Source organism: Arachis hypogaea, chromosome 7 (assembly GCF_003086295.3).
Source record: "Arachis hypogaea cultivar Tifrunner chromosome 7, arahy.Tifrunner.gnm2.J5K5, whole genome shotgun sequence".
Lineage (NCBI taxonomy): Eukaryota > Viridiplantae > Streptophyta > Magnoliopsida > Fabales > Fabaceae > Arachis > Arachis hypogaea.
In genome coordinates, this window is record NC_092042.1 from 21409654 (window position 1) to 21464283 (window position 54630).

The 54630-nt window shown below is 37.0% G+C and overlaps 1 protein-coding gene across 3 annotated transcripts; it reads right to left on the bottom strand.

Annotated features, from left to right (window-relative positions):
• Positions 1-20219: 20219 nt before the first annotated feature.
• LOC112702761 (protein FLX-like 1) lies at positions 20220-53933 on the bottom strand. Of its 3 annotated transcripts, XR_011863818.1 has the most exons (6): positions 53219-53931; positions 51927-52093; positions 51741-51823; positions 51325-51476; positions 26327-26438; positions 20220-22699 (listed from the first exon to the last, which is right to left on the bottom strand). XR_011863818.1 is itself a non-coding variant. In XM_025753930.3 (4 exons), the coding sequence occupies exons 1-4, from the start codon at positions 53737-53739 to the stop codon at positions 51387-51389; spliced, it is 861 nt and encodes a 286-aa protein (XP_025609715.1). In that variant the 5' UTR covers positions 53740-53933; the 3' UTR covers positions 51147-51386. The 3 variants fall into 3 exon arrangements, 1 of the variants encoding a protein (XP_025609715.1); XR_011863817.1 differs by having other exon boundaries at positions 20220-26438; XM_025753930.3 differs by lacking the exons at positions 20220-22699; positions 26327-26438 and having other exon boundaries at positions 51147-51476; positions 53219-53933.
• Positions 53934-54630: the final 697 nt, after the last annotated feature.

Here is a 54630-nt window from a genome sequence, read left to right on the forward strand (position 1 = left end):
CACAAAACATAAATAAACATGAAGCATAAAAATCGAAAAACAGAGAAATAAGAACAAGGAATGAGTCCACCTTAGTGAGGGTGGCGCCTTCTTGAAGAACCAATGGTGCTCTTTGAGCTCCTCTATGTCTCTTTCTTGCTTCTGTTGCATGATCCCTAGTAATTTTGGTGCTCCTATCCTTAGTTGCTCCTAATAATTGTGTGGAGGACAATTTATCCCCTGAGGTATCTCAGGGATCTCTTGATTTGTAGTCAAATGTTCTACCACTGAGCTATAAACTCTTTAGATGAGTCTTTCCATCTCCCATGACTCAGAGGTGGAAGCTTTTGTCTTCCTTTTTCTCTTTTTTTTTTTTTGAGGTTTCTCTGGCCTTAGGTGCCATCAATGGTTATGGAAAAGCAAGAAAAGCAAAAAAGCTATGCTTTTACCACACCAAACTTAGAATGTTGCTCGCCCTCGAGCAAAAGAAGAAAGAATAGAAGAAGGAGAAGAAGATATGGGGAAGAGGGAGAGATGTTTGTGTTTTGGCCATGTAGGGTGGGATTGGGTGGGAAAGAGAATTTGAATTTTGAAGGTAGGTGGGGCGTATGGGGAAGAGTGGATATATGTGAGTGGTGAATGAAGAACGGAAGGGATGACCATGAATGGAGAGAGAGAGGGTGAGGTAGGTGGGGATCCTGTGGGGTCCACAGATCCTGAGATGATCCTGTGGGTTCTACAAATCCTGAGGTGTCAAGGATTTACATCCCTGCACCAATTAGGCATGTAGAATGCCTTTGCATACAATTCTGGCGTTTAAACGCCGAAGTGGTGCACGTTCTGGGCATTCAACGCTCATGTGTAGCATGTTTCTGGCGTTGAACGCCAGTTCCATGCTTGTTACTAGCGTTCAGCACCAGCTTTCCTCAGGGCACATTCCTGGCGTCCAAACGCCAGGATGTTGCTTGTTTCTGGCATTCGGTGCCAGATCCATGCTCTGTTCTAGCATTGAACGCCAGCCAGATGCTCTTTACTGGCGTTTAAACGCCAGTAAGTCCTTCCTCCAGGGTGTGATTTTTCTTCTACTATTTTTGATTCTGTTTTTAATTTTAGTATTTTTTTCGTGACTCCACATGATCATGAACGTAATAAAACACAAAATAACAATAAAATAAAAATAAAAATAGATAAATAAAAATTGGGTTGCCTCCCAACAAGCACTTCTTTAATTTCAATAGCTTGACAGTGGGCTCTCTTGGAGCCACAAAGGTGATCAGGTCAATGTTGTGAACTCCCAACACCAAACTTAAAGTTTGGATATGGGGGTTCAACACCAAACTTAGAGTTTGGTTGTGGCCTCCTAACACCAAACTTAGAGTTTGATTGTGGGGGCTCTGTTTGACTCTGTACTGAGAGAAGCTCTGCATGCTTTCTCTCCAGTGTTACAGAGGGATGGCCGTGTGCCTTAAATACAAGGTAGTTCCCATTCAATTGAATGACTAATTCTCTTCTGTTAACATCAATCACAGCACCTGCTGTGGCTAGGAAAGGTCTTCCAAGGATGATGCATTCATCCTCTTCCTTCCTAGTGTCTAAGACTATGAAATCAGCAGGGATGTAATGGCCTTTAACCTTTACTAACACGTCCTCTACTAATCCATAAGCTTGTCTTACTGACTTGTCTGCCAATTGTAATGAGAATAAGGCAGGCTGTACCTCAATGATCCCTAGTTTCTCCATTACAAAGAGTGGCATAAGATTTATCCCTGACCCCAGGTCACACAGAGCCTTGTTAAAGGTCATGGTGCCTATGGTACAGGGTATTGAGAATTTTCCAGGATCTTGATTATTGGTTTAAATAAATATAATAAAATAAACATAAAATAAAGATAAAGTTACTCATGTAATTCAATGGTGGGAATTTCAGATAGGTGTATGGAGGTGCTGTGTTCCTTTTGAATCTCTGCTTTCCTACTTCTTCCTTCTAGTTTTTCATCACTCCTTTCTATGGCAAGCTGTATGTAGGGCATCACCGTTGTCAATGGCTACATCCCATCCTCTCAGTGAAAATGGTCCAAATGCTTTGTCACAGCACGGCTAATCATCTGTCGGTTCTCAATCAGGTTGGAATAGAATCCAGTGATTCTTTTGCGTCTGTCACTAATGCCCAGCCTTCAGGAGTTTGAAACTCGTCACAATCATTCAATCCCGGAATCCTACTCGGAATACCACAGACAAGGTTAGACTTTCTGGATTCCCATGAATGCCGCCATCAATTCTAGCTTATACCACGAAGATTCTGATTAAGGAATCCAAGAGATATGCGCCCAGTCTAAGGTAGAACGGAAATAGTTGTCAGTCACGCGCATTCATAGGTGAGAATGATGATGAGTGTCACGGATCATCACATTCATCAAGTTGAAGTGCAACGAATATCTTAGAACAGGAATAAATCGAATTGGATAGAAGATAGTAGTAATTGCATTAAAACTTGAGGTACAGCAGAGCCCCACACCCTTAATCTATGGTGTGTAGAAACTCCACCGTTGAAAATACATAAGTGAAAGGTCCAGGCATGGCCGAATGGCCAGCCCCCAGATCTAAGAACTAAACGTTCAAAGATTGAATAATACAATCCAAGATATCTAATAGACTAGTAAAAAGTTCTATTTATACTAAACTAGCTACTATGGTTTACAGGGGTAAGTAATTGATGCATAAATCCACTTCCGGGGCCCACTTAGTATGTGGTTGGGCTGAGCTTGATCTATCCACGAGCTGAGGCTTCTCTTGGAGTTGAACGCCAAGTTGTAACGTGTTTTGGGCGTTCAACTCTGGTTCGTGACGTGTTTCTGGCGTTTGACTCCAGAATGCAGCATGGAACTGGCGTTGAGCGCTAGTTTACATCGTCAAATTCCGAATAAAGTATGAACTATTATATATTGCTGGAAAGCTCTAGATGTCTACTTTTCAACGCCGTTAAGAGCACGCCATTTGGAGTTTTGTAGCTCCAGAAAATCAATTTTGAGTGTAGGGAGGTCAGATTCCAACAACATCAGCAGTCCTTTGTCAGCCTCTTATCAGAGTTTTGCTCAGGTCCCTAAATTTCAGCCAGAAAATACCTGAAATCACAGAAAAACACACAAACTTATAGTAAAGTCCAGAAATGTGAATTTAGCATAAAAACTAATGAAAACATCCCTAAAAGTAACTAGATCATGTTAAAAACTACCTAAAAACAATGCCAAAAAGCGTATAAATTATCCGCTCATCAGAGTGCAAGTAGGTCAGGGTTAACAACATCATTCACTTTCTTCCTTTTCTTCTACATGAACCCTATCAAATCCATCCAAATGCTACCTGAAATAAACCAAATTGCACACGACTTAACGTAGCATTCATAGTGGTTTAACAGTACTTAAATCTTGATTAAACTTACAAATTCAAATGTAAATTCACTAGAAAAAAAGATAGGAAAGATACTCATGCATCACAACACCAAACTTGAATTGTTACTTGTCTTCAAGCAACCAAAACTAATATAAACTTAGGATATGAATTTGCATGAGAGGTGAGTGTTCTATTAAGCTCCTGTCTGTCTCAAAATGGGGTTTATAACACTAAAACTTTGAATAGTTTTGGCATCTCGCTATTCTTTGAATCTGAGGAATGTTACTGTCATTTGAAATTAGAATCCGGATAATATTATGAATTCTCTGGCCTTTTTATTTTAGATTAATCCTTGAACACAACATTTTTCTTTTCTTTTCTTTGGTGCTTTGCACCCTGAGCCTAGTTGTGACTTTAAATGTTTTGTCTTAAACTTTGCTTGACACAAAAACACCACAAGCACTTAACTGGGAAAATCTTTTGAGTTTTGATTTCTCTTTCAATTGCTCCCAGACAATGGTGCTCTACCCTTTGGCATACTCTGTATTTTCACTTGGTCTCGACTCTTAGTGCTCTGTCTCAAGGATTACTTGACACATTCACACCACAAGCATATAGTTAGGAAACAACTCTTTGAGCTGTTAATCATACTTGACCTTCCTAGCCATCGATACTCAGAGCCTTGGACCTTGACTTTTATTTTCTTTTTCTTTTTACTGTTTCTTTTGCTTCAAGGATTAAGCTTTTGTTTAATTCAAAGAATTTATAATAGTTCTCTAATTCCTATTTCTCATGCATCAACATCCTTTGATTCAAATTTAAATATGCACTGTTCATATCATGCATTCAGAATCATAGATAATACCACCATATTTAAATAAATAAGATTACTCTTAAACATAACTCAATTTCTCATGCAATACATTACTTCTTTTTCTTTTTCTCTTTAGATTCAAGCTCAGTGAGCAGTACATGAGACATCTTTTCAAATAAAGTAAATTAAAAGGAAACTAAATGAAATTAAAACCTAAGAACTGAAAATACTACAGATCATGCAAGCAATAAAAGCAACAGAAAATAGGAATATAACATAATAAGAACGGAGGGGGAAATAGAATAAAAGGAACTCAACCACCTCAGTTATCTTGGTGGCCATCTCATTTCTCAGGTTGTGCTCCTTCGTGAAGATGATTCGCCTCCCTTTGGTGCCACTGATGATAAGGTACACAGAGAGAACAGAGAGCTTGCTCGACCCATAAAACCAAACTTAAAAGTTTGGTTGTCCCTAAGTAAAGAAAAACTATTCCTATTTTACACACTCTGCATGATCAAAACACACTTAAAAAGAAAGAAAAATATAAGAAATTAAAGCAAACCAAATAAATTGAAAATAAACAAAAAATCTAAGGATACTGATTGTTGGGTTGCCTCCCAACAAGCACTAATGGTCAGCTCCACTAGGGAGGAGGTGATCATATGGGCTTAGCTCTTCACCCCTCACTGTAAACTTCTTTTCTGCACTCTTATGCATCAACTCTATATGCTCAAGAGACAGGATCCTATTCACTATATAAGGCAGGACTGGACTTGCAGTGAATACCACCTTCATTCCTGGAGAGAAGTCTTCAGTGAAAATCTTCTAGTTTCTCCATCTTCTGGATACTTTCTTCTTGGGAACCTCTATAAGATCCAGAATTTTTGAAAAGGTTTATTATAAACTAATTTTAAATTTAATTATTTTTGTAGCTTTAATTTTAGAAATTTTTTTATTATAGATAATTAAAGCAAGTTTTGATTAATTAAATTTGAAATAAATTAAGATTCTTATTCAATTTTATAATGATTGAGTTAGTTCCTATATTTAAATTACAACGTTAGTAGTTATGAAATAATAAGAATATTATATGATTTAATTTAAATAGTTAATATTTTTATAATTCAATACTTTAAGTTTTAGAAATAAAAGAAATTAATCTTATTATATTATAATTTTAATTAAAGTATTTGATTTTAAATTAAATAGTATTTTAGTACTACAAATGATATTTTAAAATAATATTTAAGGATTTTAATTAGAGTTCAAAATAATATTTTATGTCCCAATTTTATTAATTTACTACTCTACCCTCTGATGAGCGGATAATTTATACACTTTTTGGAATTATTTTTAGGTAGTTTTTAGTATGATTTAGTTAGTTTTTAGTATATTTTTATTATTTTTTAAGCAAAATTCACATTTCTGGACTTTACTATGAGTTTGTGTGTTTTTCTGTGATTTCAGGTATTTTCTGGCTTAAATTGAGGGACCTGAGAAAAAATCTGATTCAAAGGTTGAAAAAGGACTGCAGATGCTGTTGGATTCTGACCTCCCTGAACTCGAAATGGATTTTTTGGAGCTACAAAAACCCAAATGGCGCGCTCTCAATTGCTTTGGAAAGTAGACATCCTGGACTTTCTAGCAATATATCATAGTCCATACTTTGTCCGAGTTTTGAAGACGCAAACTGGCGTTCAAACGCCAACTTCCTGCCCTATTCTGGCGTTAAACACCAGAAACATGATAAAAGCTAGAGTTAAACACCCAAACTGGCATAAAAACTGGTGTTTAACTCCAAAGAAAGTCTCTACACATGAGTGGGCCCGGAAGTAGATTTCTACATCATTTACTTATTTCTATAAACCCTAGTAACTAGTCTAGTATAAATAGGATCTTTTACTATTGTATTAGACATCTTTTGATCATCTTTTGATCTCTTGATCACATTTTGGAGGCTGGCCATTCGGCCATGCTTGGACCTTCATCACTTATGTATTTTTAACGGTGGAGTTTCTACACACCATAGATTAAGGTGTGGAGCTCTGATGTTCCTCGAGTATTAATGCAAAGTACTATTGTTCTTCTATTCAATTCAAGCTTATTCTTATTCTAAAGATATTCATTCACACACAAGAAGATGATGAATGTGATGATCAAGTGACACTCATCACCATTCTCACCTATGAACGCGTGTCTGACAACCACTTCCGTTCTACCTGAAAACAAGCTTGAATGTATATCTCTTGGATTCCTGGTTCACGACGCATGGTTGCCTCTCCTGACAACAGAGCCTTCTATTCTGCGAGATCAGAGTCTTCGTGGTATAAGCTAGAATCAACTGGTAGCATTCTTGAGATCTGAAAAGTCTAAACCTTGTCTGTGATATTCCAAGTAGGATCTGGGATGGGATGACTGTGATGAGCTTTAAACTCATGACTGTTGGGCGTAGTGACAGACGCAAAAGGATTATTGGATCCTATTCCAACACAAGTGAGAATTGACAGATGATTAGCCCTACGTAACCTGTAGTTGGACCATTTTCATTGAGAGGACGGGAGGTAGCCATTGACAACGGTGAAGCTCGAACATACAGCTTGCCATGGAAAGGAGTATGAATGATTGAATGAAGACAGTAGGAAAGTAGAGATTCAGAAGGAATAACGCATCTCCATACGCTTATCTGAAATTCCCACCAATGAATTACATAAGTATCTCTATCTTTATTTTATGTTTATTTATCTTTTAATTATCAAAACTCCATAACCATTTGAATCCGCCTGACTGAGATTTACAAGATGACCATAGCTTGCTTCAAGCCAACAATCTCCGTGGGATCGACCTTTACTCACGTAAAGTATTATTTGGACGACCCAGTGCACTTGCTAGTTAGTTGTGCAGAATTATGAGGAAAGTGTTGAGATTACGATCGCGTGTACCAAGTTTTTGGTGCCGTTGTCAGAGATCACAATTTCATGCACCACCCTCCAATTTTACCAAATCACCTACATTAGCCATAAAATCCCTAATTTCAACTTTTTTCCAAAAAATTAAACCATAACCCTAATTTTCCACTCACTCTTCGTCGCTCAACACACACAACACACTCAGCAGCAGCACAACTGCAGTAAGAAAGAAAGAAAGAAAAGAAAGGGAGAGAGGGGAGGGGAAAGTGAAAGAAGAGAGGAAGGAGGAAGGGAGGAGATCCGTGAGGGAGAGCTTCGCCGCTAGTGGAAGGAGGACGAAGAGAGGGGACCGCGCAGCTGCCGCTACTCAGTCGCTGTCCCGTGGAGCTATCGTCGAACCGCCGCACATGAGGAGCCTGTTCCGACGCTTCCATTACCATCACGGATGAGGGAGCCCAGATGAGAGAGAGAAAGAGAGAGATCGCACGACGCTGAGGGGGAGCGCGCGATCCGCTGCGTGAAGCTGTGCCGCTGTGTGCTGTCGCCATTGCCTCAAGCTGCTGCCGTCGTCGAGCTTCGAGGAGAGAGAAGGAGCTTGCAGAGAGGGTGAGACACGATGGTGATGAGTTGTTCCTCCGCCTTCATAGTGACTGCAGTGGTTGTGGTCCACCGTGTACGGTCGCCGGGGAGGTCGCTGTGGCCGCTAAAACCACTCCAAAGCTTCTGTCATTTAGTTTAGTCAGTATTCCTTAGTTACAGTAAGTATATCTGTCTCGAAACCTTCCCCGTTCATACCCCGTTATGCGTTTTAAACTTTTCGCAGTATTAATGTTTTTAGGATTAAGTTATCGGGGCCACATGTAGCGAGTAAGGGTTGTTTCTGCTGCTGCGGAAGTGAGCGAAGCTATGGTTCAAGTAGCCGGTGATTTTGGGTTGAGAGAGAAGGTTCCTGTGACGTGTTTGGTTTATGTGTTCGACCAATCGAGGTATGTTTTTCTAAAAAGCTATTTTATATTTTGGAATTATTATATTAGATATTGATGTGAGAATTATATACTTTTTAGTAATTGTATAAGTCCTATGTATTGTCTGGTTGTTTTGGATGAATATGATTATTGTTTGAATTAATTATTGGCTAATTTTGCTAAACTAGTGGTTGCTGAATTAATTCTTTAAAGTTTTGAAAATGAGTTGATTTGTAGAAAGTGATTTAATTTTGAATCGGTTTTCTTGAGATATAAATTGTTGGAATTAGCTTGATTTTGAACTGATTTGGTCTTGAACCCATTGAAAAGGATTGTGGAATAGTTTGGTTGGGACCTGAAAAGGGTGGCAGAGTCCAAATTTTAGGGGTGGTGCTACTGAAATTTCTATAAAAATCTGAGACTTTGTTTGAAAGGTTATTTAGAAAGGTTTGCATTTGAAAAATTGTATCATTTGATTTATAATAAAATAGTTATGTTTTCGAGTTTAATTTATTTAAGAAAACTATATGTCTTAAGTTCCATTTATTTAGAAACGAATTACTTTCCGATTTTAAATCACTGAAGAAAGGTATTATGTTCTAATATCAATTTTAAATATAAAAAGCGCTGATGTTTTTAATTGGACTTACGGATTTCTTTCAGAAGAGCTTTTAGTGATTTTAAAGGAAATTGGACTTTGATTGAATAGTTGCGTTTGTGACGTTTTAGAAGGAGTTAGAGAATTTGTTTTTGAGAGTGAACCTGAAAGTGGTTTTGATTTAAATGGATTGGTTTTGCTTTATATGAATTGGTTTTGAATTAGGTTTGGGACTTGTGACTTATATGATTCGGTTTTATAATAAATTCTATTTCTATTTACTCAAACCAAGAAACTATGATTTTAAGAGTTTTCAATTAATTTTTAAGGAATTGAGATAGGTTGTTCTCAAAGTTTTGAGACTCTGCTGTGAAATTTTATTACCGAATCCTGATTTACAATGAATAATTTTGATGAATTTTGGAAGAGATCTACAATTGATATGATTTTGAAGTTGTTTGGAGTTTCAGAAAATGTTACCAAGGAAATGTGTTTTTGGTTTTAAAGGAAATTAATTTGAAAAATTAGAAACTGATGATGAGTTTGAGTATGTGGTTGTGAAATGCATTGTTCACCGTCATAGGGGCTGTGGCAGTCTCCCGCCTACGTTCGGATGTGAGGGCTGTGGCAGTCTTGGTGCGGGAAATTTGGAAATTTTCATAGCTGAACCGGCAAGTGCACGGGATCGTCCAAGTATGCCTCAGGTGAGTGAGGGTCGAATACCACGAGGATTGTCAGATTGAGCAAGTTGTGGTTATCCTGCAGATCTTAGTCAGGTGAATAGAAAGTTGATTGTTATTGTTGTAGGTGCATAAACAAAACAATAACGAAAGCAATAAAGAAAAGATGTAGAAACAATAGTAAGGAATGAGTTAAGGCGTCGAAGATGCTTGTTCTTTCGGATTAATACTTCTTACTGACTACTTTAACGATGAGGGTTTCATTCAATGGTAAGCTGTAAGTGATTAAGCCATGGGTCGTGGTTATTAATCTCCACTAATCCAAACCAAATGCCCAAACAGGTCAGTCAATCTGGGAGAGGGTGAAGCTCACGCCATTCAATCTCTGATGATCCTACTCAAAATGTCACAGACAAGGTCAGATCTTCCGGATCGGAGAATGAAGCTCTATGATTCTAGCCTTAGAGCCACAAGAACCTCAATTACCGATGACTAACGGGATTTCATATCATATATCCCAATTAGCCCAACTAACTTGTTGGAACCTGTGATTTACTCTCAAGCTGTAGCTCAATACTATTCGGGTCAGGACTCGTAAAGAACTCATGTAGAATAAGGGGTCATACTTTCGTTTCATCCCAGATTCCTAAAGATGAAGAACGAAAAATACATCATAGAATAGAATCATATATGTATTAAAGTAGAAAAGTAATGATATTAATCCATAGGAATGAGCAGAGCTACTATCCTTAACCTAGGAGGTTTAGCCTCTCATAATATACAGAAAATAAAGTGTGATAAGTTTTAAGAGGCTAAAGATGATGATCAAGATCAAGATGAAGATCCTTAACAAGAGTGATCTTCCTTCTATTTATACTAATAACTAGACCTAAAAAGATATTAATAATTAGAAATTACAAAAATGAAATAGACTAAGCTAAAGGTGAGAACGCCCACTAGGGGGGTAAATGCGCTGCCTTGTGCTCCCTTGGTGGCGTTGAATGCCAGTTTTGGGCGTTCAACACTGGCCTTGATCATTCCGGAGCGTTGAACGCCAAAAAGGGGGTAAGTTGGGCGTTCAACGCCCGTTTTGGGTAGTTCATTCCAAAGAAAAGTATAGAGCATTATATATTGCTAAAAATCCCTAGAAGTTAGCTTTCCAACGCCGTTTAGAGCTCATCAATTGAACCTTTGTAGCTCCAGAAATGTTCATTTGAATGCACGGAGGTCAGGATTTGACAGCATCTACTATCCTTTCTTTGCTTCTGAATCATACTTTGCCAAAACTTGCCAAATTCACCCAAAAATCACCTAAAATCATAAGAAAAACACAAAAACTCAAAGTAGCATCCAAAATGTGAATTTTGTACTAAAACCTACTAAAACATAATAAAACTTAACAAAATATAACTAAAAACACTAAGAAAATAATACCAAAAAGGTATACAATATCCACTAATCAGAACACCAAACTTAAACTGTTGCTTGTCCTCAAGCAACCAAAAACAAGATAGGACAATTGGAAGAGAGAAATACAATAGGTCTCAGAGTTGTCAATGAAGCTCAGTTCCAAATATTGAATGGGGCTATTAGCCTTTTACTTCTGAACAGTTTTGGCATCTCACTTTCCTTTGAAGCTCAGAAGTATTGGAATCCCTTGGAACTTGAACCCGGATGATATTATTGATTCTCTTCTTTTTATTCTTCTTGATTCTTGAACACAACTTCTTTTGGTGCTTTGCACCTTTTGAGCCGAGTCATGACTCTAAGCGTTTTGTTTTCCCGTATTATCACTGGATACATAAATGCCACAGGCACTTAACTGGGGGAACCCTTTGAATTTGAATTTAGCTTTGCTTAAATTCCCAGATAGTGGTGCCCAAAGTTCTTAAGCATACTCTTTAGCTTTGGATCACGACTTTAACTGCCCAGTCTTAAGCTTTTTTCTTGACACCTTCACACCACAAGCATTTAGTTAGGGATAGCAACTCAATTGAGCTTTTTAGGCCAATTTTTGACCCTCCTAACCATTGATGCTCAAAGCCTTGGATCCTTGCTCTTTTCTTTTTCTTTTGAGTTTTTTATTATTTTTTTCTTTTTCTTTTAGCTGCTTTTTCTTGCTTCAAGAATCAATATTTTTTATCTTTCAGAGAATCAATAATACTTCTCTAAATTCACTGTTTCTTCAAGAGTCAATATGCTCAACTTCAATATCAATTATACACTGTTAATTCATACATTCAGATGATAAATGCAAGGCCACCACATCAAAATAATTGGAATAACTTAAGATATAATTCAAGATCTTATGTATTTTACTATTCCTTTTTCAATTAAATTTTTTTAAGCTTGGTGAGGGATACATAGGATATCTTATAACCAAAACAAAATAAAGAAAATGACATTAAAGGACAAAATACTGGATGTAATCATGAACTAGAATAGAAAACAAACAATAAATTAAAGTACAATGAAAATAGAAATAAAATAAATAGAGGGATAATGAGACTCAACAACCTTAGTGACGGCGGCTGCTGCTCACTCGGGAGAATCCAATGGAGCGTTTGAGCTCCTATATGTCTCACCCCTGTCTCTGCTGCTTCTCCCTCACGATCCTCTGATTTTTGCTTATCTGATGGAGGATGGTAGCTTGATCTTAGTGTTCTATCATCAGCTAATCCATGGAGTGCCATTAAGAAGGAGTGAAAAGAAAAAAATAGAGCTTGCGCAACACCAAACTTAAGAACTTTGCTCGCCTTCGAGCAAAGAAAAGGAGAAAGTAGAAGGAAGGAGAGAAAATTATAGAGAAGAGAGGGGAAGGAGGCTTTGGCCAAATGGGAGGGAAGAATGGGTGGAAAAAGTTTGAATTTGAAGTGGGTGGGGTTTGGGTGGGACCCACTAGCTTAGAAAGCCTTAAAGCTCGAGTTGCCTGCCCTTGCCCAGGCATTCAACATCATTCCTAGGCGTTGAATGCCCAAAAGGGACCAAAATCGGTTTTGAGCTGCTTCATCAAGGGCATTGAAACCCCATAATGTTCCTTATTTGGCGTTCAACGCCAATGATTCTCTAACTGCCTGCAAATATTATCGCAAAACCAAGATTGATAGTCAACTTGCTCTATTACTGTATATTATAGGGTTCGGAACAACACCCAACAGCTGCTGATAGAGCTCCTTAGCAAAGCTTCTATCATAGAACTGCTCCCACCCACCGATGTAACCACTGACTAGATCCCCATCAATATTGAGTCCAAACTGATACACCATATCTTGCAGGGTGATAGTTGGTGTACGAAACTGGCTCCGCAGAATTTGCACAGATAGACCGGCAAGTATACCGGGTCGTCCAAGTAATACCTCAGGTGAGTGAGATTCGATCCCACGGAGATCGTTGGTTTGAGCAAGCGATGGTTACCTTGCAGATCTTAGTTAGACGGATAGAAATTATTGTTTGTCATGAAAAATGCATAAAACAAAATAAATAAATAAAACGTTACTGGATAGGTGGGAAATCAATGGTATGAGAACAGTTGAGGATTCAGAGATGCTTTGTCTTTCCAGATTAACTTTTCTTACTATCCACTTCAAGAACTTTTTTATTCCTTCAGTGGCAGCCGTAAGTGATTAACTCATGTCCTCTCATCAAGTTAAGCTCCTCCATTGCAGCAATCCATCATGTTGCAAGTGACTCATGTCCTCTCATCAAGCCACCGCTAGGTTTCTCACTGTAGCAGAAGATGAAGCTCTAAGCAATCCACACCCCTTCATGATCCTACTCAAGGTGCCACAGACAAGGCATATCTTCCAGATCGGGAAACGCTTCTTTTTAGACTCTAGCCTTAGTGCCACAGAGACCTCACTTACCCATGGTCAATGGGATTTTATGTCATGTATCCAAAGTTTCCCAGGTACTCTATTGGAATCCGCAATGCAATCTCTAGCTTTGGTTCAATGCTATCCAAGTTAGGACTCGCACGGAACCCATGTAGAATAAGGGTGATTGTCACGGGTCACTCTCAATTCATAAGATGAAGAACGAGAATTCATAAAAGAATAGAATCAGACATATTGAACTATAATAGTAATATTATTGATCCATGAAACTCAGCAGAGCTCCTAACCTTAACCTTAGGAGGTTAGTGACTCATGCTAATAGAAAAACACAATGGAAAATGTTTAAATGGGCAAGAGTCTTTTAACAAGGGTGAACTCTTGTCTATATATACTATTTTGTTAACTAAGAATTACAGAAATAAGATAAACTAGTCATGTAGTGCGAAAATCCACTTTCTGGGTACACTTGGTGAGTGTTTGGGCTGAGTTAAGGTTGTCTCCACGTGCTAGTGCTCCTTAGGGGCGTTGAACACTGGCTTGGGACTCTCTTTTGGGTGTTGGACGCCAGCTGCTACCCTGTGGGCGCTGGACACTAGGAATGGGGTTGGTGGCTGGCGTTGAACGTCAATTTTGGGCCTTCATTTCCAAAGCAAAGTATAAACTATTATATATTTTTGGAAAGCTTTGGATGTTAGCTTTCCATATCAATTAAGATCGCGCCATTTGAACTTCTGTAGGTCCAGAAAAGCTCCTTTGAGTGCACGGAGGTCAGATCGTGACAACATCTATAGTCCTTTCTCTGTCTCTGAATCAGACTTTTGCTCAAGCTCCTCAATTTCAGCTAGAAAATGCCTGAAATCACCATGAAACACACAAACTCAAAGTAGAATCCAAAAATTTGAATTTTGCACTAGAACCTATGAAAATATAATAAAACTTAAACAAAACATAATAAATACTATATGAAAATGATGGCAAAAAGCGTATAAAATATCCGCTCATCAATAGTCATCTCTCTACAGGGCAGGTGAAAAGTATAAGACTCAGGACACCATCTCTCGATCAAAGCAGAGACTAATGCCCAGTCATGGTCCCACTCTAGCATATATGCAACATGCTAAAATTCTGCTCGTTTAAGGTGTGTCCTGATTTGCTCTGGTGGACATTACAGTAAATTTCTTCTCGTACACAAGACCTAAGGACCCTACCAAAAAAAACCAATGAGTTAAACAAAACGAAGGCCACAATTAATTAGACAAATTTTAAACAATAAAAAGACGTAACTTATAAAGTATACCACTTGGCCAAGTCTGCCAACAATATGGTCAATTCGATCTCGTCTATAAAGGGTATCCTCATAGCCTAACATGTTTTGCACCATCAAACTACACTATAATATAATAAATTAGAATAAAATAATTTAAAATTAACAATCTAAATACCTAAACCATAAACTATAATTTTACTCTAAACCATAATCAATCCAAATGAAACAATAATCTAAATAAAATTTATCATTGTCTAACATCTATTAATCTCCTACCATATCGTTTGAAATTATCTAAACTAACTATATCATTTAATTATCAAACTTAATAATTATCAAACTAACTAAAACAAACAAGAAAATTTAATATAACTAAATAAACATGTTAAAATTATAAAATAATAAAGCATATACTAAATTCAAAAGGAATATAAGATTAGAATTACCTGAAATTGACAAATTGAAGAGATAAACAGATTGATCGAAAACAGGCAAATACACAGTAACACAAGAGAGAATGAGAGTGAATAGTGAAAGTGAAATTTGAGGGGGAACTACGGGTTTTTATAATTTTGAACTTGCTTGAACTTCGATGAGGAGGGGTGGCAAACTTGGGCCAGACGGCAAAAAAAATTAGATCTTCAAAATTAAAGTTTGGTTAATTTTTATTTGGAAATAAAGCATTTTTTATTTTACAATAAAAAAACCTAATTAAGGGAGTTTCTTTTTATGTTTAGATTTTGGCTATTTTTTAGGTTTTAGATATTCTTTTATAATAATTTTGGATATTTCTTTTCATTTGATTTTAGATGTTTCTTTTTGTTAGATTTTAGATGTTTCTTTCATTTGGTATTGGATGTTTTTCTTTTTAGATTTTGGGAGTTTATTTTCATTTGGTTTTAGATGTTTTCTTTATTTGTTTGTAACCCAACTAATAGTTGGTTATTATTGGTTGGTACCCTAGTTAGTTACCTAGCATGATTGTAAACCTAAAAGCTTCCTAGCGTTGAAGATAGTATCTGACACTATTATGAAAAAAGCACCTAAACTTTGAAGAAAAAATAACATCCAATAAGGCAGAAAAAATCCAATGTATATGAGGTATTTTGAGAATATTTAACATGAAAAAGAACAATTTATTAGAGTTGTCTAATGTACTATGTATTAGAGAAAACAAGAACAACTGAGATACCAACAAAAAAAGGTTACTGGATTTCAGTAGAGTACCTGACACTTTAATAAAATAGCATACTACTCTTTTCTTAAAAGGAACATCCAATACTAATAGCAAATGAACATACATAATTTTTATGAGGAGAGGATCTTAATCCATTTCAAAATAATTTTTTTCAGTATCATTTACTTATTGCCTACTTGCCTTTCTTGTCTTGTACTCTTTTTCCTTGGCAAAACGTTCTACCTGCTGAATAATGGTGTGTGTACTTAGTGTTGTGAATGGTGTCTTCACCTTATTATGTTTATTTTTGGAATTATTACAGCGTCCAGTTTGAGCAACATCTTCTAAGGACTTCAAAATTACCCCAAATGATGCGTTCGAAGGGCTCAATACAAATTTAAACATTATTTTTCTTCTAAAAGCCTTTAAGGTCTCCTGTAAAATATTTTTGTTTATTAGAAACACAGAAATAAAAATATTCCAATGTGTGTATAATGAGTTCACAAAATTTTGAAGGATTTGATAGTCTCACATAATCCCATTCAGCCAAGTTAGAGCCTTCAATCCAGTTTTCCATGTATTTGATCATATAAATCTCGCAATCCCAACTGTCAATAAAGAAACAACGAATTTTCACATAAGACTAAGTAGAAACTACAAATGTTTTGCATAGGAAGATATTTTTTGCATTGTGTTTAACTTACTTGTTTGGTTGTTTGGGGACATCTACGTATGAGCAATCTAAGCCATTTCAATTGTGATCGAATGACAAAATAGATACTTTGGCAATGTCTTCAATCAATATTTCCTGAAAAAACAAGCACAAGTGGCATTTTTGCTACAGTGAATATCTAAAGCACTGAAAATAACATCATGAGAATCAAAATAAGTTTTAACGAACAACATCATTACATGGAAAAGACCATTACAAGTTAATATGGACCAATGAATATTTAAAAAAATATTTGATATCATTGCAAATAAGAACAACCACAACGCAAGTAAGAGAAACATCCAAAATTAATATACATTAACCATTATTCATTCAGGACATGGACTTGGCTATTTTTGCTTAGCAGCTTTACCTTAAATAAGTATTTTCTATCAACACCAAATTATGCATCCATCCCTACATATGTTGGGTTTGTCTCATCCATAAAACTAGCTAGATTTTTAAAGTGAATCACCGTTTTTTGTGCCAAAATATTAGTATATATGTTGTATGAACACTTATAGAAAATAGTGTGACTTTCATAACGTGAATTAAGAACATCCAAAATGATATGAATGTAAACATACCAATATTTTTGGACTCGCAATAAAATTCATGCTTGAATCTTGGCGACCATGAGTCATTGAAGGCGACACATATCCACTGCACGATCAACATGTTAAAGTTTTCAGTGTTGAAATATGGCATGTGTTCCTTATAAGATTAACATAAATGGTTCATGATATCAAATCCATCATCTTATTTACTTAATCTGTTGTTCAACCACTTACTGATTTGCAAAGTGCATAAGTCCTCTCTATGCAAAATCTATCTGTTCTACTCAAATTCCAAGCCAAGATCATGTCTTGTCCTAACAACTTGTTCATAACCTATCAATAGAGTCGTTAAAGCTCAGACTTACTAAATTCCCAATCAATTAAAAATGGATGTGCTAGTGTAGCATTATGAACTTCTACAGAAGGAGGTGATGGAGTTGTTATCTTGGCCACCTAGTGATTCTGAGTGAAAAAGACGGTCGTAATGAACTAGGTATGCCACTAGAGGCATTATGCAGATCCAAAAGTTTAATGGCACAATTAGTCCGTCATGACTATCTTTTTCACCCAAAATCACCAGGTGGCAAAGACAACAACTCAGTCTCCTCCTCCATCCATGGAAATTCACAATGCTACACTTGCATATCCATTGCTTAAGGATAAAAAATTTAGTAAGTCTAAGCTTTAACGAGTCTATCAATGGATTGTGAACAAGTAGTTAAGTGATGATCGGATTTTTGTGTGGTATAGAATTTCACAATAAGTTCTCGTTGAAAGTATAGCTTTTAAACCAACAAAGAATCTTTTCATACAAACATTTGGTTGTCACAAGTAACAAACCCCTAAAAATAAACTGAAGTATTCAAACCTCGGGTCGTCTCTCAAAGGAATTGCAGGATAGTGTTTTTGTTATTGGTCATGAGTTGTATATCTTTGGGGTTTGGGAGATAAGGAACAAGAAATGTAAATGGCAGAAGAAATAAACTAATGACTAGAAAAGCCCTCGGCAAGGCATGAGAACTAAAAGTCCTATCCTTAATATCTTCTTCAATTGTTATGAAAATTGTTTATTGCTCCACTTAGTTAACCCTCTAACTATGAAGGAAAGTCAAGTGGAGATAATCAAATTGGATTCACAAGTCCTAGTCAACTCCTAAGGGAAAGACTAGCTTTAGCGACATGCAATTCGATTAGCAACTTCTAATTATCAATCAACAAAAGCATTAGATAACTCAAGAGTCACTAATTACTCAACCTAAGCCAAGAGGAGAAAACCTACTCTAGCATCCTTCCAAACATTTTATCAAACACTTGGAAGGCATAAAAGGAAAGCATGGTAAATTGATAACAAGAAAGAACTCTAACAACTACTAATAGCAAAGAAATTAACAACAACAATAAAAGAAAGCACAAATTAATATGAATTACCTCAAATTGCATTAAAAGAAAATAAAGAGAACAAGAGAGTATTAACAACGAAGTATACAAAATAAAGGAGATGATTACAACAAAATAATAGAGAAACAATATGTAGGAACTAGAAATTGAGAAAGAGAAGTAGATGAGAAGAAGAATTAAAGCTTAGATCTAGAGAAGAGATTAACCTAATCCTAATCCTAATTCTAGAGAGAAGAGAGAGCTTCTCTCTCTAGAAACTAACTCTAAACTCCAACTAATTGGTAACTAATCCTAATTATGACTTGTGTCTTCCTCGTTGTTCACTTTCTCTTCAATCCTTGGATTTAATAGCATCAGAAGTGAGTTGAATTTGGGCCTGAAAAGCCCATAAATTGCCCCCAGCAGATTCACCTTAAGTGGGTCACGTGCAAGCACCGACGCGTACGCGTCGCCATGTGACCTTCCATCTACGCGTGCGCGTCTTCTGCGCATGCGCGTCAATTCCAGCATCCCAAATCCTTGATTTTCCATGATTTCTCCACTTGCACGCTTTTTCTCTTCATCCCTTTGATCCATTCCTAGCCTTTTAACCTTAGATCACTAATACACGCTTCAAGGCATCTAGTGGAATCAAAGGTGAATTAAAATCAACCAATTAAGGGCCTAAAAGGCATGTTTTTACACTCAAGCACAATTTAGGAGATAATCAAGAAACCATGCCATTTCATTGGATAAATGTGGGGAAAGTGGATAGAATCTACCTAAATTAAGCACAATATGTACCATCAAATAGCGGCGCATCATTAAGACAAGACAAGACCCTGGCATGGTATTTGGGTAGAATAGATCTAATTTTGCATAGGGAAAACTTGTGCACTTTGCAAGTTCGTAAGTGGCTAAACAATAGAGTAAGTAAATAAGACGATGTATTTAATATCATAAACCGCTTATTTTAACATGAAAACTTTAACATGAAGATCTTGCAATGGAAATACTTTAACAGCGTAGAGGCAACTAAGTGAAATGTCTAAATCAATGTCTTGCATGAACAATGGTTGATGTATATTAATTTTAGATGTTTTTCTTACTTGCGTTGTGGATGTTCTTATTTGCAACAGTATTGAATGTTTTTTTCAAATATTCACTGGTCTGCATTGACTTGCAGTGATATTTTTTATCTGCATATCCAAGTACTGGTGGGTATATGCCTTTGAGATAGCTTATATGAGAAAAAAATTTGCCGGTAAAGAATTTCACAAATGAATTCCCGTTGCAAGTATAGTTATAAACCAACAATTTATCCTCAATCAAAATTTGTTTGTCACAAGCACAAATCCCAATAAAATAACCGAGAGTATTAATCCCGGGTCGTTCTCCCTAGGAATTGCAATGAAGTACTCAATTATTGGCTATGAAGGAATGTTTTGGGGTTTTTGTAATAAGGAACAAGAAATGTAAATAGTAAAAGAAATAAGCTAATAACTAAGAAAGTTCTTGGCAAGGAATGAGAACTAGAAGTCCTATCCTCATTATCATCATCAATGGTGACAAGAATTGTCCATTGCTCCCACTTAATTAACCTCTAACTATGAAGGAAAGTCAAGTGGATGGAATTGGCTCTTGTCCACAAGTCTAGTCAAATCATAGTGAAAGACTAGCTTTAGTGGCATTCAAGTCAACTAACAACTTCCAATTTTCAATCAACAAGAGACTTTGACAATTCAAGAGTCTCCAATTACTCAAACCTAGCCAAGAGAAGAAAAATCTATCTCATAACTAAAAGAGACATTTCATCAAACACATAGAGGTCAATAAAAGTAAACATCATAAATTGCAAGAATTAAATGAAGCTATAACTAATCAAAGTAAGAAATCAATAATGAAAATCAAGGCAAACATTAAAAGACATGGAAATCATAAATTGCATTAAAAGAAAATGAAAATCAACAAAAGAGTACATAAACTAAAATTAATATAAAGGAACTACAAGAGAAGTAAAATGCTAGAACAAGTAAAGATAAAAGGAAAATTAAAGCAAAAGAAGAAGTAGATCTAGATCTAAAATGAAAATAAAACTAAGAACCTTAATCTAGAGAGAGGAGAGAACCTCTCTCTCTAGAATTCTACATCTCTCTAAAAACTAAGGTGTATGAATATTCCCCCCCCCCCTTTTTACCCCTCTTCAATTTTGCATGTAATAGCCTCAGAAAATGAGTTGGATTTAGGCCTGGGAAGCTCAGAAATTTCCCCCAGCATTTTCACTTTAATGAGGTCACGTGCGAGCTGCGACGCATACGCATGGGCCACGCGTACGCGTCGATTGGGATTCTCTTCTCACGCGTATGCATTATGTCACGCGTACGCGTCACCATGCGACTTCACATTCACCCGTGCACATCTGTCACGCGTGCACGTCGATGTATGCATTCCAAATCCTTGTTTTTCCATGAATTCTCCACTTTGCATGCTTTTCTCTTCACTCATTTGATCCATTCCTAGTCTTTTCAACCTGAATTCACTAACAAACACATCAAGGCATCCAGTGGAATCAAAGGTGAATTAAAATTAGCTAATTAAAGGCCTAAAAAGCATGTTTTCACTCTTAAGCACAAATTAGGAGAGCGTCATGAAACCATGCTATTTCCTTGAACAAATGTGAGAAAATTTGATAAAATCCTCTAAATTAGGCACAAGATAAACCCTAAAAATGGGGTTTATCAACCTCTCCACACTTAAACCAAGCATGTCCTCATGCTAGAATCAAGAAAGAAACAAAAGGTACCAACATTTATTCAATGCAAACTAATTAAATGCAACCTATCTACATGCAATCTATCTAAATGAATGCAACTACTTGGTCAAAATAAATCAACTTCCAAGAAAGCATATGTACACATGAGGGCTGAAGGTATCAATAACCAAGTCAAACCACAATTGAATTGAGTTATTAAAAAATTTTACAAACTTGCAAGAAAAGTGATGATTCTAGGTGAAAACATGTAATTGAGCAATCGAACCCTCACCGGATGTGTATTCGCTCTAGTCATTCAAGTGTATAGGGTTGATTCACTCAATTCTCCCCTAATCATGCTTTCCAAGATTTGTTTTTCATCTAACAATCTACAATTATTTCATGCAAGCATACAAATATCATGAGGACTTTTCATAAGGTTGTAATGGGGCTAGGGTTAAGGTAGGATTGTATATGGTTAAGTGGACTAAAATTTGAATCTTTGATTAACTTAAACTTCCCACTTAACCTATATAACAACCTATTCAAATACAAACCTAACTACCCATTCTTCACTTTTTCATATACTCATGCATTCTCTTTTGATCACCACACATATGCATTGGTTATTATTATTTCACTTTGGGGCATTTTGTCCCTTTCTTATTGCTTTTCTTTTTCTATATATATATATATATATATATATATATATATATATATATATATATATATATATATATATATATATATATATATATATATGCTTTTTGATGTGATTATATACAAATATCAATGCATATGGTTTAAACATAATTAATGCATGAACATGTACCCAATTCCCAATATTTTCAACAAAATTACAAAAACACTCTTTTACCTCAACCAATGTTCCAAGTTTTCCCACACTTGAATGATACATACACTCACTAGCCTAAGCTAATCAAAGATCCAAATAAAGGACATTTATTGTTTTTCACTTTAAGGCTTGTAATGTGCTAAATTAAAGAACAAAGTGGGTCAATCGTAGGCTCAAAGTTGGCTAACAATGGAAGATAAAAGGTAGGCTATTTGGGCAAGTGAGCTAATGAAACAATCGCCTCAATCATATAAATGCATGTATACACAAGATAATGGACATATAGAATCAAACAAATCCAAGATTACAATCATAGAAAAAGAGTAATGCACACAAGAATGGAAATAAGTGGTTATATGATGTAACCATGCAATTAGGCTCAAATCTCACATCTTATATTCTCAGCTCAAAAACATGATTCACAATGTATAATTCAAGCAAGTTCAATGAAAAATTTTTACTCAAATCAATTGGAGTGGTACCCTATAGATAAATTTCTTGGAGAATTTCATTGTTTTGACTAAACTTATTATACATACATACATATATATATATATATATATATATATATATATGCAAAATATGAAAATGCAACAAAGAATTCTAAAAAACCTAAAAAAAATGAAATGCAAAAGTGTTGGGATTAGAAATTTGTCACCCAAAAACGCCGACTGGTCAGACGACCTCCCCACACTTAAAAATTTGCACCGTCCTCGGTGCATTCAAAGATGATCAAGGGGGTACGGCAACTTTCCGGATTGCCACCTTCAGCTGGTAGATCAACCGGCTGCTGCATGTTCTTCTCCCTCTTTCATTTTTGCTTATGATGACTTATCCTGAAATTAGAAGGCAGGATAGTGAGAAAAGTAAATGCAAAGGAAAGGAAGCATACAATGTTGGAATGAGGTAAATCACTAGAATTGAGTGAGTGAATTAGTGTGACATTGATGCAAAATAGGTGTGTGAGTTCTAAATTGCGCGCGATTTAGAACACACGCACACTAGCATAAAAAGCTTTCTCATAATTTACACAAAAGAAGCATGCACTTCACTCATTCTAGTGTGCTTGAAATACTCTAAAAAGACTTGTAAGTTAAGACAACCAACCAAGCAATAAGAGGCATGAGAGCATTCAAGCAAATATCAAGTAATTGTGAATTGGATAATGAATGGACATTGATTGATGTGCAAGAGAACTTAATGGACCAAATGATATATGAAACCTACACATCAATTAATGACACACTTTGAATTTGGGCTCACATCACCTAGTGGACATAAGATGGGAAACATCGTTGCTATGCAATGTAGTAAAAGGGAACTAGAGGAGAGAAATTAATCACATAGCAAGTATGGTCCATATAGCTTGAGAATTTCAAAAGGATGTCCCTAGGTGAGCTTTCAATCCAATTTCAATAAAGAAACATGATGCCAAAATGACTAGTTTCAAATATGTGTAGAGCACATAAGTAAACAATTAATAGTCAATCGTGTCATTAAGGCATATGCATAACATATGGATGCATATGATCAAGAAACACAATGCATTGAGATAAATGCACAACATCCATCGAAAAATTGCCCAATCAAAGAAAAGGATTCCAATCACATGTTGTCTAGCTACAACATGCAATTCAAAAGATTTAGAATGCTTGAAAGGCAATTCTCATTCACTTGGTATGCATAAAAAACTCAAAACCAAGTGGCAAATTATAACCTCAATAAAGGATCCAACAAGGAATATAAACAAAAATGATGTTAAAACAACATATCAGTAATCAGCAGCAATAAACAGCAAACAATATTAATAATCCAACACTTATAATGAAAAACAAAAAATTAAATGAAAATTTAACTAACTAAACAACTAACTAACCAACTAACAAACTAACTAACTAAAAGAAATGGTTTTAGATGGTGTTTGGTAGTGTTGGATGATGGTAGAAGGGTGGAAAGAAGAGAAGAGAAGAGAGAATAAGGAGAGAAATGAAAAGAAGAGAAGAAAAGAATGTGGGTGAAAAAGGGCAATCCACACGTATGCGTCGTGCGACAAGTAAGCGTGGAGGGGTGAAATGGGAGCGACGCGTACGCGTGGGTCACGCATACGCGTGATGGGTTATTCAAAGGGGAGACGCGTACGCGTGGGTTGGTTTTGTGCTAGAGGCACAATTCCAGCCCAAAACTCGCACAACTCTCGGGTTTTTGTATGGTAGGTGAAAATTTTGGATCCACGCATACGCTTGGATGATGCGTATGCGTGGATGGTCGAAAAGCTTGTGGTCACGCGTACGCATAGGTGACACATATACGTGATATGGTGCTCTGTTTTTTAAAATTTTTTAAGTTTTTGCACCAAACCAAGCATTCCAAACCTCCAAACAGCTACCAAAATACCATAAAATCTTATTTAACATATTAAACTACCAAATAAACTCAACAAACTAAGATAAACATGAAATTAAACCTATTTATAGCAATATTTACAAAAGGGAAAAATGAAAAGATTTTTACCATGGTGGGGTGTCTCCCACCTAACACTTTTGTTTATTGTCCTTAAGTTGGACTTATGGGGAGCTCCTCATCAAGGTGGCTTGTGCTTAAATCCATCCTTGAACATCCATCAATGCTTGGACTTCCAATAAGCTTCATTGTTTAAAATCAATACCTCCAAGCTTTGATGGAGTTCTTCACAAACCATGGGCTCCCAAAGTTGATCCTCATCTTGTAATCTGGGATCCCACACTTTATTTTCACACCCGTCTTGAAGTTGATCATCATTAATCCATCTGGGTGATGAGCAAGATGAATTCTCAATGAAGTGCCTAACTTTCCTCCTAGACCCATCTAATAGAGCACTAGTCCAACCTTTGTATCTCATCTTTGATGTGTCAACCAAAATGAGCCTTGATTTGCAATGCCAACCATGAAACATCCTCCTCTTACGCTTCATCTTGCAAAGCGTCCTAAGTTGACCATCTGATTCAAGAAAGCCATACTCAAGTGGGACAATAAAGCTAATAGAGATGAGTTTTACCCACTCAAATGAAGGAGTAGATGACAACCTAGGTAAAGAAGCTTCCAAGGATCTTGACAAAGCGGATTCAACTCCCGTTCTTCTTTTTCTAAAGACTTCCACCTCTTCACAAGATTTCTCAAATTCAATCCTTTATTCATCAATTTTATCTAACTCATTTCCCTTACTAAAACCATAATTGGGAGGGTGAGAGAAGTCTACCTCCATAATACTTTCAAATTCATCGGGAGAAGGTTCTTCAAGTTCAAAGGATTCTTCACCACCAAGATTTGATGCTTGATTTTCATTGCCATGGGAACTCAATTCTTGCTCTATCCCGTCCAATTCTTCATATGGGATATGCTTTGGAGGTTGTGCACTTTCCTCCTTAACATCAAATTCAATCTTCTTAGAGGGGTTTTCTTCAACTCTAGGTTCCCATGGAGGTTCCGCATCTCCTAAGTCTTCAACCACTTCTTCTTTTTCTTTAACAATCATAGCTTCCTCCAATTGTTATCACACAAAGCAACATTCCTTATTTTCCACCGGAGTTTCCAATCACTCCTTCATGCTATGCTCTTCATTTGATTCTCCACATGTGGCCATGGGAGTACTTTGAGTGTTCAAGCATTGGGAGGCTAACCGGTTTACTACCTCGGTCAACGCGGCCGTGAATTCTAGTACCTCCCTTTTCATCTGTTCTTGCCCTTGAAGAATAGGACCAATGGCTTCATCTATTGCAGATTGGGGGTAGATAGGAGGGTTCATTATTTTGGAGGAAGGGTTCATGATAGGAAGGTTGTTCTTCTTAGTAAGAGTATGGCGGTTCAACACTCTCCATATGTTTCACTTATTACAAAACACACTCCAATCCCTTGCTTTCAAGTTGAGATTCTACAATCTCTTTCATACTCCCCTCTTCGTTTGCTCCTCTACAATCATCAGTGGACATGTTTTGCTTGGGGTATGAATCCCTGAGTCCAACTTTTGACGGAGGGTTGCTTGAAACCGATCCATTGATTCCTTGAGACGATCCCTTGATTCTTGTTCTAAATTGCTCGCATAAGTAGGATCATATTGCTCTTAGATTGATGGACATGGATATTCTTCCATGGAGGGTTGTAGTGGAAAGTAGAGTTCATCTTGTGGGTGAAAATTCGCATACATTGGAGGTGTTTCATCTTGGTAATAGTATGGAGGGGGTGGTTCTTTGAGGTATTGAGGTTGGAATGGTGGTGGTTTTATGTGTGGTTCATATGGCTCATATGCTTGTTGGTATGGTGGATAAGGATTAGGGTCATATAGAGGTGTTTGGTAAAAAGGGGCTTGTGAGTATGGTTGAGTATTATGTTGAGGATGAGGTTCATAGGTATATGGTGGTGGTTGTTGATAGTCACAAGGATGTCCACCATAGATATTGGATTGATATGCATTAGGAGTTGGATTATACCTATGAAAAACCGAAGGAGGTTATTGCCAAGAAGGTTGATCAATCCCTTGAGACTCCTCCCATCCTTGATTGTTCCACCCTTGATGCACATTCTCATTGAAGCTTCCATTCCCTACAACATAATTGTAACCACACCCATAGCCAAATTGATGAGAATTCATAATAACAAAAGAAAATAGAACAAAATACAAACTAATAGGAAACAAGAGAAACAAAATTCTACAACTAGCAAATGAAGCAACAATCAAATTATTCACAATATGAACATATTCACAATAGCCAATAACATAACACCATTGCAATTCCACGGCAACGGCGCCATAATTTGATGAGAAGAAAATTTGCTGGTAAAGAATTTCACAAATGAATTCCCATTGCAAGTATAGTTCTAAACCAACAATGCATCCTCAATCAAAATTTGTTTGTCAAAAGTACAAACCCCAATAAAAAAACCGAAAGTATTAATCCCGGGTCGTTCTCCTTAAGAATTGCAATGAAGTGCTCAATTATTGGCTATGAAGGAAAGTTTTGGGATTTTTTTAATAAGGAACAAGAAATGTAAATAGCAAAAGAAATAAGCTAATAACTAAGAAAACTCTTGGCAAGGAATGAGAACTAGAAGTCCTATCCTCATTATCATCATCAATTGTGACAAGAATTGTCCATTGCTCCCACTTAGTTAACCTCTAACTATGAAGGAAAGTCAAGTGGATGGAATTGGCTCTTGTCCACAAGTCCTAGTCAAATCATAGTGAAAGACTAGCTTTAGTGGCATTCAAGTCAACTAGCAACTTCCAATTATCAATCAACAAGATACTTTGACAATTCAAGAGTCTCCAATTACTCAACTAAGCCAAGAGAAGAAAAATCTAACTCATAACTAAAAGAGACATTTCATCAAACACATAAAGGTCAATAAAAGTAAACATCATAAATTGCAAGAATTAAAGAAAGTTATAACTAATCAAAGTAAGAAATCAATAATGGAAATCAAGGCAAACATTAAAAGACATGGAAATCATAAATTGCATTAAAAGAAAATGGAAATCAACAAAAGAGTTCATAAACTAAAATTAACAATATAAAGGAACTACAAGAGAAATAAAATGCTAGAACAAGTAAAGATAAAAGGAAAATTAAAGCAAAACAAGTAGTAGATGTAGATCTAAAATGAAAATAAAACTAAGAACCCTAATCTAGAGAGAGGAGAGAACCTCTCTCTCTAGAATTCTACATCTCTCTAAAAACTAACGTGTATGAATGCTTCCCCCCCCCCTTTTACCCCTCTTCAATTCTACATGTTATAGCCTCAGAAAATGAGTTGAATTTGGGCCTAGGAAGCTCAGAAATCGCCCCCAGCATTTTCCCTTTAATGAGGTCACGTGCGAGAAACATGTCATGTGTTCTTTATACAATATTAAATAAGTGGTTCATAATATCAAATCCATCGTCTTGTTTACTTACTTTGTTTAGCCAATTACGGACTTACAAAGTGCAAAAGTCCTCCCAAAGCAAAATCTGATCTGTTTTACCCAAATACCATGCCAAGATTTTGTCTTGTCCTAATGACTTGTTCACAACCCATTGATCTTAAAGCTGGATTTTAGCAGCTTGGTATTCATCTTGAAGATAGATACAAAATAGGTTTTTGTATACTTAATTCATAATACTAATAGACTGTCATACCATATGGATTAAAGGTAGCTCCATCATTATCCCAGAAGTCCATGATCAAGATTTTTGAGCTAATACTCCATTCAGCCCTCGTCTATATAGATGACATTCTCCTATTCTCAAAAGATGGTCCAGCTCATCAGTCTCTTTTGGCCCAATTTACAACCATTGTTGAAAAATTTGGAATTATGCTAATTTGCAAAAAAAAGTCACATTAGACAAGCCCAAATTGAATTTTTGGAAATGACTTTTCACGACGGATTCTTCTAACCAGGAGATCAAATTTCCAAAGAACTATTAAATTTTTCTGATGACAACCTGTCGGCAAAACAGGTCCAACAGTTCTTGGGTATTGTGAACTATATTCACGACTTTCTTCCAGATGTGACTAGGCACACGAGTCAGCTATCAAGGGTGCTAAAAAAGCAACCCCTCCTTGGGGTCCTGAATAAACAGCAGATGTCAAGCACTTAAAAGAAGTAGCTCAAAACCTTCATCCATTAAAGATCCTTAGCAAAGGACAACGTATTCTGCAAACTGATGCTATCGATAATTACTGGAGAGTTGTTCTACTTGAACAGATTGACGGAACAAGACACTACTGTGTACATTCCAGCGGACAATTCAAAGAATCTGAAAAGCACTACCATGCCACATACAAAGAGATTCTTGCAGTCAAAAGAGGGATAGAGAAGTTCAATTTTCACCTGAGTCCTTACCACTATCGTGGAAATGGACAATACATCATTTCCATCAATGTTGGTTGCCAAAGGACAGATACTTCCAGATTCACATCTCTTGAGATGGAAAGATTGGTTCTCTCGCTATAAATTCACAATTAAGCACATCAAGGAAAACCACAATATAATAGATGATTATCCCTCTCGTCCTAATAAAGAACCCCCACCAAAGATCCTTTACCTCTTAATGATGAACACCATCTATCCACCACCTCTCCCAGACTGCCCTCAAGACCATCATTTTCTTAAAAGACTAGCAGAGCCATTTCCCTTCTTCGCCAAGCCAACAAATTCCACTGAAGTCAAAACCCTAGCCCGACAATGTCTATTTTACTGGCTACACAAACTCCTCCTTGTTACACAGATAACAGCCAACCCTTGATATTTTGATATAAACTATCCCTACTGCATCATTCCCAAGGGACCAATTCCTGAAGAAATGTTATGGTTCATATGGCACTTTCTGCTCAATATGACTGTGCCATAGTTGTTTCCGCTCTCGTCATGTATCACATGCTTTGTGATAGGCAATTATTAGGATCACTCCTTGAGCAACTTCTGACAATGTTTGCCCCTATACCATCCTGGCAAATAAAACTCTACAATGCACTAGATACTCATGGAATATGGAATATCCCTCATAAAAAGAAGCAAAAATTATGTTGCTCTTTTATCCTAAGAAGACAGTTCCATTAAAAACAAGAAAACTTCTATACAAGAAGCAACATCAAGATAGTAGGGTATTCAAAAATGTGGCCCACAGATGAAAAGACATGTCTCAACAATCTCGCCAATCATCTTACTTTTTGCAATTACCTTGACATCTATACGCTATCAGGAATTATTGAAGGACTTTCTCTTTCCCAAGAAGAGGATGTTCGAGTTCCTCCAAAACATTACAAGAAAAGTTGAGGCAGTTCCAGACTGATTTCTTTACTGGATCCATCTCTTTTGCAACACTATCACGTGCTCAAAACTCAAACCCACGAGATAATCCAACACTTTCTCAGAACACCTACAATTATGAAGAAGAACCAGATGTAAGAATTTATCCACTCTTATCTAGCCCAACACACGTGGATGCAGGAGTTGATAATGACATTGAAGAACCAGCTGAAGAGCCGACAGATGACATTGAAGAACCAGCTGAAGAGCCGTTAGCTGCTTACGAACGACTTGGTGATGACTAATTTCATCAAGAAGATAAGACCGTGTTTGCTCTACATATGGAACACATAGATGACATTACGAAGAATGAACTCGGCACTAAGTTATGATCCTTAGTCAATAAATAATTATGAGTGTGCAATAAATGTGAAATAATGGAGTTGATAGGATCCTTATCCTTATCCTCCATGTGTCTGTATCTTAGTGTTTTGTCTAAAGTTGCTTGTCCTTATATAATGATGTAACTGAAGATAAGATTCCTTCTTATCTACCGCGTATCTTGTCTTTATTAGAAGAAAACCTCTATATATAGAAGCGCCCATCCTTGTAAACGATCAACTATAGGCTTGCCTCTTATCTGAGGATCCTACCTATCAGAAATAAAACTGATCAAATCTATGGGATTTTCTAGTGTTAGGAAGGAAAAGAGTACCAGATTCTCAGGTTGTCTTGTTAAGAGTTTCACTGATGACCTCTGTGTTGATATTATTATAGGTCTGTCAGGAAATAGTTACAAAACATATATAACATCTATAGAATGTGATTTTCTCTTTTATGAGTATGCCCGGATTTACTCCTATTTTATGAAAATGATGGTCTTGAGGGAAGTCTAGGAGAGGGAATGTTGGTGGATAAATGGTGTTCATTATTAAGAGGTGGAGGATTTTTGGTGGGGTTCTTTATTAAGACGAGAGAGATAATCAGCTATTATGTTGTGGTTTCCCTTGATCTGCTTAACTGTGAATTTATAGCGAGAGAACTAATCTTCCATCTCAAGAGCTGTGAATGTGGAACTATCTTTCCTTTGGCATCCAACATTGATGAAAATGATGTATTGTCCATTTCCACGATAAAGTGGTAAGGACTCAGATGAAAACTAAACTTTTCTATCCCTCTTTTGATTGCAAGAATCTCTTTGTATGTGGTATGGTAGTGCTTATCAGATTCTTTGAATTGTCCACTGGCATGTGCACAGTAGTGTCTTCTTCCGTCAATTTCTTCAAGTAGAACAGCTCTCCAGTAATTATCGCTAGCATCAGTTCGTAGAATGCGTTGTCCTTTGCTAGGGATCTTTAATGGTGGAGGGTTTTGAGCTACTTCTTTTAAGTGCTTGACAGCTGCTGTTTGTTCAGGACCTCAAGGTGAGGGTTGCTTTTTTAGCACCCTTGATAGCTGACTTGTGTTCCTAGTCACATCTAGAAGAAAGTCACGAATATAGTTCACAATACCCAAGAACTGTTGGACCTATTTTGCCGACAGGTTGTCATTAGAAAAATTAAATAGTTCTTTGGAAATGTGATCTCTTGGTTGGAAGGATTCGTCGTGAAAGGTCATCCCAAAAATTCAATTTGGGTCTGTCTTATGTGACTTTTTTTTTTTTGCAGATAGCATAATTTCATATTTCTCAACAATGGTAGTAAATTGGACCAAAAGAGACGATGAGTTGGACCATCTTTTGAGAACAGGAGAATGCCATCTATGTAAATGAGGGGTGAATGGAGTATGAGCTTAAAAATCTTGATCATGGACTTTTGGAATAATGATGGAGCTACCTTTAATCCAAATGGCATGACAGTCCATTGGTATTGTGCATCAAGTATACAAAAATTTGTTTTGTATCTATCTTCAGGATGAATACCAAGCTGGCAAAATCCAATTTTAAGATCAAACTTGCTAAAATCCTTAGCATCGCTGAGGCGAGAGGTGATGGCATTGATTCTAGGTAGTGAGAATTTTTCATCTTGCAAGAATATATTTAAAGGTTTATAATCAATGACTAATCTCTTTTTCCTTCGGATTCTTTCTGATCTTTTTTCAACATAGAAGGCTTGACATGTCCAATTGGATGTTGTGGGTTCAATCAATCCTTGGTTCAACAACGTAGCACATTCTTCTTTGGCTAGCTTTAAAGGATTCATTCCTGAATGAGTTGCTTTCGTAGGATTGATATCTTCATTCTTCTTGAAAGGTAGTCGAATGTAGGATTCTTGATTCTTCTGTGAAGGAAAAGGATGAATGAATTTGTCATGACTGTCACAACAAGTTTTAAGCAATCTTTTCTGAACATTTTCATATTCTAAAGGGGTTTGCTGATTTCAAATACACCAGTAGTTGTAATGAATGGAAAGAAGTCTTTCTTGTACTTTAATCCATTTGGCCATATGGAAATTCCTCGTGTCCAATAATAAGCATCGAACCCAAAGAGTACGTCTTGTTAAAGAAGATAACTTCCTAAGACTCTTAGCCATGTTGTTGTTCTGCGGAATATCTGTAATCCGACATTTTCTCTGGAAATGTGATCAATTGTGAATATCTCTTGGTTTGTTGCTGTAAATTTTTTGTTAAGCTTCTAGGGGATGCAAGTCAAGTTTGACAACCGTGGCGCAGGATCCTGTGTCTAGTAAGGCAATAGTCTTTAAGGGCACATCATATTTTGATCCCTTTACTTTATGACTGAAGTGAGGCAAAGGAGTATCATCAATCTGTTTAAGCCCTAGGTTTCCTAGATATCCTAACTTCTTCTCATCTTTTATCCATTGTTGGAGAATCAGAATTGTTATGGATTGGATTGGCTTATAGGTATTATCATCTTCTTCAGACTATTCTCCTTCAGAGTCAGAAATTTGTAAGACATATTGAGTGTCTTCATCCCTTTTTTATTGTTCTTCAAGGATAAATTCAAGATCTTCGTCATCTTGTAAAGAGACGGCATGTTATAGAGATTGACACATTTTTATCTCTCTTTTGTTTTTCATTTTTGGACATGTTTTTGTCAAAATGATCAGTCTGACCACAAAGGAAACATTTGTTGAAATTTTTTATCTCTGAAGTTCTTTCTTCTGAAATAACGTGATTTTTTTCTTCTGAAATTTCTTCTGTTTCCAAAGTGATTCTGGCCAAGGGTTGACAGTTGAGCTCTCAAGTGATGTCTTTTTTTTTGTTTGGCAATCACAAGAATCAACATCTTTGCACTTGATTTTGCATATAGAATTTGTTACAAGCTCCTTTTAGCATTTGAGAATTTTTTGTCAGTTGTTTGATCATGTGTTGCTATTCACAAAGCTTATAAAGAGTTGCTAAAGCCAGCTGGTATATTTTCCCAAAAGTTGTTGTAGGAATCTCCTTTCGGAGGGTAACCATCATTTTTTGAATCTCCGGTTGTAGTTCTTTTAGTAGTGAGGGAAGAAATACCTGCTTGAGAAGCGGATTACTTTGTCCTCCAAGAAGGTAATACTTGGCTGCCCTCTTCTTGTAGTGAGCTTCCAGATCTTTTCTGTTGAGAGAGCAGCATCTCATCTCAAAGTATTCTTGAGAATTTTTTTTAAATGATAGTAATATCTCCTAAAAACTCTTTGTATAACGTTCCAAGAACTGAGCAGCACTTCCATTAATGAGTTATAGACGTTCATATTCACTAAGAGTGTTGATCTATTCTCTAAGATTGCTTGTCATTCTGGCGACGAATTCAGAGAGAACTTGTTAGATACTTGTGTTTAGAGCCATCATTTTAGTATCAATCCATGCACCAAAATCATTTAGCCTTCCTCTATATTTGTGTGGAGGGATGTTGTTGAGGTCTGATTGCCCGCTTTCATCTAGGTTAGGTCTGATTGTTGAGGTTGTAGCGGTGGATTGTTTTCTTCCTCTTCTACCTCAAAGACCTCTCATTTGTCTTCTTCTTCAGGAACAAAGTTGACCATTGCAATAGCAGACAGGTCTATCATACGGTCTTCTTCAGATGATTCATCTATTTAAAGATCTGATGGATCAGATGTGTCCTCAGTGAATGTATCATTCATTATTGCGTCTGCACTCACCATTCCTATGGTTCTTCCAGGAGTTGGCGATCCTTCTTTAATTTTCTTCTCTTTAGCAGGGGTCATGCCGGTTTTTTCTCCAGAAACTTCCCCTCTAAAGAAATTTCCTATTGACCATGGTGGTCTTGGCCTTGCTTCATGAGATCCTTTCAGTTGAAGGCCTGTGGGTTTAATAATGTGTTGTTCCTTTTTCGTGAAATCTTTGAGCAAGATGATAGTTTGTCTTAAAGATACTATCATAATCAGGCATATCAGGAGGAGTAAAGATGGGAGATTATGTGGGATATGGTGGTGGATACATTGATAATGGGTCTATAGCCAAAGCTTGTGGTCTAGTTCGCCTCGCCCTATCTTCCTTAATTTGTTTGAGCTGTGCCTTTATGCGTGTCAACTCTTGTTTTTTTATATAAAATTTAAGGTCAAAATACTGAGTTTGGATATATGTCCTGAGGTCTTGATCAAGTTGTTCAGCTTGCCTAGTTAGGTGTTCTTTCAATTCATTAACTTGGGCTTGCACAGAATACACTTGTGTAGACAGTTTGTCATTTTTTTCAACAAGTGTTTCTAAAGTATGCTCAATTCTCAGCAAGACTTTATTTTGACTGACAGCATTATCAGTTGCTAGTTTAGGACCTCATCTTATGTTGTGGTTGATTGGTATCCTTGTGAAGTTACTCCCTTAGGGGTCACATATGGTCTTCGAATGATTCGCTGGTCATCAGTGGTAACCAAAAGAGGAGGAAACTCTTGGTCATAAGGTCGGATAGTAGCCACACACAGTAGAGCAATAGAACTGCTCAAAGATGATCTTTGAAGATTTTTTTGGGATTGCTTCTTTGGATTGAATATTGGTGTTTCATCAAATTCATCTGGCGGATAATGCCTTAATGCAGTAGTACAGCTCTGCTTCTTTTTCTATTTTCTAGACTGCTTCCTTAAACTGTCTTCTTCTTCAGAGTCAGCCGATAAGTCACTGTCACAATCATAATTAGAATCACACATACTGGATCAACATCCCATATAAAATGCCCATTAATGTGTGAGACATAAACAGGTTTTTCTTCTTGGAAGTAATGGATCGGGGGATCATCCTGGTCACTTGTATGTTAGACTGTAAGAGGAGAAATAGTACAAATTCTCCTTAATGATAATCTGAAAAATGATGATTGTCCTTCTGTTCCTGGCTTTTGGAAGACCGTTCTAACAGTTCCATCTGGTGCTCGGCTGATAACATGAGGCATCTTTGTATGCACATCAGGAACGTGTTGTGGGAAAGCTCTTTCATAATTAGTAATCCATGTACTATAGAGGAAAGTTCCTCCGTAGTAATCATTATTGGAATGTTAACTATGGATGGCCCATGATTCTTATCTGTGAACATTAAGAGAGCATCTTCTGTGGAATTTGGGAGGTTCAGATCTAAAGCATGATCTAGGACTTTATAAAGGACTTGATGTTGGAGTGTAGCCGGCTCAACACTAGCCTCTTGTGTTACTCCAATCAGTTGGACTTGTATCTTAATTCTTTGAGCAAGGTTTGGATCAGAGAGTCTTATGGTAAAATTTGGAGAGATCATGAGGATCACACTTTCATTTGTCAAGGTGGTGACAAGTGCTTCGATAAGAGCGTGTTGGTATTCCTTGAATGTGATATCTGGAAGTGCAATTTTTGGTGTTACAGGTAAGCCTTTCCCGCCATGTAAGGTCAGAATTAGCCTTATCGCCCCTAGATACAAATGAGTATACCCTTGTTCCAGGTAATCACGAATAAGTTTTTGTGGGATCTCAATTGTGACATACTCTTCAGCAATTGTGGCTTGAAAGCCACATTATTATAAATGGGAGGTTTGGATAATTTCTTTGACATGAGTGTAAGATTTCTAGTTATGAGATAACGAACATTGGTTATGGCTGAATGTTTCTGTCTATGGTAAAAAGTGTATGGGTTTATGAGTGGTTGCTGGGTTACAGGTATTTTGAATCTTTTGGAATATGTGCAATTTCTACAAGATTCTTGATAGCGTTAAATCCTTTTTTATTTTGCAATTAACTGCCATTGTTGATATAGCTAACTACCAAAATTCTACTATTTTACTATTATTTACCCCCAATGACACCCTTTTGAACAGGGTTGCTAGCTTATCTTAATTTTTCGCCAACTAGCATACGGTTAGATGGCTAACAGCTTCCATGAAGGATATGCGTAGCGCCTTCTTCACGAATATGCATTATAACCATCTCCTTTCATCATTTCCTCATTTTTTCCAATTCTCTAACTTCTAGGATTTTTTTTAATAAATAAAATAAATGTTTTAATTATCGAAATATACATTTGAAACGTTTTTACCAAAAAGCATCACATCTTTTATCTCGTTTACAGTGTAAATGAAATAAGATAACACGTATCTCATTTACACTATAAACGAGATAAAACACGGGACGATGTGGTCGTATCATGTTTATACACGTGTTATGCAATGCTCTTATCTTGTTTATAGTGTAAATACAGTGTAAACGAGATAAGAGAAGCGGAAGCGTAAACAAATTAAGAGAAGTGAATGCATATATATATGTATCTCGTCTACAACCTTCAATCAGACCCTTTGACTTCCCTTTTTTAGCATTTTCTCCCACTTATACCCTTTTCTAATTATATTTATGAATTACTTGAACAATATAACGCGTGCTGATAATCACGATGGAGACATTAACAGACTGAATGCGACTTCACACATTGCAAGGTTAGCCGACTTTGAGGTTGGTGTTGTTTTTTGTTTTACGGTTATGTTAAAGCATAGATGTGTTCCCATGATTAGGGTACTTTTATGGAGGTAGTATGCAGTATATGTTAGGAAAATGAATATATGGTTAGAATTAGTTTTTTTTTCAAAGATACATGTTATTTTATTATTATAAAATAAAAGTGTTTTCATAAAGAAGTACAAAAGAAAATGGGTATTCCCAATTATCACCAAACGTGATTGGAAGACAACTAGCTTAAGAAAGAGTAAAGTAAGCGTAAAAAGGGAATTAATAGCAACCATCAGGTGTGGCTATTGAGTTCACGCACTAAATTATTAGCTTATTGCACTATTTCTAGTGCTGGGCCTAGTAGCTTCTCAAAGACACACTGATTTCTTGCCTTCTAAGCGCTCCAGCACAGAGCAGCGATGAGGAGGATCTTTTATCTATTGTCGATTTGAGCTGCTGCCCAAGATAAGGCTCATTGCCACCAATTGAGAAAGGTCTCGTCTTCTCTTTGCCATAGGTTAGGAGTTATTGAGCTTAGTCTCCAGATTATTGAAGATAGAAGGCATTGGGACAAGGCATGAGAAATTGATTCATCTTTCAACATGCATCTTCGGCAAGTGGCGGGGTGAATGCAAACCAATTGTGGATTTGTTGTAACACCAGAAGCTTTTCATGAAAACTCTTCCACAAAAAAACCTTAATCTTATGAGGTAATTTTAATTCCCAAATGCTATTCCATTTCTGTTATTTTGTGTGTTTCGAGGTCTCAGTAAAGTAGAGGAACGAAAGAACCCATAAGCAATCTTGTATCTTGACCCAACTACATGTATACCGGATTTTGTCTAGCACCAATTAACTTCATCCTCCTCCTCAATTGGTTTGATTGAAAAAATTTTATTGTATATATCATCTGAAAAATTGACTCAATCAGGTTTCTGTTATAGCTTCTATCAGGATTTAGTAGCGCACTAACATAATACACTTGCAGATTCAGTGGGATTGTGGTTGTAGCTTGAGGGACATTAAAGGGCAATAGTGGTGGGAGCCAGGGATCTTGGAAGATGCAGATATTAGCACCAGACCCTATTTTCCATAACAAGCCTTTCTCAATCACCTTGCGCCCTTCAAGAACACTTCTCCAGCCCCACGATGGTATGCTTCCTAACTCTGCATGTAAGAAATCTGTGTATCTAAAATATTTAGCTTTAAACATTCTTGATAGTGTAAAATTAGGGTATTTCATTAGACACCAACATTGCTTGCCCAATAGAGCCAAATTTTGTGCCCTTAGGTCTTTGATCCCCAGTCCTCTGTCTTTCTTCGTCTCGTCGTTGTGTCCCATTTAACCCATACCATTCTTCGCTCTGCGCCTTTTTTGCCCCACCAGAATTGTGAGGGCATGCTATGAATCTTAGTCAACAGCATATCTGGGAGCTTGAAACAAGAAAGTGTGTAAATAAAAATCGCTTCTCCCACTGCTCTTAATAGCTTGTGTCTGCCACCTGAAGACAATAAGCTTCTTTTCCAACCCAAAATCCTCTTGTGGACTTTATCCTTGATAGCTCCAAAAGTTGCGTTCTTTGATTTTTGAACTATGGTGGACAGCCCCAAGTATTTGTCCTGGGCTCCGATATGTTCAATATTTAGTGTCTGCGCAACAGCTAGTCTTGTGTCCTGAGATGTATTGTGAGTAAAGAAAATGACCGACTTGTTCAAATTGACTTTTTGCCCACTAAAGCCCTCATAGATCTCTAGCAATTTCAAAATGCTTTAGCTTGTGTTAGGTGAGCCCTTGCAAAAAAGGATTGAATCATCAGTAAACAAAAGATTGTCAACTGTTTGGTATTTTCGATTAACATGAACACCTTGAATTAATCTGTTTTACTCTGCCTTGTGTAACAAGAAGGAAATTCCTTCTGCACAAAAAAAGAAAGAGATATGGAGATAGGGGTCACCCTGTTGGATGCCTCTATTTGGCCTAAAAAGTGGTGCGGAATTTAAACTCCACAAACTAACCGAAAAGTACACCGGGTCGTACTAAGTAATACCTCAGGAGTCGATCCCATGAGGATTGATGGATCAAGCAACAATGATTGAGTGATTTGCTTAGTCAGACAAACAGAAATTGGTGTTTTGAGGTTTCAATTGCATTAAACAGTAAATTCAGAGAATTAAAGGCAAACAATAAAATTGATATGAAGAATATAAGAGAAAATAGTTAAGGCTTCGGAGCAATTTATCTTCTGGATTAACTTTTCTTACCAACTATTTTAATCATACAAGATTCAATTTATGGCAAACTATATGTGACTAAACCCTAATTTCTTAGTAATTTAGTCTCCTCTAACCTAGTTAACCGCCAATTTCTTGGTCACTTAAGTTCAATTAGAGGTTTAAGTCCAATTCTAGTTTATATGCCACATAAACCTTAATTGCCCAAATATAAGAAAATTATATGTCACGTATCCCGTTAAGTCCAGATAATTAATAATTTAGGAAAATTTATTTTCAAACTGTTGTTCAAGTAAATTACTTTTTCAAGATTTAACAACAACACAATTAGAATAAGGGTTATTCTTCTGATCTACCCAAATCATTAAGATGAAGAACAAAAACAAATTCTTGAAATTGAAATCAATACATGAATTAAAATAGAAGAGTAATAGTATTATTCCATACAATAAACAGAGCTCTTAACCTTAACGGTGGAGGTGTAGTTGCTCATGGCTTGGAGAGAAAACTAGGGTTCTAAAAACAGTGAAATGCGGAATTTGATGCGTAAAAATAGAAAAAACACCGAAGGGCTGAATCTTTTCCCTTTTATATCTAACCTAATAAATATAAAATATATTTTTTAAAACAAAATAATATCTTTTTCTATTTGTAAATAAAATAAATTTTAATCAAAATAAATAAGGGATCTCAATGCTAGCTCGTGCATAGGTGTGGGGACCACCAAATTTCCTAAAGCTGGCGCCAAACTAGCCAAGTTTGGCGCAACTCCACCTGCGTGTGTTTCTTGCCTTTTCTTTATTTTGGCGCCAAACTTGGAAGATCCCAAGTTTGGCGCCACCAAGGCAGTGCAACTCTTGGAGATTATAGTGATCATGGCGCCAAACTTGGAAAATCCCAAGTTTGGCTCCACCAAGGCAGTGATTTCCGAAGAAAACTATAAATTATTATATATTGTTAGAAAGTTCTGAAAGTTAACTTTTCAAAGCCGCTAAAAACGCATCAATTGGACCTCTGTAGCTCAAGTTATGCCTGTTGGAGTGTGAGGAGGTCAAGGTTAACAGCATCATTTGCTTTCTTCCTTTCCTTCTACACGAACTCTATCAAATCCGTTCGAATGCTACCTGAAACAAACTAAATTGCACACAACTCAAAGTAACATTCATAGTAATTCAAAAATACCTAAATCTTTATTAAACTTAGCAAATTAATTTGCAAATTCATTAGGAAAAGATAGAAAAGATGCTCACGCATCACAATACCAAACTTGAATTGTTACTTGTACTCAAGCAACCAAAACTAATATAAATTTAGGATGTGAATTTGCATGAGAGGTGAGTTCTCAATTAAGCTCCTGTCTGTCTCATAGTGGGGTTTTTAATACTGAAACTCTGAATAGTTTTGCAACCTACTATCCCTTGAATCTAAGGAATGTCACTGTCATTCAAAACTAGAATTCGAATAATATTATGAATTCTCTAGCCTTTTTACTTCGGATTAATCCTTGAGCACAGCAACTCTTCTTTCTAGCTCTTTCCTTTGGTGTTTTGGACCTTGAGCCTAGCCGTGACTTTAAATGCTTTGTCTAAAGTTTCACTTGACACAAAAATACCACAAGTATTTAACTGGAGAACTCTCTTTGAGTTCTGATTTTTTTTTTAATTAACTCCCAGACAGTGGTGCTCAAAGCATTTGGCATATTCTATCAAATGCACTTGATCTCGACTCTTAGTGCCCTGTCTTAAAGATTACTTGACACATTTGCACCACAAGCATATGGCTAGGAGAACAACTCTTTGAGCTTTTAATCATACTTGACCTTCTTAGCCATTGATGCTTAGAACTTTGAATCTTGCTTTTCTTTGTTTTCTTTTTGCTGTTTCTTTTGCTTCAAGGATTAAGCTCTTGTTTAATTGAGAGAATTCATAATAGTTCTCTAAATTCCTATTCCTTATCCATCAACATCCTTTGATTCAAATTCAAATGTGCATTGTTCATATCATGCATTCAGAATCACAGATAATACCACTACATTTAAGTAAATAAGACTACTCTTAAGGTTATCAGTCTTAATATATCAAAATTGTGAGGACAAAAATTTTTTTCTTTTTAGGAGGTAGAATGTAACCACCCTACCTCACGAGATCTGTGACTTATTATTCTTGACAACATCCATCGATATGCATAAGTTTAGATATGTATAGTGTAAATAATAGATTAGATATATAACCCGTGCCGTTAAAACTTTTTAGTTTTTCCAATCACGAGTTTTGGTAATTAGATAAGGTAATTAGATAATTACTGCTATGGTTAATTTTTTCTCAAATTATCCACATCTCGTTAATTCATTAAATAATGAATTAGTAGAGGAACAACCCTAGTTGCATTATCAATCAATTAGTACATCATTTCAATATTTATTCCTAAACCAAAATGCCCTTGCTATGCGTCAAGCCAAATTAAAGCTTTAACCCTTCTTGCATAAAACATTAAGTAAACTGAACGATTAGCTCACTCAAACTAATCATAATTCAACTATGATTAAGAACAAAAATCCACTCTTTTCATCCCTTTATTCTCACAGACAGCACACTCAAACCATGGTTACACCACATAGTTAGTTAGCCTAGTAAGTACTTAGTCATTAATGCTAAGTACATGTGTTGCTCTATCTTCACACATGAGCCACGAAACATATGCATGCTTACACCTATCCCTCACTTCACTTACTCAATTGCTTACATATATAATCTATTCAAAGAAGAAAGAAATAGCGAAAGCCAAAAGCAACCCTAGAGGAGAGCACGATTAGCATGCAATCTTCTTCTATCCTTCGACTTCCATAGGAGCTTGAAGAATGTAGCTCTCATCTTTCTCCATCAACCCTTGATGTCCTGAAATTCCTCACTAGATAAGCTAGCTTCGATTCCTTCTTCTTTCTTCAATTCAGTTCCTAACATCACCATGTAAACCAACCTTTGTTCTTCCTTCTAGCTTGTGAAACTCAAGGCCATTTCCTCTAATTTCTCTGAATCACCGAACCATCCAGCTAGAGAAGGTGAGTATTTCATCTTCCTCCTTGTGATCATCGGTTCGGCCTCAAGGCCATGATGATGATGAACGAAATTGAATTATGATGCATTAGGTGTTGTAGCCAAGAAGATAAGCTTGGGAGCAATGCACCTCAGTTTTTAACACAACCAAGTAAGAGTTAGGAAAAATTAGATTAGTGTCGTGTGCAATTAGTTATAGTAATTGATGATAATGATTGTGTGTATTTTGAAGTTATACTTGCTGCTAGTATTTGTTGATGATGATTTTGCATATTGAATGTTGTAATGGTTGTTGAAAATCCTACTGATGAACAATAACTTGAGATATGTTATTGTTGATGAGATGTTGAAAATTTATGTTGTGACATTATGGTTACATTGTACCTATTGTACGAATTTTTGGCATATTGAATTAAGAATTCTTGGGCTATGATAAGAGTTGAGACCAGTATATATGCATGTATAACCTTAGAATTTGAGTCATAAGGCTAAAAACTTGAGAAAAACAAAGTTAGTGATTAGAAGAGTAAGCATTTATGCTGCAGAATTTTTGCATAATTTTAGATAGCAACTTGCAGTGAAAACTAGGAGCAATCTAGACGTAATTTTTGGTCCAAATTATTTTTCTAGTAAACTTCGAGAAAATAAGATTACTCCATAAAAAGTTCAAGGAATTTGACCAAGTGGTTTGGGATATTTGAATTTTTGAAATTTGATAGTTGCTACAAAACCAGTTCTGCACTATCATTTTTCAACCACTAGAACTTTCGATTTATCTAACATTTTGAGTTGCTACCAAAGGAATTTTGAAGGTTTATAAGCCTATTTTAATTGAGTACAAGTTTCATATTCATAACTATTTTGTAGAGTTAATTAAGCCTTGGGCTGCTTGCTAGAAACTTCTGAACTGATTTATTAAAACAGGACATCACTTTCAAATGATAATTTTTTAATCAAATGAAGTGATATGAACCTTAAATTTGTTTGTTCTTAAACTTAGGGGTATTAAATATAACCTCACCAAAATTTAGAAACAACAGCTTAGAATTGAATCTATTATGGATTTTACAAAAACACTACTGCCTGCTATTTTCTAAATCTTTATGAGTGCAGTAGCAGATTTTCAAAACTTTGTATAAAATTCAATTCTAATCTAAATGCACTAAAACTTAATTCAAATTAAAGATTATGTCCAAATTTTGTAAAAGTATATCAAGTTAGTTAAATGAAAATGTGTAAGTTGTCCCTATGAAGATTTAAAGTTAAACAGTGATGCAGAGGTATGCTTAGTCATTTGGTGATGCGGAGGTATGCGTATTTATAAAGTGCTGCGGAGGCATGATGAAAAGAAAGAAAATGAGAAACAATGAATAAAAATAAATAAATTGAGAATTGTTTGTTTGACTGGGCCTTAGTGCCAAACCACTTATCCGAAAGTGTCCGCTTGACTGATAGCCTATGATTGCTAATGCGAGAATGCCTGCCTAACTGATGGCATGTTTCTTACTGGGTGATGCATATAAAAATGCTAGCGACATCATTGTAATTTGGCCTAACTGACACGGATAACCCATGATGCCAAGGTATCCTGACTGACATGGTTTCCCCCACGATGATACCAATGTACCTGACTGACACAGTAGAGAAACCATATTCGAGATTTGCTCCGAGTAACATCGGGTTGCAAGTAGACAACCGATGCATGAGCTCATGACCTGTACTACGAATAGGCATACATCATCTTGTTTGCGCATGTGAATTTCTTGTGATTGTTTACTACAAGTTCCTAATTGTCAATGACTAGTTCTGTTTGTCCGCTATATATTTTGTACTCTGCTATTTCTATATTGTGCTTTTACATTTTACGAAAACTTAGAGACAAAGACCCTATTTCACCCTACTGGGAACCTCAGATTCTCACCCTTCTCTTTTTTTTCCCTACCCAGATAGGATTGGCAGAGGTATTTTTTGAGTTTCGGTTTATCTTGAGCTATGATGAGCAGAGTCTTCATACGGAGCACACTTTGGATCCGCATTTACGTTTCGTGCGAACACAAGTTTTGAGTTTCTGTACACACTTCGATACCGACATGTCATACATATTTACCCTATCTGAGTTACATCTAGCTGGAGACCAATCCCCCTTTTCTCGCCCTCTCTTTTTGGTATGACCGCACTACGATGTATCTTATTCGGATTCTCCATACGCATACGAGGCATACCTAAAACTAGCTCATCACCTTCCTATTCCCACACTTCAGATTGAGCCTATGCCCAATGACTATTGGGAACACCAGGCAATAGTTGTTCAGGCCGCACTTTCTGATCTTGCCGAGGCTGACTCTTCTGATGATTCACCCACCTAGGTTGATTAGTTAGAGGAGGACTTGGAGTCCGACGAGGAGCCTTTTTCCAAGGAGTTTGGACCACTTATCAGGGAGTTGTTCGGAGACCATTCCAGAGTTTGACATAGATGATCCTCTACTACTTTTGGTGATCTGTAGTGTTACTTTCCCTCGCTTTTGTAGTATTTTAGAGAGATAGGACCTTTCAGTAGACCAGTTCCAGCTTAGGAAACTCGTGTGAGGGTTGGGCTGTCTTTCTTATTTTATCTATGTATATATACCTTGATGTAATACTCAGTATTTTTATCTTTGGCATGTATCTCCAAACCTCATCTTATGTTTATATATGTATATATATCTTTTGTTATCATGTATCTATTTATGATGTTGCTTTAAGTATTAATTTGCGAAAAAATTAAATAAATTTTACCAAAAAATAGTTTAATCACGCTAATTCAACAAAGGCTTATATTAACACCTGATAATGAAATTCTGATTCTATATCCAATTAGGTCCATACGATAAGTAACACCTAAACGTTTGGCAGTAGTCATGACATGTCAAAATTTGGGTTGTTACAACCACCCCCTCCACCACATCCACCGTCCGGGTCAGGCTTAGAGGCTGGTCGGGATGATTGGGACGTTGCCCCTCCTGCTTGGCATGACCTCGGTCCATCCAGCAGTCGCCTTAAGATATCGATGGTCAATGAGATAGACTTTGAGGAGGCTTTTAATATTCACACCACCGACCAGCCCACCATGCAGCGCATTGTGGAACAGTTTCGAACAGGATGAGAGCAGAGCATGGGTCAACCATACCAGCATTCTTTTGTGCCTGTCTCCCACTGTCTGGGTCCCCTATATTTCCCTAGCCTCTGGCACATACTCACACCTTGGACCCGCCGTTGGTGGATTACACCTAATGCCTGCACCACTTCTTCCTCCACCTTAGCACCTTCTGTATCTGCTAATGCCCTTCTCTGGTGGTTATGCTCCCCCATACCATCCAGTCCCATCACAGCCGCATACAGCCACATGCACTCGAGTATCTCCCATAGCCTCAGGCGAACCCACGTCCGAGCAGACCTCAAAGACAAGCGCAGCCTCCGCCGTGTGGCATTGGTCATTAGCGTCATTTCCAGGAGGATTACCGCCGATGACATTATAGTTTTTGTTGTATGTTGATACTTTTCTCTTTACTATTGATATATTTTGATGTACTTTGAGGTATTTATATCACAATAGTTACATTTGATTACTTTGATAAAGTAACATTTGATGTAATTTGACCTAAAAAATTTTGTTACATACTACTCCTTTAGTGCATGTTTCATGTCAGCATTGTTATGATTTATACTGCAATATTTAAAATTGAATGTAAAACGCTACAGCAGAATACAATTTTGGAATACAAAATACGGAATACAAAATATTTAGAATTCAGTATATTAATATTGCAAATTTGGAATATAAAATGACAAGTGAAAATAAGACAATCTTAAACATAACTTGTTCCACATAAACATATGAACTACGTAAACATAAACCATAAACCTAACACATACAAAGTAACAACCGTAAACTAGGCCTAATCGATCTGCTGGTTTGGACAACCTCCTCAGGTATGACCGGTTTGCCTGCATAGACCGCACCTTTTTCCTTGGTGCTCACTCTCGTCCATCTCATTATGAAACCTAGTAGAAATCAGTCTGCCAGTGGACTTCCTGCGCATGGCAAGGTTAGGCCAAGGCGTGTCCCATACCACTCCGGCTAAAGTTTCTCATCTGGTATTAGCAAAAACTCCGACTAGTATACCTTGAACACAGCCTGCTGTGTATACACCGGATGGACGTATAGACCCCATTCGAAACTTGCAGGGGCCAACGCATGACGACATGAAAAATGGAATAACTAGAAAAGGCCACAGTCACACGTGCCTCCCGCCAGGCTAACACTGAATGACCCATGCGACCAACCCTCGAATGGCTCCAACTCATCAACCACAAACACAGAAGCTAATCTGTCATAAAGAATGACTCGCATCTCTGAGATTCCCTCTCTGTTCTTCTCAATAGTCGCCATTGTAAAAACTGATTACCCACCACCAGCTGTGTGTGTGCCTCCCATCCCTTCCTCACGAACAACTGATGCAGCTTCTCGTAAGTGCATCACACGATCGCCGATATAGGTAGATAGTGTGTACCCTAAGAACGACATCTATGCACTCGGAGAGGTTCGTCGTCATGTGACCGAACCGGCAATCGCCATCGTAGTGTTGTAGACAGATCTCTTTATTGAATCTACTAGCCCAATCCACCATCTCCGGCGACAACAATGTCAATGCATCCATGTACCACTCATACCCAACCTTGCTTGGGCTATAAGCAGCATTTATGAGATACCTCTTGCCATCAGTAGACTTGAAACGAGATATGAAGTTTGCTACCATGTGTCAAATACAGTAAGTATGAAATGCTCTCGAAGGATGCCAAGTCACTGTCCTCAGCTCTTAATGCAGCCTTGATCGCTTGGGAACTATCAGAAATAATCAACAGACCTTCTTGTGTGGTGACGTGTCGCCTCAAATTGGTAAGAAAAAAACCATGATTTCGTCGTCTCAGACTCAACAATTACAAAGGCTATAGGAAGGATATTATTGTTACCATCTTGTCCACTACAATAAGCAGGACACCACCATATTTTTCATACAGATGCGTACCATCGACGGAGATGAACGGCTTGCAATGCTTGAAAGCTTCGACACAGGGAGACAAAGCCCAAAATACCTTGTCAAACATGTTGCAATCACGCACCATGAGGTGCCCATCGTAGTACAGTGCAACGCTAATCTCACATGTCGTTCCTGGATAATAACTCTGCAGCGCTTACAGCAACCTCGACACCTTATTGCGAGACTTTTCTGTACGAGAATTTGAAGTGATAGCTTTGTCTAATTGTACCTTGCAGGACTGAGATGCTGACGGACGGGTTTGATTGTATCAACGCAAGGAAAGGATAACACGACAGATGAGAATGCTGTCCAACTATCGGTGGTCCTGCGACATTGTGGGTGCCAAACACGTGTACTCTCCTCCCACTCTACGCACCTTCCTAGCAAAATAGAATAGTAGTAAACAGGTACAAGCATAACAATGACATCTAAGAATATAGAACACAGTGAATCTTTAACTTACCAGTATTCGAGATTCTGTCGAAGAGCAACACCGATTTCAAGGGCAGCATCTTGCATGTTGTCAACAACGGACATGGTACTTTAATCGATCCGACTCCACAACTCGGTATTTAACACTTCTTCGAATGATGTACTTCTTTACACCCTGCATTACTACATCTCTACTTTTAAATTGTGAACAACCTAAACTCCACACCACCGTCCAAGTTGTAATCTTCTTCACCCTTGTTGAAAAATAAGTTCTTCTCTTACATCGCGTCCAAATCAACCATAGTGATTGGGTACAAATGACAAGGCCGAAATTGAGTGAAGGGGAGGCAAAAGATACTTACGTGATGCCTCAATTGGAGTCTCTGATAGAAACTCTTCCTCATCATCATTCTCGGAGGAACTACTCTCGTTGCTATCCACAACATACTCCTCGTCAGAGTCTTTTCCGTCGACCTCCATGTGTTCCACTGGACTGCCAACATGAATGGTGGTGGTACGAAAAGTGGGTCATCCTGAATGAAGTCTGACGACCCAGATCCATCGCCACTAACGTCACCAACTTTCACAAAGAGCAACATCACTTGCTCCAACATGATTCTCCCATGGATGTCAAACATCAGGCGCACATGCTCGTCGCCATGAAGCCAAAACAGACGAAACCGAAAAACTCTATTTTCCATCGGTGCTAACAACATATACCCCATCCTTCCAATCTCATTTCTCCCGCTACCACCGACGCTACCTAATTTCAGACTCTTTAATTCTGCCAATGAACTTACTAGCCGAGTACGTAACAAAATGGGATTCTCACCCTCAAATGTCACCCTGTTATCACTATTTCTCATACGGCAATTTGGATACACACTTACGACTAAGTATCCACTACTACTAGACATTTTGGCTTATTTTTGGAAGGAATAGATAGAAAAGTAGTAAAATATTTGTGAAAAATACAAAGGATTGCACGTCCTTTTATAGCTGTTGAAAATTTGTCTTAACGTATCTTGTTTACAGTATAAACGTCATAATTACTCTCTTAAGTCGTTTACACTGTAAAAGATATATACGCTTAATTTCTTCTTGGCCTTATCTCGTTTACAATGTAAACGAGATAAAAGATGCAATACATTTCGATAAAAACGCTCCAATTTGTATATTTCGGTAATTAAAACATTTATTTTATTTATTTAAAAAAATCCTTCTCTCTTAAAATTTTCTATACCTATCTCTAACATTAGTGTGCATTATGTCATAGTAAATTTTAGGATGTTACATTTAACGGTATTTGTATAGTATTTTACAGTGTTTGAAAATACTTTGGATGGTTTCAAAATATTCTAGAATGCCTTGAAAGGTCTTGGAAGACCCTAGAAGATTCTAAAATATTCTAGAAGGTCATAGAATATTCTAGAAGAGTGTATATATATCTAGAAATATGAAGAGTAATATAAAATAATATAAAAATATTAGAAAAATATGGTAGGTTAGATATTTGTCATGAATGTTTTGGACACTTGATCTAGACTGTTGATTAGATTTAGTTCTAACTGTCCATTGAGAAAATGAATGGCTATAAATGGAGGAGTAAGTTTGTGTTGTGATGTGTGAGTAATTTATAATAAACACTTTGATAATAAAATGTTCTTTCTACCATAATTTTATTTCTCTTGTGTTTTCTTGTGTTCTTAGCTTTCTTGCTAAATATTGAGGATTAGGTTGATTTGGTCTTAACTCAAGAATCTGAGTAAATCCAAATTCTGACAAGATTGCATTAGAGTATATTCAAAATCGTGACAATTGGCTGGGAATAGTGGCACTGAAGTAAGCTCCATAAAGTTTGGGGTATCTTGAAATCGACCATAAAATCTTTCTCCGTTTTGTTTGCAGCTCTAGTGTTTTTAAATTTTTCAATAACAGCTCTAGTGTTTTTAAATTTTTCAATAACAACGATCCGTCCCTCCCTCATCACTTATCTTTTTCGACAGCAACTGCCTCTCCTTCGCCCTCATCAGACTCCACCACCTCTAACTAACCCTGCTGTCAGCTTTGTTGCCATTGATTCTACTTTTATCCTCACTGCATTTGTTGTTTCGTTATCATGTGTTTAGATTGTCGTTGATGGTTATAGTGGTAGTACTAGTGTTTGCAGTAACATTTTAAATGACAAAAGTAATTTAGAAAACAAGAAAGAAGATGAAAGAGGGGCACTATAAGAAACATTTCAAATTTGGATGAAAGAGCATCATTGCAAAAAAATAAAATGTTTAAGGACATACATTGAATTGAAAAAGAAAGTCAAAAACAATTTTGAAAGCACCCTAAAGTATGGGGACAAAAATGAAATTTGGCTAAAAAGGGACAAAGGTGCTCAAATAAAATAGACCCAACAAAACCCTCTGTTGTTTTCAAATTTAGATTGGAAGAAAGACAGAGACTAAGCCAGAAACTAAAATAAATTTTAGTATTGTGTTTAGTGTAAAGTAGAAGACAAATACTGAAATAAGAATGAAACTCTAATTTAATTTGCGCAAAAGGTAAAATTAGAATTAATTAATTGAAATGAGAGCATTTTAAGTATAAAATGTTATTAAAGATTTAATTTACGTCTCCAAAAATTTCAGTCTCCTGTGACCCCACTTTTTAGAGGTACTGAAATTTTAGTACTAGTCTCTAGATCAACAAACATGATATTAAATCCCAATCTCTGTCTTACTACCTCAAAACAAACGCTACCTTAAAGTTCTCAACCAAGTTTGGACCCCCCATAGAAAGCTCCACGTTATATCTTATATGTAAATACCAAAGGAATATGTACATATAGGCACTAAAACACAAAGGCTAAAAAAGTAAAAAAAAAAAATTACAAAAAAAAAGGAAAATGGAAAAAAATTAAGTGGAGCGACATAGAAAAAGGACGGATACAAAAATAAATAACATAGAGGAGTGGATTGCTCACCTTTCTTCAGTGGGTAATTATCAGTCTAAATCTCTAAGCATAGCTAAAATGGGTAGGTTTTGCTTCCTCTTGAACTGTCAAGGTTAATGTTAAGGACATTTCTAATGTGCCTAAATATGAGTGTTCAGAGATGGGACTCTCTTTTGTGAAGTTAAAACGTGCGAATTTTAGGCACCCTAGAACACACCTTATGTTAATGGCCATGCTTTGGGTAATCTTGCTCCAATAGTTGTGGTGCATTATTAGATATAGTTAATGTACTTTGTCGGGTGGCTTTTCTTGTTTCATTCAAGCTTCAATCATTTTGCTGAACTGATAGCCTGTTTTCCGTGGTTTGAGACTTGTCAGAGACACATGCATTGTGCCAATCTTGTCTGACAACTGACAATGACTCTCTTGAAGGCTGAAGCCATCAGGGTTATTAAAAAGGGAAGAAACTATGTGGCTACGTTAATGAAGCCATGAAATCTTTTCCCTTCACACTGAGACCAGTAGTTAGGATAAGACAGCAACAGAAGAATGGATATAAGGAAATACAAAGATCGTGTTTGGAGCTAGAGACAAGTATAGAAGACAAGTGTATTCTAATAGACAAATTTCCTGTATTTTCTATCCTAAAGAGTAGAAATAGAAGATATATAAAATTTTCTGTCTTTTTACCAATGTTTGTGTTTTCTAACTACCAAACACAACCTGAGGAAGATGTGCTGCCTATGTAACAAAGAAGGGTTCTTCTAAGGATTGCTTGATGGATACTATGATCCTTCAGTGGAAATGGTGCATCTGATTGTTACTTCTTTGATTTTCTTCCGAAATTCTACATTTTGTCTTTTTCCTTCAAAATGAACCCCAACCCCCCCCCCTCCCCAAAAAAAAAAAAGGCCTGAAGAATAATGGCAGACATTAAATACAGTTTGTCTTCAATTGTAAACTATTAAGATGTTGGATTGTAAGATTTTTTTTAAGAATCAACAACAACACATATATACAAGCTTAGGAACTAATGACTATCTTAAGATATCAGAAAAATAGATTTGTTATTTCGTTAGTTTCTTTCAGAAAACAAGGTGGCATCACCTGTTTGAAGTTTTCCTTTACATAGTTTCCGTTCTCTTTCAAGAATGAAACATTGTTGGTTGCTATCTAGGCACATGTGTATGCTGCATGTCATATGGATGATGTAGTGTTCCAGATGCATATTGATGATGACCATCAACCCCCTGTTGAATCTGAAATGTCAAGCAAATTTAGTTATTTATCTTCAATATATAGTTTCACACATATACTAGCAAAAACAATAGTATCCTTGTATATTACCAAAGTCCAAATTCAAGAATAAAATAGTTGCCTTTTCTCCCTAAATGAATCAGTACATCAAGGAATGAGGATGGTCAAATGTCAGCAGTTATCTTGATGCAATTTGATGGTGTAATTACTTGAAGACTGATAATAATGAGTAAATAAAACAGTGTGTAACATGGAGCCATATATACCTGATGCATGCTATATGAATCAGGAGGAAATGACATTCCTCCATGTCCCACCTCTGGATTGTGAGTTGCAACATATCCAGGACCTACATATTAGCAACTCCACGGATTTCAAAACAACATTCAAGCTATTATTCTATTGTATTCAGTGAGCACTTCCAAGATGAATGACCAAGAAAATCGAATTACTTGGGTTTCTAGCTTCAGTAATTTCAGCCCTCGCCTTCTTTTCTGCATTAGCCAGCTCAGTACGCAACTTCTCAATTTCACGGGCCATAATAATCATGTTGTTGTCTATTGTTCGTCTTTGCTCAAGATTGGCAGCATATGTCTTCTTCTCGAGTTCAACAGCATTCCTATATGCATAAATAAATGTTAGTTAAAAAAATGCGTGATATACAAAACTATGTGACCCTTTCCCCAACATCTGAGTAGCTGCAGGATAGATCACTCTTCAAACAGGAAGACACAGGATGGTGGAATTAGAAAACTAGGTTCAGTAGTCAACACAAATTTAGAACACCTAGATGGTCAGCAGTATTTTGGTCCATGAAGACAAGTAATGGAACTGATCAGTGTTTAATAAAAGAAATCAGAGCATACAACTAATATCTTGGATAAAATCGACATATTATTCTACACACTGCACAGTAATCCAAAAGCCTTAATTTTGAAATTGCCTTCATTTCAACTCTATCAGGTTTTCAGGAAATCATATTATTAAAAGAATTCTAACATCAACTACCATATTATGCAGCTTCAATAAGGAAAGGAAATTTCAATTTGTGACTCAAACTATGAAATAACTAAGGATAAAGAACAATAAGCTCCAGTCTGTGCTGTATAACATTAAACTCCAACAGGTCATAATTGAAAGATTCAGAAGCAAACACTTGCTTAGAGATAAGGCAAACCCAAATGGCTGCTATTGCATATCAAGCTAACACAAGCATTATCAATGACACATGATAGCCAGCTCAAATTTTTTCTTACAGGATCCACAAGCTCTAACATTGCCAACAAGCTCAACTTTTTCTTGGCCTTGAAACTAATTATTTCCACATACTAAAAATGAAAATCTTAAGGAAAATCTAATTTACAATTATATATATAAAAAACACTGGTTGATACATTGTCGTATCTAGGGTTTACCGTAAACTTAAGTCTCTAGTTTCATCTTTCAAACCTTAATAAGAACAAAAACGAAATCACAATACTTGTTATCACATGGCAAAAATAGATAAGCATGCTTTTCAATTTCAATTTCACTGACACAAACACCAACCTCATTACCAAATTATAGAGAAAGAAAAATCCTAACTTACACATCCGTTTGACAATAGCATCAATATAAATAGAAAATGCCATTAACACAAATAAACAACAAGAACAGCAGCAACAAAACCCACTAATCATCTTTTTAAATAAATAAATAAGTGCAAACAAATAACAAAGAAGAGCACGGAAAAAGATTGTTATACCTTCCTCGCTGAATTTCGCGGCGAACGATCTCTATGTCAGCCTTGATTGCTGGCACGACCTGAGCCTCCGCACGCGCCCTGGCGAGGTCACTCTCGACGGAGCTGAGCTTCGCGGCGAGTTCCTCACCGGCGGAGGCGAGCTCACGAGCTTCGGCGCGGACCTGGTCGAGCTCGGCGGACATGGCGGCGACAGCGCGAGCATCGGTGTCGAGTTTAAGAGACTTCTCGTAGATCCGGCGTACCTCGGCGTCGCGTTCAGCCTTGAGTTCCGCGGAGACGGAGGAGATACGGCGGAGGTCGAGCTGTGTAGCGGCGAGGTCCTGCTTGAGGGCGACGTGGGTAGCGGCGAGGCGCTGGTTGTCAACGAGGAGAGACTGGATCTGACGGTGGCGAGCTTCGACGCGTTCCTCGAGGACGGCGATAGGGAGGGCGCGTGCGGCGGCGGAGGAGGAAGGGTGGGGGAGACGGTGGTTGACGTCGAGGCGAGGGTGGGAAGACCCTATGGGCTTGCGCCCCGCCATGTTCTTTTCAGGATAGGTTATGTATTTTCAGTGTGAGAACTCACTCTACTTCTTAGGGAGAAAATTCTAAGAAATTTTTCAAATATTTGAAGGATTTTTCATCTCCTAGTATAATTATAATAAGAATCTAATTTCCATATCCAGAGGAGTTGAATGTTTTACACTTGAATAGTGGTTATGTGTAGTTGTGTTAGGAATTATTTTTAATATCGACAATATTTATATGTTCTGAAAATTGGATCAGACCGGTCGATTCAATTGGGTTAACCGAAAATCAATCATTTAGTCGATTCGGTCTATCTACAAAACTGCACTGCAAGAAATCAGTTGAAAAATCGGTCGAATTGGTGGTTAACCAGCGAACTGAGCGAACCGAGTCGGTTCAACTAGGTTAATCGGAAACTAATCATTTAGCCGATTCGGTCTATCCACAAAACTGCACTGCAAGAAATCAGTTGAAAAATCGGCCGACCTGGTGGTTAACCAGCGAACTGAGCGAACCAATCCAATTTCTGCAGTTATCGGTTCTCTCCCAGCTAATGAAATGGCGTCGTTTGGCTTTTTTTTAAAAAAAAAAAGAAGGCCGAATCAGCTACTCTTCGAAGAACACTCCCACTCCCAAACCCTAAGCTCGTCGAGGCTCGAGGTTCTGCCGTTCTGCCAACGAAGGACAACCGCCGCCGTGAATCAAACAGACGCCGGAGCAACTGCCACTGTCGCGGGTCGTCGCTTCACCGTCGCGGGTTGTCGCCTCAGCGTCGCGGGTTGTTCTGTTCTCTACTTCGAGGCTCGAGGCCTTCTCTTCTCTCCTTCTCTTGCGGTTAGTTCTGGGCTTCTGGCTCTTCTTCTGTTCTTTCTGTTTTCATTTTTTGTTATAGACTTCTGTTCTTC

Coding starts and splice junctions, on each gene's coding strand:
- LOC112702761 (XM_025753930.3), bottom strand. CDS start 53,739: ATGGCGGGGCGCAAGCCCATAGGGTCTTCCCACCCTCGCCTCGACGTC. Junction 51,824..51,926: donor TACTGAAGCTAGAAACCCAA/GTAATTCGATTT, acceptor GCTAATATGTAG/GTCCTGGATATGTTGCAACT. Junction 51,477..51,740: donor ATTCATATAGCATGCATCAG/GTATATATGGCT, acceptor TTGACATTTCAG/ATTCAACAGGGGGTTGATGG.